Genomic DNA, 65,901 nt, shown 5'->3' on the forward strand with positions numbered 1-65,901 from the left:
TGCCACCCTGGCAGTTCTCCTGGTGCTTCTGGCAGTGCCAGGCACGGTGCCATGGTGCAGGCTTTCCTGACCACTACAGCAATAGAAATGTACAAGACACATAAGTGGGCACAGCAGGGAAGGCTGTATCTAGTCTGGTACTTTCCAGAAGCGGAAAATGGGTCAGAGACACATGACATAATGTCTAGGGTTTTGAAGCTAGGCGGTGGCAGGGCCTACACATGAATCTCTTTGGTGGCTTGTGACTCCTTTTTCTCTGATGTCTCTCTCCTACCCCTCACTCCAGAAGGACTAGACCCAAGAGCCATCTTCCCTGCCTTTGCCTAAAGCCCCAGTACTACTGGTACCCCATTCCTCATGCCGTTCCTCAGCCCCTACCCTTACCCATCAACCTGGAAGCCAGTGTCCTTTCCCAATCAAGCAAAGCCCAATCACTCCTACTATAAGGCACTAAGAGCTGTCCCTAGCCCCACACTGAAGCATTCCCCCCCCCACACACATATACGTAGTCTTGCCCAGCATCCAGGAGTTCGTTCTCAACACATCCAAATGCCCCGCCCCCTGCCCTGCAGGCCTTCCTGCCATCGAATTCAGCTAAAGGGCTGCTGCAAGAATTTAAAAATATCCACAAGTGTACAGGATGTGGAGAATAGCAACCAGCTGTGCAGACTGATAGGCCAGCTGGGTTCTGCTCTTCAAGCCCTCATCTCCCAGTTCCAGGCTGCACATCCCAGGAGGAGGGAGCAAATGAAGAACATCTGCTCTTACCCCAATTAAAATAATGCAATTGGGTATACATAATAGTTACATAGTTGGGCACTGGTGGCTCATGTCTGTAATCCTAGTTACTCAGGAAGCTGGAATGTAAGGATCACAGCTTGAAGCTAGCCAAGGAAGGAAAGTCCATGAGACTTATATACAATAAACCACCAAAAAGCCAGACGTGGTGCTGTGGCTTAAAATAATAGAGTGCTAGAACAAGCTCACTGAGAGTGCCCAGGCCCTGAGTTCAAATGTCATAACCACCACCAACAAGAGCAACAACAACAAAAATAGTTCATTATTATTCCCTATCATAGCAAGCAAAGGAGCTACTGTTCCCTTGGGTCCCTACAGCCACAGCTTATAGCTGTATCCCTGAACTCAGGGTTAGGGCAGAAATGTTCACCACAGGACACAAGAGGATGACAGGCAGGAAGTGTTCTGTCTGCCCTGACTGCTCATTCCTACATGTAGGTTCTTGTGCTTGCACAATCTGATATACAAAAGCCTACTTTAATGAAGTTGGTTGTACTACACCCAGAGGGGGGAAGTATCCAGCCCCAAAGCACACTGGGAAAACCTCTATGAGCCTTCCTGAAGAAGACAGGTACCTACCTGCACTACCTCCATAGCTGTTAGTTCAGTAGGTTGTCTATCCACCCAAAAATCCATCCATATTTCCATTCATCCATCCACCCACTCATTTAACCATCTACCAATCCATCCATGTGTCCATCCATTCATCGACTTATCTAACCACCTAGCAATTCATCCATGTGTCCATTCATCCATCTACCCATTCATCTAACCACCTACCAACCCATCCATGTGTTCATCCATCCTCTTATCTAACTACCTAGCAATGCATCCATGTATCCATTCACCTATCCACCCACTCATCTAACCACCTACCAATCCATTTAACATCTATTCATCTAGCAACCCATCCATCCATCTACTTAACCCATAGACATTTTTGCCTGCTAGACATTATTTATTGCTAAAGAAGACCTCTAAGAAAATAAGGAAAATCAAAAAAGAAAATAGCACTCCAAAACTCACTTTAGTTCTCTCGTCCTTCTTTCCCCCTTCTTCTATCAGAAATATGTATCTTCTACAAGATGGTATGTTACAGATAAGGTAAACTAAAAAAGAAAAAATCCCTTTTGTAGTTTTTACTTTCTGAAAGACATCAAACATCTGGAAGAGTGTGAGGAACTATGTAGCAGTTATCCAAGGATGCCTCACCAGCTTCAATGAACATGACCCTTTCACCATATTTGCCTTGAGGTTTTTATTTGTTACATGATATAAAATGCCACAGGTCTAGTGGAAGTTTCTGCCCTTGACTCATTCCACCCTCGTACTCCACAGCTTTGTCTACCCCCTGACATGCAGTCTTCAGAAAGGGGTAAGCTATTATAGCCCCTAGGTATGGACCAAAAACAACACAGTGCATTACTCCACAAGACCCTGTGAGAGGACATGAAAAATCAGAAATGTTTTCAATTTTATATGCATGATATCATACTGTATGCTTCATTACACAGGTTGCTTTTTTATTTTATTGGCTTTTTAAACTTGTGCGCATAACTCCTGCTGGTTATAACAAGCCAAGCAACACAGAAGTGAATGAGAAAAGCCAGATACCCCCATCTGCCTAATTCCAAGCCCCCTTCTCAATGTAACCACCATGAACAGCCTGGCAAACATCTTTCTCACTGTTTCTGCTCCCTACATAAACACTCCCAGGGGCTAGTGCTGAGGAAAGAGCCGGGGAGAGTGCAGGGCAGGCTGGGGCATCCCGGGAAAGCCACATGCCCAGACAGAGCCTCTCTCCGTCATATTCCCATGGCCTGCCAGGCTTCCCGGCTCACACTGCACTCATATTGGTAGTCTAAATGAGGGAGAACTGCATGACAGTCACTCATCCCTGTAATCCTAGCCACTCAGGAGGGTGAAATCTTAGGGTCCTGGTTCAAAGCTAGCCTTGGCAGAAAAGTTTATAGGCCTTTTATCTGCTAATTAGCCACCAAAAAGCTGGAAGTGGGGGTGTTGCTCAAGAGGGAGAGCACTAGTCTTGAGCACAAAAGCTCAAGGGCAGTGCTGAGGCCCTGAGTTCAAGCCTCAATACCAGCACACACACACACACACACACACACACACACACACACACACACACACACACCGAGGAGAGGGGAAGCCCACAGTCAGTTAATGAGCACTGAACCCACTTGAGCTGTGCCGTGGGGAGGGTTGGCCACAGTACCATGGCAAGATATGTAACCTCTGTAGCAAAAGGACCCACTCAAGATTTGTTTTTGTTTTAAGATTCTGTAGCCTAATCTAACATGGAACTCAAAATCCTGTTAGTGCTAGAATTACAGACATGTGTGGCTATGCTCAACAGAACCCAAGACCTTTGAAGTCCTTCCTGATGGATCATGTCCCACTAAATTGTTCTAGTGGAAGCTTGCCATACTGACAGGTCCAGGTGTGGGAAATGCTTTGGAAAGCCAAGCTGACATAGTCCATGGTGTGGCTTTGGCTGGGACAGAGAAGGGGTTCATGGTAGCATGTGTTTCCTGACCCTTCTGTAAGCAGAGAATGAGAACGTGGAATGCTAAGAGTTTCCTAATCTTTCCAAGGGTTGGTGTTGGGTTTACTTTTAAAAGTGGAATAAGACTGGACATGTTGTGCTCCAAGGAATGATTTTCTTTTCCTTGCCAGAAAAAAGAGCCAATAATTAGAGCCTATGTTTTTTCTTTCAAAATTAGTTTCATGTCACTGCAAAGCAATGGAGAAACTGAATGTGAGATGGTTCCAGTTCCATCTTAGACATCCCTTCAACTTTCCACCCTGAGGCTGTAACAGCTTATATAGCTTGCTGGGGCTTAGACATCGAGATTCCAGACAAACTCTAAGGAACTCTCCAGTTCTTAAACTCTAGAATTATTTTTCTTTTTACCCTTTCATTCAACAATCTTGTCTGAGTTCCTACTTAGTATCATTCATTTTATGTTCTGGAGAGATCAGTGAAAAACCAGACAGATCCTTCTTCCTCCCTCCTCATGTAACTAAGAACTTAGAAATAATCTCATAGCAAAAAGCCTTCTACTCATTGCCTAGATTTCAATGATTGGTTTATACACATTTCAAAGTATATGGAACTCCAGGACTCCCTCATGCCAATGGGTAATGTCCCTGTTTCCTTTGATGAAATGGACCAATCAAATGTATTAGACATTTTCATTATTGTAACCAAATATCTGACATAATCAACCTAAAGGAGGAAGGATTTATTTTGGCTCATGGTTGCAAAGGCTTTGGTTTGTGGTGACTTGGCCCAGATACTTAGGCAGAGCATCATGGCATTGAGGGTGTGTGCTGAGGAGGTTTTTCCGCCTCCTGGTGGATGAGAAGCAGAGAAGGAAAACAGTACCAGGGATTAGATATAACCTTCAAAGCCAAGCCCTCAGTGACTTACTTCTTCCAACTGGATTCCAATCCCCCAAACAGCATCGCCCGCTGGAGACCAAGCTCACAACATGTGAGCTCATTTCCTGTTCAAATCATAACACCAGGAATCAATAAATACGAGAGTGGAGCACTGGAATGAACAATAAAGGAAACACAAATAAATGGACCAGCCCAGATGTCACTTCCTGGAGCCACCGTCTAATTCATCTCTTATAGGATGGGAAAAGTCCAATGTACTCGTTCTGATTTCATGCAGGGAAGAAATTGGAATCTCCAGACAGAACTGAAGAAGCAGGTGATGAATAATGAATTCTAAGAAAGAATATTGGAGTAAGAAAGGCAAGGATTCCTGACTCCTTAAGCAAATAAATGTTCCCTCTCCTACTTCATGTCTCAAAATGTTAAAAACAAAAATAACCCTGTGTGGCATTATTAAGACTTAGAAAGTAAAGGACTTAGCAGCAAAGTTTCTCCCTGCTCTTCCTCTGTTCTCCTATCTTTTACTTCCATTCTCTCCCAAGGCAATCCATATGAACTCTTCCTCCATAATGTTCATAGAAATTAGAACTCCTTTTCTCCAAAGCCAGCAATCAAATCTAAAAAATGTTGCTCTTTCCACTGATCCTTTCTGTCTTGGAGCTGGCCATAAAGAAATTCTCTGATCTACCTTAGTTGATAAGTAGGTCATAAGACCGACCCTCTTTCCAGAAAAGGTTTGCTCAGAAGGAAGGATGCTATTGAGAAGCCAAGCAGACTATGAGGCCAAGGCCTGGCTGTTTCCGGGCTCTTCCTCCTCAGCCCGTTACTATTAGTTCACACCCTTTGTGTCCTTACTTCCCCATGGCTCTGAATGCTTCATCCACACTAAGCACAAAAAATGTGAGCTCACCCCGGGGCTGTGGGTCTTCATTCTGAAGCTGCCAGGTCATGTAAAACCATGACTGAATAAATTTGTTATGCTTTTCTCTTGTTAATCCATCATTTGTTATATGGGTTTGGGCCATGCATGACCCAGTCAAACGGGCAGGAAAGGCATTAATTCATGTAAACCCTACAGCATTCTTACAACTAAAAATGGCTCTTTTACACATCATTCCCTCCACCCCCTTTCTCTCTTCTTCACTGGCCTGGTATTGGTCCTAATGGCAACAACCTGAAGCCTCTATTCAGGCTGGTCATATACCCTTTCTTAGGCTCTAAAAGAAAGCCCAATGGCCATCGGTCCTATCTATCAATGCTACCCAACACCAGAGCCAGGAACCCCTCAAACTGCCCAGTAGGGTCTTTACAGGTTGCTTAATAGCATCATGGCTCTGGGTTCCCCAGCTCCAGGCCCCTGGCCAATCTTCTTGCTTTCAGTAGCAATGAAAAGGCTTTTCAGTGAGGCAGGCAATGAAGCTTCCTTTTGCTTTCTTCTTTGCAAAGCTGTGAAAGCCTCTTTGGGCTTCTGTTGCTCCCCAGTATCCACCATCAATCACACAATATTCAGATCCTAGGGGTGGTTCTGCTGGGCCAGAAGGTATCTCCAATGGTGATCTGGGAGTGTAGGGCTCCCAATACATTCAAGTAGCTTTCAGTGGCAGGACAGGCATCACTGATTATTGTAATCACATCTATTTCTAAAAACAGTCTTGATGGCAAATTTGGGGATAGAAGTACCCATATTTCATTGCTTCAAGTGGAGAAAATGATAGTGCATTTCCAACGTATCCAAAACCCCAACCAGCACCCTGGCAATCACAGAAACATTTGAACACTTTTTATAAAGCATTCATCAGGAAGCTCTGAATAATAGAATTGAAGGTACTCCAAATCCTGGATCAACCACAGCTTTGCTTGGGAACTTGTTAATAATACCACTTCTCAAGCCAGGCGCCAGTGGCTCACACCTATGACCCTAACCACGCAGGAAGCCTGAGATCTAAAGATCATGGTTTGAAGCAAGCCCAGGAAGAGAAGTCTGTGAGACTCTTGTTGCCAACAAAACACCAAAAAGCCAGAAATGGAGCTGTGGCTCAAGTGATAAAGCACTAGCCTTGAGCAAAAAAGATCAGGGAGAGCACTCAGGCCCTAGAACGTGCACACACACACACACACACACACACACACACACGTACACACACCCCACTTCTCAGATCCCATTCCAGAACTACTGAAGTAGAAGTTCTGGGATGGGATCCAGCAATGTGCATTTTAGCAAGGCCTCCAGGAAGTTGTGGGGCTCCCCAAGGTCTAAGAAGCACTGATATGTTTAACACACATCTAGTTCTTTAACATTTAATGAGCTCATTAGCAGTACCATTGTATGAAAGACATAATACTGGATTAGATTAATTTCCTCCTCCCTCACAACAGTACAACATAAAAATAATGAAATGATGTGCTAATGACCCACAATGAATGCACCCAATGCACATAGAAAATTGCGGTCACGACATAGGAGCCATGTACAAGGCTAAATTTTATCTCTTACATTTTTTCTTCTTGCCATACTCATTATGGGTTTTTAGGAAAGCTTCTTGACTCTATATATCACCTTTACGATAGCAATACAAAAATTAAAAAAGAAAACTTCTTGAGCCCAACTATTTGATAATACAACATCTTCACAATCTGTGGGAATAACAAGGAGGAGAGGCGCTTCTGCCAGAAGAGCTGAGATGGCTAAGCACGCCGTCCACCCTCCCTCCGGATGCCTAAAGTGACTGTTAGTGCATAGATTATAATAGACGGTCTTGGCTTTATGTAGCAAACATTGAAGAGAAATACAGTCAGGTCTTCAGAGCAAATGTTTGAAGAGCTCAGATGGGATGGGTAAATGACTGGAGACAAACAATGGGGCTCTTTCTTTGTGGAACCCTCTCCACTGGCTTAGATGATGCCACCTCAATTCTAGACTGTCTAGACTCAAGGGCTCATTTCAGAACAGCCCCCAGTTCCTGGAGGATCACAAGCATGGCCACCCATTCCTTCACACCTTTTCCTGGCAGTTGGGCAGCCCTGGTCTCATTGCAGATACAAAACATTGCAAAGAGTTTCCTCTCTTTAGCCTGCAAGGAAAAGCCAGGCATGGAGTTTAACTTTCATCTTCATCTGTAAACTTGACAGAACCTGGAGCAGATAGTAACAGAAATGTATTGTCTGGAAGTCTCACTGGTACATTGGAACTGCTAAAGAAAGAAATATAAGGCCTGGTTAACATAGCACTCCACTTTTTAGAATCACATCCCATTATGAAAAAAGTCTGATGCTGTTGTTGTTATTTATCATTAGTGTGTGTGAACACTAGTACTGGGGCTTGAACTCAGGGCCTCGCTTGGCTTACTTTTGCTCATGAATGGTACTGTACCACTTGAACCATGCCTCTACTCCTGGCTTTTTGATGGTAATTGGAGATAAGAGTCTCTCAAATTTTAGGGGCTGGGGATATGGCCTAGTGGCAAGAGTGCCTGCCTCATATACATGAGGCCCTGGGTTCGATTCCCCAGCACCACATATACAGAAAATGGCCAGAAGTGGTGCTGTGGCTCAAGTGGCAGAGTGCTAGCCTTGAGCAAAAAAAAGCCAGGGACAGTGCTCAGGCCCAGAGTCCAAGCCCCAGGACTGGACCCCCCCGCAAAAATAAATAAATAAATAAATAGATAAATAAATAAAAATTTGTCCACCTTAGCTTAGAACCATGATCCTCCGATCTCAGCCTTCTAGGTAGCTAGGATTACAGGTGTGAGCCACTAGAGCCTGACTTATTATCATAAAATGATAAAAGTTTTTTGCAGAATACAGAGAATTCTGCCAATCTACAAGCCTCTGTCTACCTGCATGAGGCAGCCTCACACGTGTCTGGAAGTCACACAGAACACTGGGACTGAAGCCAAGGATTGAGCAAGGCTTCAACCCTGAACTAACCTGAACTACTGCGTACAGAACCACAACCTAAGCCCACCCTGCCAAGTCTCATTTCCCTCTCACCTGAAGAGGGAACATGACGCACAGCATAATTTAAAAAAATTAGGTTTTTCTCTTTTTTACTTTAGCCTATACTGAGGCCTGAACTCAGGATCTCAGTGCTATCCTTTAGCCTTTTCACTCAAGGCTGGCACTCTACCACTTGAGCCACATCTCCACTTCTAAGTTTGTTTTTGTGTGTGCCAGTCCTGGGGCTTGAACTCAGAGTTTTGGGGGGATTTTTTTTTTTTTTTGCTCAAGGCTGGTGCTCTACCACTTGAGCTATAGCTCCATTTCTAGCTTTTTGATGGTTAACTGGAGATAAACATCTCACAGACTTTACTGCCTGTACTAGATTCAAACTGTGATCCTCAGCTTTCAGTCTCCTAAGTAGCTAGGATTATAAGTGTGAGCAACTGGTACCTGGCAGTTTTTTTTTGTTTTTTTGTTTTTTTCCAGTACTGGGGGTTGAACTCAGAGCCTGAGCACTATCTCTGAGTCTTTTTTTTGCTCAAGGCTAGTGTTCTACCACTTGAAGCACAGTGCCACTTTTGACACTAGTTCATTAGAGACAAGAGTCTCACAGACTTTGCCTGCCTAGGGCTGGCTTTGAAGCATGATCTGCAGATCTCAGCCTCCTGAGTAGGTAGGATTACAGGCATGAGCCACTGGATGCTTTTTAAACCACTAAAGCTAAACAAGAAATTTGAATCATTTGGAATTATTTTACCTATTTTTTGTCATCTTAAGTATAAGAAATCTACCCAATCCCATCTTTTCCCTCTTATTACAGTGCTGGGGATGTAAGCGAGGGCCTCACACATGAAAGGTCAGTGCTCTGCTATTGAGGAGCCCCTCTCAGCCCTGGGAGACCAATTGGAGAAGACTCTCAGCCTGGAAGCTTGCCAGGGCCAGCTTATCAGTCATTGTCCATGCTCTTGATCAATTTCATTTCCTCATGTAGGAAGTCACAGAGATGGAGGTGACCAGCACTCAGGACAAGAACATCCAAAAGGGCTTGCCTCCAGTTCTTCAGAATCACAGCACCTTCCTTGGTGTTCAGGGCTTCACCCCAGCCATCTTGAGATGGCTTCTATACTACCTGAAAAAAGGGGGGTGGGGGTCGAGCCATATACCAAGGCTGACTCTTCAAGCCCCTCGCCCACCCACCCTTGAGCTTCTTTTTGGTCAACTAGTGGAAAAGGTGACTAGTGTCCTCAGAAACCACATCCTTGTGGACAAAATAGAAGCCTGGAGAGGAGGAGGTGCAGGAGCCTGCAGACCTGAACTGCCCAGGAGCCTCCACCTGAATGGACTAGTTCCCATTACTCTTGGGGGGTCATGGTTAGAGGAAGTAAAGAATTCATCCACCAGACAGGATGCTGGCTGGCTCTGCAAGTAGACACAGAGAAGGTGGTCCCAGAAGTGACCACTAGAGAGGGAGATTGGAGAGCTGGTTGGGACTGGAAGAGAGGGCGTCCCCCGGTCTGTTCTGCCACTGGGCAAGCATCCGATCTGCAGGATCCCTGGGCCCATTATGCCATGGGGCCTCTTCACTATAGGTGCATTTTTAGAATAAAAAAATGACTCCTGATTCCTGAAGCAGAAATGAGCTGTGACCCCCAACCCCACTCTCCCCATAACAATAGTGCTAAAGTATTTGAATAGATGGTTGCCTTCTTGCTTGGCAAGGTTCAACACATAAGGGTACTGAGACTTACAAGTGTTATTTTTTTTTGCCAAGGTGGAAAAGTTGCATCCTTTGCCTATTCTCTTGCTGCTGTAACAAACTGTCACCATTTTTTGTGATTTAAAATAATACCAACTCGGGCTGGGAATATGGCCTAGCGGCAAGAGTGCTTGCCTCCTACACATGAAGCTCTCGGTTCCATTCCCCAGCACCACATATATGGAAAATGGCCAGAAGGGGTGCTGTGGCTCAGGTGGCAGAGTACTAGCCTTGAGCGGGAAGAAGCCAGGGACAGTGCTCAGGCCCTGAGTCCAAGGCCCAGGACTGGCAAAAAAAAAAAATAAAAAAAATAAATAATAATAATAATAATAAAATAAAATAAATAATACCAACTCGATATCTTTCAGGTGTCCGAAACAGGTCCCGCTGGTGTGAATTCAAGCATTGGCAGGATCTGTGATACTGAGTGGGATTTCTAGGAGAGAGCCCATTTCCTTCCCTTTTGTAGCCTTGAAACATGCCTGCATTTCTTGGCTTGTGACACATAGCCATCTCTACAGCCACAAGCCATCAGTTGAGACTTCTTCCATCACACATCTGTGGCTGGGACTCTTACCAAAGTCTTCCACACCTAAAACCCTGGCTATTACATTTTACACATCAGAATACTCCAATCTACCCTCTGCGTTTGAAGGGGAGCTAATTAGCAGCTTAATTTCAAATCAACCTTACTTCTCCTTTGTCATACAAGGTAACACAGAGTGACAGGTTCTAGGAATTAGGTCTCACCATAAGGGGGAATCATCATTTAGCCTACCATAGTCCATCTTTTGTTATAAGCATCTAAAAGGAAATATTTTTTCCCCTTTGGTGCAGGTCCTGGGTCACAACTCAGGGCCCAGACACTGTCTCTGACCTTTTTGCTCAAGGTGCTCACTGTACCACTGGAGCCCCTGCTCCACTTCTGGTGTTTCTGGTAGCTTAGTGGAGATAAGAGTCACAGACTTTCCTGCCCAGGCTGGCCTTGAACTGCAATCCTCAGATCTCAACCTCCTAAACAGATAAGATTACAGGTGTCAGCACCTGGCTGACACCTTTTTTTAATTATTAAAAAAAACAACAACAAAGTGCTGGAAGCTCATGCCTATAATCCTGGCTACTGGGAGGCTGAAAACAGGAAGATTCAAGGCCAGCCTAGAGAAAAAGTTCCAAGAGACTATCTCCACAGAAGGAAACAGGGCACAGCAGTGCATGCCTGATCCCTGCAACAACAGGAAGCTCAGAAGTAGGTAGAACTTGACATAGGGACAAGCCTGGGCAGGAATCAAGACCCTACCTCAAAAATAACCAGTGAAAACCAGGGTTGGAGGCATGATACCAAACGTATTATACCATCTTACCAAGCTTGAGGCCCCGAGTTCAAACCCCATTTAAAAAAAATAGAAAGCACAGCACTAGCAGCCTATCAGAGTGGCATACATCTGTGATCCTAGTACTCAGGAGCCTGAGGCAGGAGGATTGTGAATTTGAGGCCAGATTGGGCACATAGCAAGACCCTGTTTTAAGAAAAAAAGGAAAGTTTACTGATGTTAAAGTAGAGAGGACTGTAATGGAACCTGCCTCAGATGTCAACTGCACTCATTCTTGTATTTTATTTTCATAATTGTCAACATCATCATTCCTATTATATCTGGTAGCACTGGGGTTTGAACTAAGGGCCTCATATTTGCTATTCTGGTGCTCTACTGCTTGATCCACACATATATCTAACCAGTACTCTTTCTTATAGACATCTATGAAGTAGTGATTTCTGTGATGTATGTTCATGAGTAACTTTTCAGAATGAACTTTAAAGTAACAAGTTACCTTGTCCTTGTTGCTTTAACCATTGCAGTCTTTCTTGCACTCTCTCTTCTTTCTTTTCCTTCCTTCCTTCCTTCTCCTTCCTTCCTTCCTTCTCCTTCCTTCCTTCCTTCTCTTTCCTTCCTTCCTTCCTTCCTTCCTTCCTTCCTTCCTTCCTTCCTTCCTTCCTTCCTTCCTTCCTTCCTTATCTGTCTGTTTTTCTGTCTGTCATTTCTGAAATGGGAGTTTCCTATGTGACTCAAGCTGTTTTCAAACTCAGAATCCTCCTACCTGAGGCTCCCAAGTGCTGAGATTGCTAGGTATGCCACCACACCTATCTCCATTAGACTTTTTCCCCCTGTACTGGGGATTGAACCCAGGGCCTCAGTTTACTAAGCTAGCACACACTACCACTTGAGCTACATCTCCATTCCTTTTGCTTTTAGTTTATCAGATAGGATCTCAAGATTTTGTCTGGACTGGCCTCAGACCATAATCCTCTTAATTTATGCTTCCCTAGTTGCTGGGATTACAGGCATGAACTGATATGCTCTTAGGGGACACTTCATTTTTATCTACTTTTTTTCCCAGATGGTACAGGGGCTTGAACTTACAGCTCTTGTTCGTTCATAACTAGTGTTCCACCACTTGATCCATGCCTCTAGTCCAGCTTTTTTGCTGGTTAACTAAAGATGGAATCTCAAAGACTTTTCTGCCTTGGCTGGCTTCAAACATTCATTTTCCAGGTGCTGAACCTCTAAGTAGCTGGATTTAAGGCATGAGCCACCAACTCCTGTCTCTGGAGGACACTTTCTAACTTGCTATTTTTATCTAATTTGGTGCAGGTTAGGGAACCAGATAAACTGTCTTGGAACTGTATCAAAAACAGGAATAACAAATATTTACACAGTGCTCACTAGCTGTCAGGAACATTTCCAAATACAGTTGTGCATCGGTTTCTAGTCTTTCCAGAACCCTCAGAGTGTCATTTATTAGATCCACTCTACAGGCAAGGAACTGCCCCTAATTACTTTTTTGTTGCTGTTGTTTAAAGAATCAGCAATCAAATAAAAATAACTTTAAAAAACAACCTCTTAGTAGTTCCATTTAAATTCAAATAATAAACCATGCATAACAAAATCCCACTTGAGTCTTCAATTCCCTGCACTTAAGCCAGCCCCCACCCAAGCTGTCCTATCTTTAGCCCACACTCCTCATGTTAGCTCCTTCCACACCCATTAGTGGCACTTCCCCTACCCCCTGGATTTGCTCCTCTCCCACCCAGTGGCCCTGTTCTGATGCTCTTGTTTTGCATGAGCCTACCTTAGCTGACTCATTCTTGTTTCTGAGTGATTTCTTAAAGATATGCATGTAACTGGGACAAATGGCAGGTGAGGGTGTATTTGGAGAAATTTTCCTCACTTCCACAAAGGAACAGATGACAGGGACATTGCCTTTTTCTGTCTTGGGACACCATTCTGTAAGCGTATGATATTGCAGCTATCTTACAGCCATGAGAGAACAAGCTTAAAGATAAGGGCCAGTCACTGAACTTGGGAGAACAGAAAGATGGGGAATATGTACTTCAGTGGTATTGCTATCACTGGACTTCAGGTCTAAACCTGGGATCTCCAGTCTTCTCATCTGTATGAGAGTCAATAATAAAAATCCTTTTCTTAATGCAACCTGCAATGGGGTTTTTTTTTTAAATCTCTCATGGCAAAAAATGATCCTATATGATACATATTTAATTTCTCAAAAGAAAGGTATCTTGCCAGGATAATGTTGAACATTTTCTGGCACAGAATAAAATGTTCTTGATTCAGTCATTCCCCAGAAGATTGGTCCATTCTCCTAAATTAGATAAAACCTAGATTCCAGTAAGCTTGAAATTTCAAGTCTGTGCATTTGGAAATGTGGTTTTTGTGTCAGATGCTGAGACCCTTTTGTGCTGATAGCAGCACTCTCTCTTATCAAGCCCAAGTTCATGAGCTAGAGCAAATGAGTGGGAGAGATACCGTGGGGGGCAGGGAGGGAGGCAGGCAGAGAGATGGAGCTGAAAGGCATTGAGCACTGTTAAGGGAGTCAGATGACCAAACAGCCAGTTCAAACAAGAGGCAGAGCCTCCAAGAGCTGCTTTGCTTGTTTATGGATTACTGGCCTACTCAAAGACTATTACATTACAAATTCTTACAAACAAAGGAAAAATAAGTTGAGAACGAGTGCTTATATAACTTCTTTTGAAACAAGGAGGAACATGCTGTCAAAGAGTCGGAAATGCTAATTCAAACGTATTTTAGTGAGATGATTCATCACAATGGTGGGTGTTTATATAAAAATAAATGTTTGTGTATTAACATAGAAAGAGGCAAGATACAGTAAGTGTAAAAATCATAAAAGAATCTGCACTGAAAGGGCAGCCAAGAGATGAAACTGGAGATATAGGATATGAGGTTTTCCATTCAAAGACCTAGAAAGTTCCAGGCAGGTAGATGAACCATGACTAGGTAATGAGATTCCATTCCTGCAAGAATAAAAAAATATAAATGGTATCAATTGATATATCAGCAGCTACAAAGCACAGAAAAATCTAGCTTATTGGAACCTAGTTTATTGAATAATAAAGGTACTTACAGCATGCCTTTCAAGAGGCCACTTGGTTTTCTGGCTCACTCCCTCATAGACAGACAACTGGAGTGGTTTACAGAGTCCACTTTAGAGAAAGCAGTATCCAGTGAAGGAGCAGGGGCTGTCTCTGCCTGGGGATGTGACAAAGGCTCCCAGCAGAGATATTCTCTACTGTCATTGGCCAGAATTGTTTCCTATGTCCTTTATTATCCCAGCCAGTGACACAAAAATAGCTCGTTTCCTAAACAAAATGGAAGGTTTGACATTAGTGGCTCATGCCTGTAATTCCAGTTACTAAGAAGGCCGAGATCTGAGGATTGTGGTTCAAAACTACCCCTGCCAGACAAATCTGCCAGATTCTTATCTCCAACTGTCAAGCAAAAAGGCAGAGGTAGAGCTGTCGCCAGAGTGCCAACTTTGAGCTAAAAAGCTAAGGAGGGAATGCCTAGCCCCAGAGCTGGCACAAAAAAAACAAACAAACACAAATAAACAACACTCATAATTATTATGAACTAAAACACTGTAAAAAATAATTAATCAAGCATAAGAAAGAGGATTAATTTCACTCAAGATGTGGACCAGTGTTGATAAAGAATAAAATATTTGTTGTTTTTGTTTTCTTTTTGTCTTAGTTGTTCATTTATCTGTCTTTGGGAGAGGAAGAGGGGACACAGAAATGGAAGAACAAAAAAATACAACAGTGGTACTCACGAGACACTGTTGAAAATGAGCTATACAACTTGTGGGTGGAGAGGGGAGGGAAAAAGTAAGAGAGAGCAAAGGAAGGGGTGATATTGTCCAAAAAGAAATGTACTCATTACCTGACTTATGTATCTGTACATCACCTTTATAGTAACAATTAAAAATTAAAAATCAAAAATAAATTTAAAAATTATGATTGTGACAGGGGCAATACATCAGCTATAAACCCAAATTCTGGCTGAAGTATAGAAATACTTTCTAGTTAGGCATGATAGTGTAGGCATATATCTTTCTTTTGAGAAATTAAATATGTATCATGTAGCATCATTTTTGGTCCAAGAAAGAAAGAATAAATGTTTTTAAATGTATAAGTTCAGTGTTTAATCTTGGGCAATTTATATCTAAGTTGAATAAAAGCAAAACATTAATTTCTTTGAAAATTAATCCCTGAGACTCTCTTCCCTTGCTGTTTTGGTTTGGTTTGCTCTTTGAATCTTACTACATAGCTCAGACTGGCCTAAACTGAGTGATTCTCCTGCATCAGGCTCTTGAGTTGCTGAGATTATAGGCATGAGTTACTACACCTAGCCCCCTCCTGCTTTCTTGAATAGAAACTTGCATATAGTACATGGATGTCTGCTCATGCCAATACTTTCTTATTTCTAATGGTCAAGATCAGTAAGTTGGGAGACACCATCCTAAGATGGTAGATTTTTAGTGTAGGCCTAAAAACCAATTTAAAAATGTAGCCCAAGTTTAGATGATAGTGTATTCTAGGAAATGAAAGGACTTAAAAAGAACTACTCTTTGTTGCTTTCATTCAGTCTTCTGCTGTATTGGTTTTTTTAATTCATAAAAAATCAGATTATGAAAGTAGGTCATGTTCATTGAGAAAATTTCAAACTGAATAGAGCTATCCCCTGCTGGACTGTGCCAGTATTATTTTCCTCTGTCTCTCCAGTCCCTGGCATTGCACACAGTAGAAATTCAACGGGCCACCCTGCCTTCATTCTATCCCTCTTCTCAGAGACAATCACCATTAATTAATAGATTGCACTGTATACCTCTCCTGTACAGCATTATTAAAAATAAATCTTTCCATTTTAAAAGTCTTGGATTTATGAAAAATTTTCCAAAATACTACCTAGAATTTCTACCTACCCACACCAGGTTTCCCCTATTATTAACATCCTACATTCTATGGCACATTTTTACAATTAGCGAACCTATATTGGTAGAATATTATTAGAAACAAAAGTCTATATTTTACTCAGATTTCCTTAATTTTTACCTGATGTCCTTTCCTGTCCCAGGATCCCATCCAGGCTACAGCTCTATATTTAGTCACCATGTCTCCTGAGACTCCCTATGGTTCTGAGTGTCTCAGACTTACCTTTGGATGACCTTGATAGTTCTGAGCACTGATTATCCATTTAGTCTTATTCCCCTCCACTGGAGAATTCTAGGTAGTATTGTCTTTTGTTCTTCCTAACTTGACCAGAATTACATGTTTGGGGAAGAAAACCAGAGAATCCAAGTACTATTCTTCTCACATTGTATGGAAGGTAACCTTGTCATCAGGACTTAGAACTATGTGATTTAGTTGTTCCTCATATACTGTACTGCTGCTAAGTGGGATCACTCTGCTTTCCATGTCAAGATAAGGATGGGGAGGCTGGGATGGAGCTCACTAGCGTTAGGCCCTGGGCTTGAGGGCTTTCGTTCTAGAGCATAACAGTCAGTGTCCCCAGTTAACCTGGTTTTGAACAATTCTAAACATGGGGATGATTCAAAAGAGAGATTTGTAACCTTCATGCTGGTCTTTGGCCCCAGAAGAGGATGTGGGGCCGAGAGGAATCAGGAAGGCCCGCCCACTTCTGCTGCATGCCAAACCTACAAGGCACACTGTCCAAGGGCCACATTTGGCTGTCAAGCAGGGCCAAATGCCCAGTCCTCTTCCTGTTGAACAGTAATGACCTTTCATGGTGCAACTTGGATTTTTTTAGGTACTTTTTAGCTCTAAGTGTTTTCCTATGGATGGTGACTCATCCCCCTCCCCCTTCCGCCCCTCACCCCCACCAATGCGGTAGCATTAGAGTCCAGAAAGGCTGGGCCAGAACTCAAAGAGAGGATAGAGAAAACAAGGAATCTTATCTGAAAACTTCTCCAAAAAAAAAGTTTCACTTTCCCTTCTTTGCATAGTAACATTTGGCTTGGATTCTTCCTTGCTTTCTTAAACATATTATGAATAAGATTTCAAGTTGTTTTTCCTTGAATGGAATTAGGATTTGGAATGTGATTTTTCTTTATTCTGAAATATGAACCAATTCAAGTGACTGAAGTATAATGTGCAAAATAATAATGAAAGCATATTCTATTGTTGTTTTAATTCACATTTATTACATAGTTTACAATGTATCAGGAACCGTGAGAATTAGTTTTTGTTCCTAGTTCATTGAATTCTTAGCACCATGAGATAGCCATATTTTGTAGGAGATAAAATAAGCCACAGAGCCTAAAGCTCACACCTGTAATCCTGTCTACTTGGGAGGCTGGTATTAGGAAGATTAGGGTTCAAGGCCACCTAGGCAGAAAAGTTCACAATCCATTGCTGAATGCCATGTTGTATGCCTGTCATCCTAAGCTACATGGGAGGCTGAGATTGGTAGGATCATGGCTCCCCTCAAGCCTCTATAGAAAAGCCTGTTAAACCCCATCTTAATGAAGGGGACTTGGACATGGTGGTGCTAGCAATGATAAGAAGTCTAAAGCAGGCTATCACAATCCAGGCACCAGCCCAGGTGGGAAGCTAGATTATTCCAAAAATGATTATCCTAAACTTAGTAGCAAACAGCTGACAGCATGACTCAGCAGTAGAGTGCTAGCCTAGCAAGCAAGAGACTTGAGTTCAAATCCCAATACCATAAAAAAGAAAAATAGAGACACAGAATGGCTAGAAAACATGCCAAAGATCACATAGCTGATGTGTTAAAATATATTAGACATTGCCAGAAACCACGCAGACATCCAGGTACAAAGAACAAAGGAAAGGTTTATTGCCAGCAAAGGGAGAAGTGAGAAGAAGTGCCGTCTATTGTCTGGGGTGACATATATAACCTAGGAGGTCTTAGAGGCGGGGACCCCAGTGTGGACATGTGGCCCAGAGGCTTCATCATGGTGGCCTAGAAATTATAGCTGCTGCTGGTAGATAAGGGGCCCTGAAACTGCCCAGGCCTGAAGGTCACTCTAAGGATATCTCATTGCCTTATATGGTCATGATTGCCCTAAAGAAATGCCATCTCAAGGTAAAGAAGGTAGAGGCTGATTATTTACTGTCCTCACTAGATGGACCTAGTGTTACTTAGGAAAGGAGCATGCTAAGCTGTGGGAGAGGAGGCTATTGGGCTTACATGATGTTAGTAGAGAACGGCATAGTCACATTTTGATTCCTCTCCCCACACTGTTGTACCATTCAACAAGCCACTCCTTACTAACACACATTCAAAAACCAACTACACCACTGATAGGCTGTTCAGCATATCAGTACCATATAGCTACACCCCTCCACAAACCAGTATGGCTAGCACATTGTCCACACTGCTAAAAAGTGTGGGGAATCATCACACTTCACTGCCACACTGTTCAAATTATTCAGCAGTGTGAATGGTACTCCCAGAAGCAACTTGAAAAATAAAGAATTTGAGCCTGTGATGACTCTGAAGCCAAAGGAAAGGGCTTGGAGCATGATTATAATCCAAAATAATCGACAACACTCAAAATTCTCAGTGATTAATTCAACCTCAATTCATAGGTATGAGAAGTCCATCCATTGTCTGAAAGAAGCCAGTCAGAAAAATGGTAGTCACAAGGGGCCAAAGGGAGCACTGTGATGGAGGAGGAGGAGGGGGGGGAGGGGGAGGGGGAGGGGAAGAGGGAGGAGGAGGAGGGGAAGGAGGAGGGGGAGGAGGAGGAGGAGGAGACAGGGAGGAAGAGGAGGAGGAAGGGGAGGAGGAGACAAAGGAGGAGGAGGAGGAGGAGGAGGAGGAGGAGGAGGAGGAGGACAGAGGAGGAGGAAGAAGAGGAGGAGGGGGGACTACTGGATGAGTTTGTGATATCCATGGAATGATACTTCATATGGAAAAGAACACAGATATCATTCATGTTGTCATTAATATCAATTAGCTTGTAAATCTAATTATTTCTAAAGCTTTTAAGCTAGCAAATTTTATTTAGAGATCTAGTCATTTCTTTTATTAAAATAAAAAGCACTCACTTCCACTTTTTAATTTGTTCTCAATAAGCTTATGTATTTGGTACACTGATTTCTCCCTAAACAGTTAAAACATTTATAAACTTAGTCAATTCCTTTAGGGATTTCAAACCACAGTCACAAATAAACATATCTACGTTCTCTAAGAACCCTGAACGTTTAAAGCTAATGTATAAATCTAGCAAGTAAAACCTTCCTAATTATTTAAGCAATTCAGAAGCCTTACAAAGCAGACTTGTAAAAGTAATAAATAATTTGATTATCTTAATCACTTAAAGTATCATAAAGAAAAATGTCAGGAGCAGCACAAATAATTCAAAAACCTTGCTATTATATTTCTATAACCATAATTGACTTAATGCCACTTGTCAATGCTATTATTAACTTATTACCTCATCCTGGAGCTATAAGTTGCTTATTATAACAAGTGAGATCATGAATGAATGCTTGAGTGTTCCAGAGCCCAGTTCTCGAGCTTCCCATTGTCCCTTCACTTACCCCCTGGTCATCTCCTGCAGGCCCATGGCTTTAAATACCATTTGTGTGCCGATTACTTTTTATTGTCTATTTACATATCCAACAGGTTTTAAGTGTTGTTTGCTCAATCTAGTTTTCCTTTTGCAAACTGACAGCAGAATTGCATTTCCTCAATTGCTTGATGCTTATTGTGCACATGTGACTGACTGTAGCCAAGGAAATAGTTCATCACTAGGGTGAAATTTAGCTCCTTTCTTCCTCTTGCTGTAGGTGTTGTCTCTTTGTCTGCACCAAAGAGGAAAAATGGAGCTAAGTCTTATACATGGAATAATGCAATGAGATTTTGCCTTTGTGTGTGACAGCACCTCAGCCTTCCCGTCCTGACTAATCCTCATCGTCACAGGCCTCTCTTCCCAACTCTAGAAATAGATTTCAAGTGCCAACTCAACATCTCCACTCAGATGACCGGACAGACATTTTGAACATAACAGTCTCGTGGCTGAATGTCTGTCTTCCCTGAAAAAAAATAAAATAAAATCCCTACTCTACTCAACATCTCAGTTCTCAGCTGACTACCTTTTCTGCCACACCATCTGCTCAAGTTCAGAATATGATCATCATCCTTGCCTCTGTTCTCCTTTTCCCACATCCTATATCCAGTCCTTCAGCAAATCTTTGTGGCTCTACCTTCCATGTGTACGCAGAAGTTCCATCAACTCCTGGGCCTGCCCTGACCTCACTCCGCATGCCTTCTCACATGGATAACCACAGTGGCTTCCTAGCAGGTCTCCCTGTTTCTATCCTGGTATCCCTCAGTCTTTTTGTTCTTCTCCAATCAGACAAATAATCCCATATGTGCAGGAACTCTATACAGTATTCCATTCATGGTAAAATGCCAAGGTCCTCACAAGACAGACAAAGTCCTTGCCACACTTCTCTGACCACAGCTCCTCTTTCTCTGTCCTTTCTTCGTTTTCCTCCAGCCCCATTGGCCTCTCTGCTTTCCCTTGAACATATCAAACACATATTCAAGTTCAGGTTTCAGCTCCAGCTATTCTGTGTCTGGAATAGTCTTTTCCTTGGATACTCATTTGTTTTACCTCCTCATCTTTGCCAAGGTTTTGCTCAAATCTTATTTCATAATGAAACCTATTACAAGCCACAATTGTAATTTTTCCTCCAAGTCTCAACTGAATGCTGCAAACTTTTCAGCTCAGGAACTCCAAGCCTACTTTTCTTTATTCATAGCATTTACCTCTCTTATATATTACAGAATCTTATTTTTATATGTAGTAACATGTAAGTGCTATACACAGAGGCATTTTTGTATGTTTTTCCAGAGACCTGGAAGTGTTTGTGTAATATATGCATAATAAATATTTATTGAAGTTATTTGTTAAATGAATGTCTGAATTATTATTTAGGGTTGGAACACAGGATTGTCTTGTCCTAAATAAGTATTTGTTGGGCTAAGCTGAGTTGTTAACTACTTGATTTCTAATTATAGTATCTAAGTGTCCTAGCACAGTGAGTGTTTTATACAAACATTATTGGAAACTTAGGATTCCAATCTTTCCTTTAGTGTGCTATATTTTAGTTGCCTTTTTAGGTATCAAAGGTTCTTAGCTCAGGTAAAACTGGTAATTCCCCAGATAGATACCACATATGACTTTGGAAATTGAACAGGACATGGAACAGGTGTTATGTAGGACATGCCCATTCCCATTCGACATTCCCAGGGCATCTAGCATCCCTGGTTCATGTCCTCTACAGGCCCATAACCTCCATTCCTCAATCTTGACAATCAAGAAAAGGTCTCTGGATGTTTCCACAATGCCCTCTAGGAGGCAGCACTACTCATATGAAGAACACCATTTTACAGGAAGAGAACACATGACTGTGACAGCTAAGCCTTAACCTCCTCCCCCTCATACACATACAAAATGCTATGCAACGAGGTCCGTGATGGGACAGCAGATGCAGACTTATTAGTTGAGTTGACCAGTTAGTGTGCTCTGGGATCCACTGCCAAATGTGTGCCAAGTTGGCTGGGCATGAGGAAGACACAAAGACACACTGTTCTGGGAGGCTCAAGGCTCTTAGACAGTTGACTTGGCTCAAGGCTCCCTAATAACTGCCCTTCCCTCGACAACAAAATAGTCCAAGATGTGTTCCCTTAGCTCCTTCCTTCATTGAAGGTAGACCAGCATTGCCTTCTGACAGCTGTACTGGCCCAAGACTCTCTCATTTTTTTTTAATCATAAAATAAAAATCCTTGGATATTTTGCTCCACCCTGGCAGTTTTTTTTTTAAATTTTTTTGAGAAGTTGAACCAACACAGTACCAAAGAACTCTAGCTTACAACAGTATTTATCACTCGGGTCTCATGGTTTGAGGGCAGAAACTGGACAGTTCTGATAATTCCATACTACTCTGCTGCCTTACTCTAATATCTGCAGGTAGAATGGCTGGTATTTGACCTAGATGATCTGTATAATAATAATTGGGGGACTCAACTGTAGGTCTCACTGTCCAGCAGGTAAACCTTGGCCTGGTCTCATGGAAATGGTACAGACAGAAGGCATAAGCCCAGTGTAAAAGCCCATATGAAACCTTTTCTCAAGTTAGCTGTACCCATTGGCCAGAGAAAATCATGTGGGTGAGCCAAGATTCAGAGCTGGAAGGCCTTAAACGTAACATGACAAAGGGCTAGGACATTGGAAGTCTCAAGGAGTAGACTATTTTTTATCATCTATAATATAATCTATAACAATGTCTGTACACTTTTCTCATGAGAGATATTCAACCATTCCTCAATTTAAAAAATCTTAATCACCTTTCAACTCTCTATCATCACAGCATTGTACCTTCATTATTTTTAAGGATAGGAAGTCTGAAATCCTCAGTATTTACCAAAAGACTGAGTCATGCATTAATTAAACTAGGAAGACCTTTCATTATAGTCATTGGTAAGTTAAGCCCATTTTCTCTATACAGTGACTCTGAGCCAAAAAATTAGGTAGCAAAGAATCTATATTTTTTGATGCAACAGAATGTTAGTGAACAAAATGTTTTTTTTTTTTTTTTTTTTTGGCCAGTCCTGGGCCTTGGACTCAGGGCCTGAGCACTGTCCCTGGCTTCTTCCTGCTCAAGGCTAGCAGCACTCTGCCACCTGAGCCACAGCACCCCTTCTGGCCATTTTCTGTATATGTGGTGCTGGGGAATCGAACCCAGGGCCTCATGTATATGAAGCAGGCACTCTTGCCACTAGGCCATATCCCCAGCCCTGAACAAAATGTTTTGTTCGCCAGCATTGTTTGTTCACCAACATTTTTTGGTGAACAAAATGTTCAATAAACCAATGTTTATTGAATTTAAAACTCCTTCCCAAAAAAATGGTTAGGTCATCTTCACTTAAAAAGAAATCCAATAGATTCCAAGTTACTCCTGTGATAACATCACTTACTTGCAAGCCAACATTCTTTCTTAAGTGGAAGGAAAATCTGCTGTGTTCCAGGTCAGTAGCCAGGTATGGCCTGTAATCGTGCCCACCCATGGCTGTGGATGCTTCCTATAAGCATCACTTGTCATGTGTGGAAATAAATGGAAAACCACCGTTGAAGGCCATGGTAACCTCTCACTGCTCCAAGCTTCTATAATTCCTACCTCTCTACTAAGGTCACTGGCTCTGCAGTGCCATAAAAATCAAGTCTTCACTTACTATTTTTTTCTCCACCGTGTGATCCTATAAAAAATTATTTTGTGCTAGGCACTGATGGATCATGCCTATTATGCTAGCTACTTAGGAAGCTGCGATCTGAGGATTATAGTTAGATGCCAGCCAACAGGAAAGTCTGAGACTCTTATCCCCAATTAACCACCAAAAAGCCAGAAGTAGAGCTGTAGCTCAAGTGGTAAAGCACCAGCCTTAAGCAAGAAAGAAAAAAATTTAATCTAAGGGACAGTGCCTAGACCGAGAGTTCAAGATCCATTGCTGAAATGTACACAGATGTTTCATATTTAAATATTTAACATATAAATGTTTCTAGAACATTATGTCGTTTCCCCAACTCTTAAAAGCATGCCTCTGCCACTGTGTTATGCTCTATATATTGACACATACAATCTTTTTGTCAAGCTACCTGACAGGTATTCACACCATGACACTTCATTCTAAATACTACTACTGTCTCAAGAAGAAAGGTATTTGCCTGTGATCTAGAACTCCACTCCCATATCTTTAAAAAAAAAACAAACACTCATTAAATTCAACATACAGGCCATAGGAAAGTTTTCCTAGTTGTCACACAAAGCCCTAGTTTTCTTCAATCCAGACTCCATTGCATTTGGTTGTGAGTGATATCGCATTAACTAATAATTAGAACAAGAAATGATAGGTAGATAGATAGACAGATGCCTTGGTCCTGCCCCAGAGTTACCAAACATTTTCAGGGAAGAGTCCTAGAATCAGTCATTTTCAAACTCTTTTAGATGACTCTAGTAAAAGTCAAGCTGGGGACCATTAAGTCACTCATAAACTTATCTTTTCAGGAGTCCATTTCTAATCCCCCAGATAGACTTTAATCTACGACTGTGAATTCTTTTTTTTTTTTTTTTTGCCAGTACTGGGCCTTGGACTCAGGGCCTGAGCACTGTCCCTGGCTTCTCTTTGCTCAAGGCTAGCACTCTGCCACTTGAGTCACAGCGCCACTTCTGGCCATTTTCTGTATATGTGGTGCTGGGGAATCGAACCCAGGGCTTCAAGTATAAGAGGCAAGCGCTCTTGCCACTAGGCCATATCCCCAGCCCCTACGACCGTGAATTCTTAAGCCAAACAAAATTAATTTTGAGATCTATAACTCATCTCAATATTTTCTCTACTTTATCCACTCCCTAGCCAATCCTATACTTTCTTAGCATGCACTTAGAAGCAGGGACTTAATTTATCAGGTTTTAAATCTATACAGTGCTAGCCTTGAGCAAAAGAAGCTCAGGGACAGCACCCAGGCCCCGAGTTCAAACCCCAGAACAAAACAAAACAAAGCACACACACACACACAAATTAACCCTAGACTTTATCTTGGTCCTCTCTTTAATTCTAAATTTTGTTAATCTAATGCCCTTATACTTCTTGATTGAATACTGGAGTGGAGAGAGGAGGAAAAACTGGCTTGCTGGAATGCATGCTTCCGCACTCTGCTCTATTGCCCTAGTAGTTCTTTCTTGTGCAGGGTGATGGTAACTGAACACAAGACTTTACATACACTTGACCAGTACTCTACCATTGAGCTACATTCCTAGTCTAACACTGCAGTTCTTCCCCCCTCCCTTTTACATTAACTTTATGGGCCTTGCAGAGACCATTGTTTTTATTAAGCAACTTCACAAACATCTTGTGTGGAATGAAATCTCTACTCTTCCCACGGAATCTAGGCATCAAGCTTATTTACATTCCTAACATTAAACTCATCTCTTTAAACGTTCCCATTTCACTCATCTTCTCTAAATAACATCAGTTAAGCATATTTTAGCTCTTCTACTTCATCTTGCTTTTAGATCCTACTCTGACCAGGTTCCCCACTAATTGGCTCCAATTGAGTCTGTTCCTGAGTCTTTAGTTCTTTACACCCCTCTCCATCCCCATTCCCATCCCCACCTTACTCTTCTTTTCTGTTTGGTGGATTGAGGTGATATTGAGAGGATCCTAAAGAAAGAGCTCTAAGCCAGGCACTGGTGGTTCAAGGCTGTAATCCTAGCTACTTGGGAGGCTGAAATCTGATGGTTATGCAGTTCAAAGTCAGACTGGACAGGAAAGTCTCTGAGACTCTCATCTTCAATTAATCACTAGAAAACTGGAAGTGGAGCTGTGGCTCAATGTGGTAGATGCACTAGACTTGAGCAAAAGAGCTCAGGGAGAGTGGCCAGGCCCGAGTTCAAGCCCCAAGGCTAAGCAAAAACAAATGAACAACAACAAAAAAGAACTCTAGGTTACACAGAAATCTGTGCAGTACTTTGTTGTACTAAGTTGTACCATATGAAATTAAAAGAATTTATTTTGGACTTTTACTTTCTTAGTTTTGGATGCTAAGTGTCAGATATACTTAGGAAAACAAAGTATTTTTTTTTTATCGTATTGTGCTTCCGACATGGCTATTTTTAAAGCATGGAAAGAACTAAACTGACATTTACTTTCCTAATGTTACTGTTAAACCATCTGAGGGGGCTGGGAATGTGGCTTAGTGGTAGAGTGCTTGCCTAGCATGTACGAAGGCCCAGATTCGATCCCTCAGCTCCACATAAACAGAAAAAGATGGAAATGGTGCTGTGGCTCAAGTAGTAGAGTGTTAGCCTTGAGCAAAAAGAAGCCAGGGGCAGTGCTCAGGCCCTGAGTTCAAGCCCCAGAACTGGCAAAACAACAACAAAAAACACATCTGATGTCCCTCACTGAAAAATTGTTCTAGAATCTAAATTTGCCTCTAATGAAGGCTGCACTTTTGTTTCTTTTATCCACTCATGGTGGAGAAATAATCCTTGATAGGTTATTCCAATGATGTTTCTAATCCAGTGAAATAAGGTAGAAAATTTGGAATGATTATCAGCTAATATGGTGGAACTAATCAACTCTCACCAGCAGAGGCCAGGACATGGGTGTCAAGCAAACTATTCTCAGATGTACAAATGTATTAAGACCAGGGGTATGACTCAGTGGTATAGTGTGTGCCTATAGCATGTGTGAGGCGCTGGGTTCAATCCCCAAGAAAGAGAGAAAGGACAGACTCTGAAGTGACAACCAGTTCCTTTGATAAGGTAGTAGTAATAACCCCCCCCTTTTTTTTTTATCACATTCTGAGTAAGAAATCGACAGTCATTGCTTTAATGAGGGAAATCAGTTCTTCCTCATGAACATGATTAATGGAGTTGGGCACAGTAGTCCCAGCACTATGAAGGCAGAAAGAGGATGATTGAGTTCAGACCAGTCTGGGCTACATATCAAGACTGTCTCAAAAAAAAAAATTCCCCAAACTGGAAGAGTAAGGGAAGGGGTGACATTGTCCCAAAAGAAATGTACTCTTTACTTGATTTATGCAGCTGTAACCCTTTCTACATCACCCTTACAATAATAAAAAAAATTAATGTTATCAAAATGCAGCAGTGGTACTCACTAGACACTATGTTGAAAATGAACTATACAACTTGAAGGTGTTGATGAGAGGTAAAAACTGGGCTAGAAGGCTGGGGATATGGCCTAGTGGCTAGAGTGCCTGCCTCGTATTCATGAGGCCCTGGGTTCAATTCCCCAGCACCACATATACAGAAAATGGCCAGAAGTGGCGCTGTGGCTCAAGTGGCAGAGTGCTAGCCTTGAGCAAAAAGAAGCCAGGGACAGTGCTCAGGCCCTGAGTCGAAGCCCCAGGACTGGACAAAAAAAACCCAAAAAACAAAAAACTGGGCTAGAGTGAGGGAAAGGGTGACACTGTCCAAAATGAACTGAACTCATGGGGCTGGGAACATAGCCTAGTGGTACAGCGCTTGCCTTGCATACCTGAAGCCCTGGGTTCAATTCCTCAGCACCACATATATAGAAAAGGCCAGAAGAGGTGCTGTGGCTCAAGTGGTAGAGTGCCTGCTAGCCTTGAGCAAAAAGAAGCCAGGGACAGTGCTCAGGGCCTGAGTTCAAGCCCCAGGACTGGCAAAAAAAAAAAAAAAACACAGAAAAAAGGAAATGTACTCATTACCTGACTTACATAACTGTAACCCCTCTGTACGTCATCTTTATAACAACAAGAAAAATTTTAATGTTCTCAACGAACCATTTAAAAATTTTTAATTGACAAATTAAATATATATTCATGATATACAACAGGATGTCTTGATATATGCATATTGTAAAATGGCTAAATCTGTTCAATATATGCATTACTTAGCACAAGAACACTTCAGATGTATTCTCATAGCAATTTTCAAGCACATGATATGTTGTTTTAATTATAGTTGTCTGGGCATATAATAGATCTTTTGCAGTTATTCCTCCAGTCTGACAAAAACTTTGTGTCATTTGATCATTTGATCAATACCTCCCCAGATCAGTATTCCTAGTAACCACCATTCTACTTTGCTTTGATGAATTAAACTTCTTTCAGATTCCACAAGTTAGTAAAATCATGTAGAACTTGTCTTTCTATGCCTGGTTCATTTCACGTAACATAATAGCTTCTAGGTTCATCCAGCTTGTTGTAAATAACAATATGTCTTCTCGAAAGCTAAATTGAAATTGTACTCTACTGGATACATCTACCTAGATTTCTGTTACTGGGGCTTGAATTCAGAGTCTCACACTCTTGCTCAGCTTTTCTGCTCACACTTGGCAGTCTACCACTTGAGCCATGCCTCTGGTCCAACTTTTAGCTAGCTGATTGGAGGTAAGAGTCTGATGGATTTGTCTACCCATAGGTGCCCAAGTCTAAAACATTCACTCTAACTAAATTAACAGCCAACCACATTTAAAGTGAAATGTCCAACTCGTGGCAGCTCTTCCAACCACTCTAACCCAGGTGTAATCTTGAATATTCAGCCTCAGAAGGACAGAACCAAGGATCCTATAGAAAAGCCAGAATGGACTACGCAGGTACATGACCCCAGCTGAGCTGTTCCCAGCCATCTCTAGCCACTGAGACACCACCATGAAGCAGGGTTGAGATTCCCTATTATGCCGTCTAAACCATGAGTTCAAGAAAATGATTGGTATTACATGCCACTCTTTTGAGGTACTGGTTGTTCTATGCCAAAACAAAACACTATGATTAGCAAGTAGATCTAGAGCAACAAGGACTAAGAGAGTGTATGGGGGAAAAGAAGAAAATGAATTGGGTATCTTCCAAATTAGGGGCATAGTTGAAGGGGTAGAGCACTGGCCTAGCAAGTAGATCAAATTCAACCCACCCCAAAAATTTCTTTTAAAAAGTAGGAAAAGGGATTAGACAATGTTTCAATAACCCACATAAGAAATGAGGAAATAAGAACTGGCAGAGTGCAGCAGCAATGGGGACCGGAGGCGAGAAATGACTGTGATGGATATTGTGAAAGGCGAATCTATGGGACTTGGCAACTAATCAGATGAGAGCAGGCGCCAAAGGGAGGACTCAAAGGTCACTTTGAAATTTCACACAGAGGTTAACTTGACCATCAATGACCAACATCGATAATAGCAGCAGGGGAGTCAGATGAATGAGTAGGCTTGAGGAAGGCGACCATAAATCTTGTTTTGAATTTGCTGAGTTGGGATGACTGCAGTTTTGTAAAGCAGGAAGTTGGAAAGTCATTTCTTGAACAGGATTTGAGAGTCTTTTGCATAAGAGTAGTTGTTCAAAGGCAGGAAATGATGGACAAAACAGAGCATGTGTCTACAGGAATTACACAAAGAAATGAGCCTGGAAAACCAGATATATAGCTCTTCACTTGACTAATCTCTCCCCCTTGGGGGGAAAAAAATCCCTACAAGCTCCAGCCAATAGCTGACTCCAAGTAACTCACCGTCTCAAAATCTGGACAGCTCCTTAAAGTTCTTATGAAGTCATCTTGACTTGCACAAATGTCTGCTGTGACATGTTTTGAGAGGACTCCTTTTCTGCGAGCTGGATAATGCATTGCCTTCCTTCCTAATTTAGATTAGCTACCCATAAGATTTTCCTTCTCTTTCGCAGACATCTCACAAGAATGACTTTTTTTTCCTCCCAAAAGCACAATGTGAAACTTCAAAAACTAAATAAACTCGACTGAGTAAGACGACCCTGCAGAGGTTCCCCTTCGGTCTGCCTTTTAAATGAAAGATGGTAAAGAGGAACGCAGTTAGTTAACCGCGAACCCCGGGGAACCGCCTGGGAGGCGTCCGGGGCCCAGGCCCGGGGATGAAGAGGTTAACAATCCAGGGGCTGTTTCGCCGAGGTTACGTGGCAGAAACGCAATGGCAAGTGGTGGCGTGACGGCGGCTCTGTTTCGTCCAGGAGGCTTTGTGTCCCAGCCCGCAGGCCGCGGGCCTGTGCCCCGCGACCCCCGGCGTCGCCCCCGTGCCCCGCGACCCCCGGCGTCGCCCCCCGTGCCCCGCGACCCCCGGCGTCGCCCCCGCAGCCCTGGGGCGCCGATCGGGGCCACGCGAGCTCCCTTCCCTTACGCTGAAAGCGTGGCCCTTTGTGAGCACGTGATAAAGCCTTTTTCGTGCCCTCCCCCCGAATCCTGCTTTTGTCTCCGCGGGGCCGGGCATCACGACGTCCTTTACCACCCGAAACCCACGGGCCCCGAGAGACACGGGCGGGAGGAACAGCCCGGGCCCCCCCCCCCCCATCCCGCGACCGGCCACGAGGAGCGGAGGGGCCAGGGCACCAACCCTGGCGGGTCTTCCTCTCCTTCCTCAGCCCCCAGGGTAAAGAATGTCTCGGCGTTCCACATTTTCCCGGACCCCAGATGGCCCGCCGAGCCCCAGCGGGTGCCAGGGGAAACCGGCCACGCCGCGGCTCCCGACAGCCGCCGGCTTCCGTTAGCAGGCTTGGGGGGGGCTCCCCCATGCCCCACGGCCCCAGACAAGCCCCGCCTTCCCAGCGGGGCGCCGGGGGCGGGGCTCGCGGCGGCGGACCTGCCGGCTCTGATTGGTCAGAGCCCCTGGGGGCGGGGCTACGGGGCGGGGGCGGCGGGGAGGGCCAGCTCCTGCTGCCTGGGCTGGCTCGCTCTTGCCCAGTCTGCGTCCTGTCGCGCGCCTCCGGAGTTGCATCATCTCCAGCTCGCGGCTGCTCCGTGGAAGCTAGGCGCGGCACGATCCACTCTGCGCCGGGCTCCGACCCACTTTCCAACACCTCTCCTTGCCTAGTCTCCACCCTGCTCCTGCGCCCGGCCTGAAGACCCCCGGAGGGGTGCTGGCTACCAGAGCCTGGGAGACAAGGCTTGCAGACACCGTTAGCTCCGACGTCCATTCATTGGCAGTCTGTCTTTTCTCAGATCCCAAGTCCTCTGACTCCTCCAGCTCGGAGCGGCGGACCGTGCCATGGAGAAGAGTAGAGAGACCAACGGCTATCTCGACGGCGCCCAGACGGGGCCCGGCGCCCCCGGGACCCCTGCGGGATGCGCGCGACGCTTCGCCGGCTTCCTGCGGCGCAACGCGCTGGTGCTGTTCACCGTGTCTGGGGTGCTCGTGGGCGCGGGGATGGGCGCCGCTCTCCGCGAGCTCAATCTCAGTCGCACGCAGATCACCTACCTGGCCTTCCCGGGGGAGATGCTGCTCCGCATGCTGCGCATGATCATCCTGCCGCTGGTGGTCTGCAGCCTGGTGTCCGGCGCCGCCTCTCTGGACGCCAGCTCCCTCGGGCGTCTGGGCGGCATCGCCGTCGCCTACTTCGGTCTCACCACGCTGAGTGCCTCGGCGCTCGCCGTCGCTTTGGCGTTCATCATCAAGCCAGGGTCGGGCGCGCAGAATCTTCAGTCCAGCGACTTGGGGCTGGAGGAATCGGGGACTCCAGCGATGCCCAAAGAGACGGTGGACTCTTTTCTTGACCTGGTCAGGTAATGCTCTTCACCTTCCCAAAGGTGTAGTGGGAGGGAGACACGGTGTCCGAAAGTTATTCTTAGTAGGTTGCAGGTGGCTTTTGACATTTTTTTCTTCTCTCAACATCGAAACAGTGCCTGCGTAGTTGCATGCTGACCACACATTTGTCAAAGAGCAGGACCCACATCTTCCGGCAGTCTTAACTGTTAGGTGTATGGGTGTTAGGGGAGTCTAACATCCTATCTGTACTTTACTCCTTACTTACACTCTCCTGCTGCCCTCCTCACCAGTTTAAAAAAAAATGTTTGCACCAACCGACCCAGTATCTTCACCCCACGTGGTCTAAAAGTTTCTGCACTATTGATTACATTTTGCTGGCCATGGGCTTGCAATCCGTTGCTCTCTCTGATCTAGCCCATGGGCACAAAGGAAGTTGGTAGTATTTTATAAGTTGCCCATGGATCCAAGGATCATAAACTTGGAGTTAATTGTGTGAGGCCTATTTTCCAGAAACACACCTCTCCTTAGAGCTTGGAACTGGACAATTGCACAGTACTTTGAATTTCAAAGGGCTTTTCTTGTGGGAAAGTAGGCAGAGACACATCTTCACTTAGCTTTGCTTACTTTCTGTGATTCTTAGAAGTTGCATTTTATCCCTTGATATGGTATCGTGTAGTTTCCAAAGTCTCTACTCTCTTAGTTTCTTCATTCATCCAAAGTTCATAGATGGGTAAACTGCAGCCTGCAAGAGTTTTCTGATCCAACCAGGCTCATTTGAATTGAGAGGTGGCCAGCTGGCTCCCACTCCAGCTTTCTGCTAATTCTAGACTTTGAGCTTGGAGATATGCATTGTCTTGAGTCACTGAGACAAAGCTCCTCATTGCTGAGCTTGTGCAAAGCACCAAACTCAACAAAGTGAGTTGCCTTCTACTCTACTCTACCTCTACTCTATCTGCCCCTTTTAAAGAAATTGTTCATCTGAAACAGTTCATCTGGCAGCTTGGTATTTGGGGACTTAGAAAATTTGAGAACTTTTAGTTAGGTACTGAAAAAAGTACTAAACTTGAAAGCAACTTTGGCTTAGTTAGTACCTGCATTTAATTCAGCTCTTGCAGGGAGGGAGACTAATATGGGATCCAAGGATTCTTTTTTGCAGGAATCTGTGGCCTATCGAGGGAATATGGTGGTCAGCTCCTGCTGCTGGTTACTCTTCTACTATCTCCAAAAGAGGGACCAGACAAAATAAAATGAGAGGTGGAAATATCGCAGAGTAAGCCCCAGGAAGGACTTGTTTCTTGATTGTGGGTTTCGATGCAAGGTCTATCAGCTCCTGTTTCTGAAGTGAATGGTGACCCAATGTCACACAGCTTAGCAATCAGGGTGACTTGTGCCACACCTGCATAGGAGAGCAGGAAGAAGCTTTGTCCTGGCTTGTTAGGGTAATATTTCATCATGCTTTTAACACCCAACTTCATTTAATCCAGTTACTTGAGGATAAAGGTAGGATAGGTGAAGTGATTCTACTTTACATTTGAGGAACATGAGATTAATAAAGACTTATCAAAAGAAGGATTGGGAGAAATTTTCTGCTTTACAGATCAAGGTTCTTGTTTCTCCTGGTATAGTAATGAGGTCATATTCCTAGTATAGTGTCAATATGTTTGCTTTGAGGCAAAAGAGGAACCAGATCAGCTACCACTAGGCCGGGGTAGTTGTTACTTTCCCTCTGCCAGCCACTGAGGATGCACCCCTTAAGTGAAGGAAACTGCGAGTACACCCATTTAGGTTTGGCTGTATCTTGAGTAGCTGGTAACAGGAAACCAGGGAAACTTGTAAATGTTCTTAGGACTAGGGCCAATTTTTAAAAGCTGATGATTCCTGCAGCAAAACTTCATGTGATTTCTAGGCATATTTTTTTGGCAGAGGCTGGGCCAGTCCTGTCTGTGTGCATGTGAATGAAACCATACCACCAGTACATACCTTGGTTATCCTCCAGACCCTTACCTGGTAACAACCCAGTACTCAAATAGCTAGAAGAGTCAGAAAGCTTTTGTTGAGTTGGCACAGTTACTGCCAAAGTTTTGTGCTCAAGTCCGTGTCCTTTCCTGGTGGTAGGTGCCTTAGAACCCCATGGGGTCTCTGTCATGATCACTAAGTTATCTTTTAAAAATTGCTTTATTGTTATTATAAAGGTGATGTACAGCGGGGTTATAGTTCTATAACTTAGATAAAGAATACCTTTCTTTTTGGACAATGACACTCCTTCCCTGGCTCTCTCCCAGTTTTTCCCTCCAGTCTCCACCCACAAGCTACATATCATTCATTTTCAGCATAGTGTCCAGTGAGTCCTACAGCTGCATTTCTTCACTCTTTGCCCTTCCATTTCTGTGCCTCCTCTTCCCCCCTCAAAGACAGATAAATGAACAAACAATACAAAAAGAAAACAAAAACAGTAACAAAGAAAAAACCACGTTTTGTTTCCATTTCCTGGAGCTCATTTCGATAAATATTATTTCATATGATCAGATGCACATAAGCATTGTGCCTTTGTGTTCCTCCTCTAAGAGTATCTTCCTTTGGTCTCACTGTGTACGTTCCATCTTTTAAAGATGGGACTAGATAGGATAGTAGGTATCCACTGCATGTGTTAATGAGCTTTTTCGTTTTAATTCAAAATGTTATTGGTGAATGGTTTGATTTCCCAATACATAATGGACCAGAAATAACAAACTAGAACGAGGAGTTGGAGTAAGGAGCTGATATTAGAAGCAATGGTAGGGGCAGCAGACCAGTGGGAGATTCAATTGTCTCATCAACAGCCCAAGGCTCTCTCCATGGGAATCTGAAAGGGTACAGAACTTCGCGAACTGTGTGTGACCTATGTGACTGGCTTGTGACTTATCCCAAATGAAATGGGTTATCAGTAAACTAATCTTGGTAGAATGGGGGAGTGTTCCTTTGTTTTTCCCTGGTTTCTGGTGTTGTTGTTTTTTTTGGGGGGGGGGTGTTGGAGCACAGGAATCTATATATAGCCCAGGCTATCCTCAAACTCTTGATCTTTCTGCCTCAGCCTCCTGAATGCTGGGATTGCGTGTAGAAGCTGCCACGAACATGTGAACATGTGCATAACGTTTCCATTCCTGTTTCCTCATCTTTATCATGGAAGTATCTACCTCATAGGATTGTTTTGAGAGTTAAATATATTATGTCTATCACACTTTTAGAACAGAGCTATCCCAAAGCACACTTGCTCTTGATAATACATGGAACAGTATAATGGCATTTATTTTTTCCAGTTCACATGGGCTGATTGGGGACAAGCTGTAATAAATGAGAATACATGGGGAACTACGTGGTATATGGAGAGGTGAACAGTGATATGAATCACTGTAGGCAATAAATGGAGGAAAGCTATTGCGGAAGAAACTTTCTGGAATGGCCAGAAAGCTACATGGGTCCCTGCTTATGATCTCCCCCAAATTGACCTCCATTTTTTTCAGCTATAAATTGAAGGGATTGAAACAACTGTTTCCTCACAAGCCTTGGGGGGAGGGTAGCTTTCAACTGGAGAAACAGATGCTCCTGATTACAAAGGAAGGGGGCAGGGAAGAACTGCGCCTGGCCCAGAGCTACTTTCTTGCAGTTGAGCAGCAGGGAAGGGTGCTGGTGGACACAGGATTTAGTCTGTCACCTGGTTCTCTGGGCTTTTCCCCCTTCTCTAAATAGTAGGCAGTGCTTGAGAAAGAGGTGATCACATTTACTAGCCTTATGTGCCTTTCAGCCACAAAGAATTCATCTCTTGATTCAATATAGAGAAACCTGCTGGAATCAGGGATCCAGCATTAACTAGGGATTGCATAGTCAAAGAAGTGAATTGTGGGTTCACTTTAACTATGCCTGTGACTCGCTTCTACAAGATGAAAACTCTTAGCACATCTAACAGAGATCCAAATGTAATAGAGGTTTCTTTGCCTAACTAGACACTGGTGAGGGGTTGGGAAGGGAACAGAATCTAGAAATGAGAAACACAACCAAACGATAGAGGTTTTAACTCTTGGCTGTTCCTTCTACTTACTACTTAGGGGAATAAGTGAATAACACTGAGAAGGAGTATACCCAAGGGAGGCTGTCTGGGTTGAATGAAAGCAGGTACTAAAACCAGCACCTGGATTTAAATCTTAGCTCTACTGCTTACTAGCTGTCTGTGGATGAGTCATTTAGCCTCCTTGTACTTTAGTTTTCTTATCTTTAAAATGAGGCTAAAAGTAATACCTATTACTAGAATTGGATTGAAGATTGTAAATTTTCTCTGAAGCACCCTACTAATAGCCTAGTATGTCCCAGTCTTGGGTGGGGGGTGGGGGGTCAGGGGCAGGGCTCCCTTAGCTTTTTTACTGCATCACTTGGGCCACAGCACCATTTCTAGCTTTTTTGATGGTTAGTTGGAGAAAAGTGTTACAGACTTTCCTGCTGGGCTGGCTTTGAACCGCAGTCCTCTGATCTTAGCCTTCTGAGTAGGCAGGATTACAGATATGAGCCACAGATATGACTCACCTTGAAAAAGCAAAGTCCCCCTGGGGGTTCCACTCCAGCCCTTTTGGCTGGAATCCAAAATTGAGTGTAGGCCTTAACAAGAACATAGTACAGATATTACCACTACCACCATCATGAATATGAGCTATCCCCAGCTCCTCCTTGACTTTTGACTTTCAGCCTTGTAGGAAGTACCAAGATCTAAAGGGAGGCTCCCCAGCTAACTGGCCCTGAAACAATAAACACTATGGTTAAATATTTATCTGGTATATATACCATGCCATATCCTATTCTGGAGTCTTTGAAATTTTCATAGGTTTAGTAACAAATTTTTGAACTTAAAGGAAATAACTTTTGAAACAAAGAAAACATAGCTAAGCAAAAGTATGCTGTATTGCATTCTTCAAATACAGGGCAGGGAAATACATACCTCCCTTGACAATAGCATCAGAGGAGCAAACAGCTCCAGATGTATACAGAATCAACATTTTTGAAGTTTTTCACACTGAGCTGTGGTAGTCTGGACAACACTCCAACGGAGCTCTGCATTTGTGGGTACAGCCATGCCTCACACTTTTCTTAATGCTTATTCTTATAGTACTGAAATGCAAAGTCTTGTCCATTCCTTCTGTCCTAGTTTGGTCTGACTTGAATGTGGGGATTTAGGAATATAGTCTTGGCATTTTCACATGACTTACTTTGACTCGCAATAAGAAATAGGCTAGTCAGTATAGATGTACACACATACACCCCTCGCCCCTACATATACCAAGTAAAACAAATTTTACCACAAAGTAACTATTTTCCATTCTGTCTAATGTGTTTGATCTTTATAAAATACTAGTTACAGCCAATAAACTGTGGCTGGAGATGTAGCTCAGTGGCAGTAAAAACCTTGGGTATGATCTCCATCCTTGGGGAAAAGGAAAGCCAATGCATTGATTTTATGGCTCACTCATATATGAGACATTGTGGTCTAATACATATGTGACATCATATAATTCAAGTAAACTTCTCAAGAATAAGCAGCAGAAAGAAGAGATACTTTCAAAACTGAGTAAGCTGGGGAACTCTCGGGTTATCAACACCCTAATGAGACTGGTGTCCGTGGCTCTCACCTATCATCCTAGCTACTCAGAAGGCTGAGGTCTGAGAATCATTATTTGGAGCCAGGCTGAGTAGATGGCAAGCAAAAAGCTGGAAGTACAGGTGAGACTCAAGTGGGAGAATGCCAGCCGTGAGTGGAAAAACGGACCAAGAGTTAAAGCCTTGAGTTGAAGCCACAATGCTGGCCAAAAAGAAGCAGAAGCAGAAGCAGAAGCAGCAGAAGAAGAGGAGGAGGAGGAAGAGGAAGCAGAAGAAAAAGAAAAAAAACAGGAGACTGAAGGATGAGCAAAGTCCACTTGGTCTTGATTTTCAAGCTTTATCTCAGAACTATACATATGTGCTGTCCAGTGGGAAAACAGACTAGTCATATGTGGCTATTTATATTTAATTATTAAATGTAAATGAAGTTAAAATTCACTTCTTCAGTAGCACCTGCCCCATTTCAGATTCTGCATAGCCGCATGGCTACCACTGGACAGCACAAGTACATTTCTGTTAGACAGGACCAACTTCATGACCCTTTCTTTGCCTTGGGGTCTCCAATATTCTAAGTGAGGAATTGCCTCTCAAACCCTTCCCGTTCTTCCTTTTGAAAGCTCACCAAGTTTCTGTGTAGATATGAGCAGATGGGAAATGGGCCCAGTGTGCTCAAAGACAGAACTCTGGGTACCATTATTACCCAGCTGCCTTCAGAGCAGCTGATCCTGGAGTACAACAAAGCTTGGAGTAAGGATAAGTCAGGCTTTATTTACTATATCTGTGTTGAAAAGCCCAAGGAGAGTCAGATGCTTTGGGGTACCTGAGCTTTAGCTCACTGCCCTTAGAGGAGGTAGAAAGAATTCTGGAAGGTAGGTTTTGCACACTATGGGCACATTTGGTGGTGGTGGTGGGGGTGGTTTGCTGTATCTTGCCCTTTCTTGGAACTGGTCCACTCTGCTTTCTATCTACCATGATGTGAACTATTCTGCCATGCCTTCCTTGTCATGATGTACTGAACTCGCTCAAGCTCTGACATCATGCTGTAATTTTGTCCATTTTTACTGAGTGTTGAGCTCCTGGCTTTGTGCTCTAGCAGGTGCTTTACCACTCCAGCTGAGCCTCAGCTTTTCTGCTTTTGTTATTTTCTGAGTAGGGTTTTGAGTATGTGCCTAAAATGCCTCTGTGCTACTGATTGAGATGGGCGTCCCATGTTTATCTCAGGGCTGCCCTGGAACTGTGATCTAAGCTCAGCCTGTCAAATAGCTAGGATTAGAAGCATGAATCGCCACACCCAGTTTCTTCTTTTTAAAGTAGTTTTGAGTGATGATTTACATTCAGTAAGGAGCATACACACTAGGTGTAGTTCAGTAAGTTCTGAGAAATGGGTAGCTCAACTCATAAGGCCATGGCCACTGAACATTGCCTCCCCTACCCATCCCTCCTCAGCAGCCTCCATCCTCCAACTCTAGCCTCAGGGGATGGTATGCTTTTTACCACTGTCAGATTTTCTAGAATCTCATATTAAAGAAATCATCCAACTTTCTTTGGCTTCTTTTGTTCAGAACAGTGCTATTTAGATGATCCATGTTATCAGTATATCATGTATGTCGTTAAGTGGTTCCTTTTTAATAACAAGTATATTCCATTATCTAGAATCATCATAACCATCTAATTTATCACATAAAACTTTCATCCATAAATGGTTGTTTAATCATCTATAGACATTTGGGTTACGGGCTGTTCATTCTGCATAGATCTCCCATTTGAAGACATTTTCGTTTTTCTTGGGTGGAGCTGCTAGGTCATATGATAAATGTATGTTTAACTTGATCAAGAACTGCCAGAATACATTGTGTTCTTAGGAGCTTAATTTTTTTCTGGCAGGAGTTACCATTTCTCTTGCAGTATTGTTTACACCCCTGTTTTCATTAGATCTTATAGATGATCTAAAGAGAGATTTGGGATTCAGGGTCCATTCTGCATGAGATGGTATCACACCAGTGATAAAGAGACCAGGCTGGACCCAAAGGTTTAAACCAAGAGTGTTGTGCTCTTGACAAGGGTGTTCATTTCCAGATGGCGAGAAAGATTGCATTTGCATCCATCAAGGAAGCAGCTAATCCCTGATGAGTACGAGGTATTTGACAAGAAAATCATTCCCCATGGGGAAGGTGGAGGTTTTCTAACTTGACTGGTTCTTGACCTTCCCTGTCCTCACAAAGAAAGCCCTGTGGCCAGCTGGGTCTGGGAACTACTGAGAGTTGGCAAGTAGTGGATGTAGTTGGCACGGGGCTCTTTCTGCTTCTGGCTCGTTTGGCAAATAGGAATGAGATTCCAAACCTAGACCAGAAGCCTGAGATGGGCAAGAAAGTTGCTTTGCAATGGAAATAATAGGCAAATGTAAGTTACTATTCACCTATATACTGAAGCCTAAACAATGCAAGATGCTAATAATCTACCTTTTTCTAGAAGCAAATTTACCCATGATAAGAATCAAATTTCTGATCACGATTTTTGTACTGCTTATATGCAGGCATGTATTTGCTGGAATTCTCTTCAATATACCTTAGCACATGTTAAAAAGCAATTCAAAGTTCCTGAGACCAGTAATCTCAGGCAGTCCTGTATTGCAGTCTTTAAATTCTGGCCACCCTAGAGAACACCCTGAATGCTAATGAATTGTTTCTGCATCACTTCAGTCATAGTTATCCATTGCTGTATAACAAATTACTACAAATGTTGTAGTTTACAGTCCATCATTCATTTATCCCAGAGTATCTGTAGTCAGGAATTTTGGTATTCCACTTTAGAGTCCCTTATGGATTTTCAGTCAAGGGGTCAGCCAGGGCTAGAGTCTCATCTGAAAATTGTACTGGGGAAGATTAACCTTGGAGGTCACATGATTATTGACAGAATTCAGTTCTTTGAAGTTTGGACTGGGAGCCTTGGTTGCAAGTTGGTTTGGGGCTGGAGGCTACCTGCATTTCTTTCATATGGGTCTTTCTAACATAGCTGCTTGCTTCACTGAAGTGTGCAAGCCCAGAAGACAAACAGGAGTCTGCCAACAAGGTAGAAACTAGTTTTATCTAATGCAATCATGGAAAAAAAAAACATCTTTTCCTCCTTTAGTGCATTCTATTTGTTAGAAACAAGTCAGAGGCCCTACCAGCATTCAGGGAAAATATCACACAAATATGTGAAAACAGGAAGTCATTTTAGATTCTACCGGCCATTAAATGGCAACCCTATCTATCTACACCTGAAACCCAATATGCTACACATAATTGCCTGCTAAATAAGCAATTCAGCTACAGGTCTAGCATAACATGTAAAAGACAGATGGTATGTAGAATAAATTGACAGTTGGAATATAACTCTTGTATATCAAGACTGGCTTCCTACACAGATCCTGACCTAAAGAAGAACAAAACAAAAAAAAAACAAAAACAAAAAAAACTTTGCATGGGTAGATTTTGGATCCACTCAGTTCTATTCTAACAAGTCCTTTATAAAAATCCTAACATGAAATCCATAAATAGAATTTACCTATATACATAGTTTCAAAGCATCAAAGGGGCATAACTAATCTAAAAGACCAAAGAAAATAATTGTAATGAAGCATGCTTCAATTTGTCAGTGCTATAAATTAAAACAAAGCAATTGGATTCTTGTTCTTAAATCTAGTATCACTAATAGATGGGCATGGTGGCACATGTGTGTAATTCTAGCACTTAAGAGACAGGGACAGAAGGATTGTTAGAAGCCAGCCTGGGCTACAGTAGAGTGAAACACTGTCTCTAAACAAAAGAATGAGTAAGTGAATGAATAAATGAAGGTTGAGGATGAGGATTAAGGGTGTAGCTCAGTTGGAAAGTGCTTGCCTGTCATGTGTGAGGCTCTGGATTCTATCCCAGCACCATCACCCACCCACATACACCATACAAGCACACACACACACACACACACACACACACACACACCACACTCACCCCACTAACAATCAGTGCTATGAATGCACTGCCTGGTGCTTGGAACGGAGGTGTGGTGCTAAGTACTAAAGGTATGATTTTCCAAAAGGATGAACAATTCTTGGAAACTTTCTGAACAAAACAAATCATTGTCCCATAATTTACATTGAAATGGCATTCCTGGAAAGTTCAGTTCATGTTCAAACTGTACCCTCTCTTCCCCCCACCCCCCGAAAAAAAAATCCTAAAGCCAGGCACTAGTGGCTCATGCCTGCAATCCTAACCACTCAGGAGGTTGAGATATGAGGATCTCTGTAGTTTGAAGCAAGCCTAGGCAGGAAAGTCCATGAGATTCTTATCTCCAATTAACCACTACAAAGCTGAAAGTGGAGTTGTGGCTCAAGTGGGAGAATGCTAGCCTTGAGTAAAGAAGCTCAGGGACAGTACCTTGGCCCTGAGTTCAAGCCCCAGGATACACACACACACACACACACACACACACACACACACCTATGTTGGAGTTAGTTCAGGTTCAGATAACAAATAAGGTCTTTATAAGCATGTCATGCAGGACATTGGGACCATAAAGACTTTGAGAAAATTCACTGCACAGGACTTTGCTGTATTTGTGGAGACAAATGTCTCAGACCTGTCTCCCCTACTCTCCCTCTAATTCCAGAAGTGGCTCTCAGTTATTGCAATAGTAACTCTTGTTTGGGCTGAAGAACTAGCATGGGGCCCTGAGTTGAATTCCTAGTACCACAACAAACTTGAATTCCAAGTTTAATCTGGAGGTGGTTAAAGGAAAACAGTATAGTTATCAAGTGTGGCTAGACCCAGTTTAAAAAAAAAAGCATCAGGAGACAGAAGAGGATAAAAATGATGCACTCAAGAAGCTGATCAAGAGAAGTTGAGGTACATTTTGAGTGCTTAGGTCAAGGAAGGGCCCAAGTATCTGCTGGGAAGTAGGGAAATACCACATGGAGTCAGGCATGGCCAAGCAAATGGCTGGCAAACTGGGTTTTAATGAGAGTACTGATGAAGTACTTTGTTTTCCCACAGAAACCTGTTTCCCTCCAATCTTGTGGCTGCAGCTTTCCATACGGTAAGACATCATACTTTGCCAAATACATGAAATTCTGATGGGGGTGGGGCGTCAAGGATATCTAAATTACTGCTATAGTTAGGTAAGGTAGAACAGGGAAGATCAGGTTGTTAACCAAACTTGATAACTTTGGCACAGGCTTTTATAGGTGAGCACCTGGGATAAAATAAAGACAAGACCAAAACAAAACAAAACTTTCTAAAATGTTCTAAAGGCTCACCTAGAGTCACTCTCTAGAAATACCACTTATCCACATTTTGGATATTTTAGCTATTTTTCCTCTAGTATGTATACATGTTTTAAAAATCAAAACAATCTGCTCTATGTATTGTTAGTATGTACCCCAACTGCTGTTTTAAAGGCAGTATGTTACACACATTTTCCCACAGAGGTAAAAAGTCCTTCAGCATAATGTTAATGGCTGTAGAACATGCCAGTCTAAGTGGATAACATCACTTCCCTCCATCTGTCCTCTGTTGGTGGACATTTAGGCTGCTTTTAGTTTTCCCTCTTCTTAACAATACACTAAAGAACACCCCGTGGCCATTCTTCACACAGGAAAAGGATAGAATGGGCTAGATGAAATGGTCTAATTGGATTGCATTTCTACTTACAACCTCTTCTTTTTTCATCTGTATGTGGACACAGAAGTGACTTGTATATATAATATGAGATAGGAGGGAGAAAATAGATGCATGGGGTATGGGGCATCCTGTACCTATCACAAAGGAGGTGAGGATGAGTTGTATTTCCCTGTCACCCTGACCATGAGACAACTGAAGTCTTTTGCCCTTCTGAAACCTTGGTAAATCAAAACAGAGAGAAGCCAGAGCTCCTCCAAGGCAGACACATGGCAGGCTCTGGTCTCCAAGACAGTTTTAGATTTCCACAGGTCCACCTTCCCTTAGAAGAAGTGAAAAGATTCCGCCGGAAGTGTGGCTTGCCATAGGAGGTAACTGTGGGCACCCTGTAGAGGTATCTAGAGTCACCCAGCTGTAGGATCGAGCCCAGGGAGATGTCTTGATGCCATCTTGCCCTTGCTGTGGAGAGTGGAGGCTTTGGCCAGATTAGAAACAGATGCTAAAGAGCAATCACGCTCAAACCAGTTTGGAATGAAGTGAGACATAAATAAATGAATGAAAGTAAAGTAACACATTGAAAAGTGAACTTTGGCATTATAGAAATATTTGCTAAGTAAGTTGAAGTATCAGCTGTTGGGAGAAATCAAATTATCAGCAAGAAATTGTGCCTGTCCTCTCCAAACCATTGCCCAAGGACCAAATCGGAATTTTCTCTATTTCCTTGGGTCTCTAGATAACCCAAAGATCTCTTGAAGGACATGCTGCTTGGTCTTAATGGAATCTTGTCCAGTTCTGAGAGGCTCTCATCAAGCCAACCTCATGAAGTGTGCCCAGAACACTCCCTGTGGATAGTGCCAGAAATAGCAACAGGGCCACATGTGTCTTCAGTTTCTCTGGTTGGTTTTGACCTGGGCATTAATGGTGGGATATTTTCTTTTTCTTCTTCACAGTATGCAACTGATTATAAGGTGATAAACCACACCAGCTTTGAAAATGTGACCCTTGAAAAGGTAAAGTTCTTTATAAAGTCTCTTGTGAAAAAAATAATGCATACAGTCTCATGAAAAAATAATATATAAAGTGTACAGTATTCCTTGCCTAAGGGACATATGTGATAAACCTTTTTCTTATGAGAATCAAAACCTTCATAGTTTGAATGGACTATTCCAAGCCTATAAATTGGATTTGTTTCTTTAGTTTTTTGTCACTGTGGCCAAATGCTAATACTTATAGCCACGAAATCTTCAGAGAATATTTTAACTATTTTATAACATCTCTTCTACTATCCTAAAATGTAAGTAAATTTACCCCTACATACATAACTGTTTAAAAATCAAATTATTGAATAGTAAAACAATCCATATTTTACTATGTAAATGCACAATTATATTAGAAGCTATACCAAGTTTTCAGGTATTTGCATAGACTTTGTAATGAATACATTTTTTTTTGTTTTTTTTGTTTTTGTTTTTTTTGCCAGTCCTGGGGCTTGGACTCAGGGCATGAGCACTGTCCCTGGCTTCTTTTCTCGCTCAAGGCTAGCACTCTGCCACTTGAGCCACAGCGCCACTTCTGGCCATTTTCTGTATATGTGGTGCTGGGGAATTGAACCTAGGGTGTCATGTGTACAAGGCAATCACTCTTGCCACTAGGCCATATCCCCAGCCCCATGAATACATTTTTATTTCAAAGCAATGAGACTGAGCTGGATGTAGTGCTGTTTACCAATAGTCCCTTGTTACATGGGAGGTTAAGACAAGAATCACTAGAGTGTAAGGTTCAGGTCAACCTGGGAGATATAGCAGGATTTTCTATAAAAATATAAGATAAAGTAAGTGTTGGCATTTTCTCCTTTTGCGGGGTGGGGGGGTGCTTTGAATTAAGTGCTAAGTAGCTAGTTTTGAATCTATACACAGAATCGCTCTGATCGCCCCTGCTGTGGCTGCAGACTGACATCAGGCCTTGTATAGTGGACACGAGCACTTTGTCTTGGTGATAAGTTCACAAGTTTTTCTTTTCTTGTGTTTAATATTAACTTGATATCCTTAGAAAGTGCCAGGTACATGAAAACATTGCATTAAAAAAAAACAAAACTACGTGTAAAATGAAGTTAACACTCTCTCCTTTGACCTGTCATTTGAACCTTGGGACAGCCTGCTCTGGTGGGATTTATGATCCCCACTGTAATTGATTATAGCGGATGGGCTTCTGAGGTTGATCATGACCATGCGAAGCCAAGAGCAATGCAGAAACGCTAGAACACAGCTAATCCCCGCAATACCTTTGGAGTTTGACATCATGACTTTCGTTGGCTGCCCTGATTTCCCCACTGCAATGCTGCCATCCCCTTGCTCTCACTATAAACTTAGCTAGGAATGCAAGAAGAGCGGATGCAGGAGGAGCAGTGCCTCCTCACTGCTTCCAGGCTTTCATGATCGCTGTGGCTGTAAGACTGCATAAGGACATCGCAGACTGAGTCATCCTTGTCCCAGGGATGGAATGCAGTTGACAGAGTGAGAAGTAGAGCCCAGAGGCCCTAGGACCCGTGGAAAGGCTCCTGCCCCATGGCTGCCTTCAAGCTTACTTTGCTCCCATGTAGTAACTTGCTGTGGGTGCACAACTCTTACCCAGGCTTTTCATTCAATCACTAATTCAATAAACAGTGATTTACTTGGCAGCCACTAAGTACAGAAAAAGTTCTGCTCTTGCAGAGCTCCTATTCTAATGGAGGGAACCATACAATAGATGTCAGCTGGAATTGGTGCTGAGGAGGAAGATGAAGCAAAACAGAGAAGGAGTGGATGTGGTAGTTGTTGCCTAAGCCAGCATTGTCAAGGGGCTCTTTTGATGAGGTGAAGGGGGAAATATAGGAAGATCTAGGGAACGAGTGGTATAGGCATCGGGGACCGAATAGGCATACAAAGTACAGCTTAGTTGGTGCTGTTTGCTTCTGGTCTCCTAACCCTATTCAGTGTCAAGTTTCTAAGTGTATTGCAGTGCAGCACACCCTGCTCTAAACCCACCTTTCTCTACAGAAAGGACTGTTTTCATTGCAGAAATGACTGGTACTGCCTCAAGTCAGAAAGTCCATTTTCTTTTCTGAAAAAGCCTAACTTTAAACACCATGCCTTAGAATTTCAGACTTGTAAAACTAACTTTTGATCAATACATACATCTTCTGATTACATTGATTCTTAACCATCAACTCCAATTAGGACTCAGGACATGGACCAAGAGGGGGAAAAGAGCATAAAAGCTCATGCCCATAATCTTAACGACTCAGGAGGAGACTGTGGCTCAAAAGTAAACTGGGCAAAAACATCCATAAGACTCCATCTCTAAAGTAACAGAAAAAAGCTGGGTTGGAGGTATGACTCAAGTGATAGAGTACTAGTGTTGAGCAAGCAAGCTGAGCCAGCTCAAGGCCCTGAGTTGAAACTGCAGTACTGACAAGATAAAATGAGTGGACAGACCTGAGATCAATTCCAGCTGTTAGCCATACATCCCATAGACTCGTGTTGACTTTTACTAGCGAGCCCTTAATTAAAAGCCAGCAGTAGAGGAGGCATTAAAATCCAAATCTAATGTCTCCATAGTTAATTAACCTGCACTTGATTAACCCCTACAACTTTAATATACTAAGTCTTGGGAGAAAATAGTGCTATTCAGAAGTGTTATTATCTCTAGGTAATAATAACATTAGAGAAGAACAAACTCCAAATAAAGCAAGCATAGGATGGATTCTAACCAAATAGCCACAAAAAATAATAGCAGCTAATACTTTTTTAATTTTCATTTGCCAAAGATACTTAATGTATAAGGACATTCAATCATCATAGCAACTATTTGTCAGCTACTTTTTCATTCTTATTTTGTAGACGGGGAACTGAGACACAGAGAGATTAAGAAGCTTACCTTACCTCATGTAGCTAGTAGTGGAAGTCAGGCTCCAAATACTCCTCCTTTATAAGCCATTTTGTATTACTGATAATTTCTATATCAGTAGAAACAAAAGCACTGTATACAGTGATCATTGCCCTGTATCTCAGCTTTTCTATTAGATTTGAAATGCTTCATAGAAAAAGTTAAAAGAAAAATGAACCAATCTTACTATGCATTTGAATTCTAAGTCCTTAGTATAGTTTATTGTGCTTTTTGCCTAGAAGTCTGCAGTTAATTTGGAAATTAGCCAAGTCCATAGACAGCATATATGTAGTAATTTTGAGTGCCCATTTACCAGACACCAGGCTAGGCCCCAGCCTTCATGGTAGAGCTGAAAGGGACAAGGAATCCTCAGGGATTTTCCAGCCCAGTGATTTCCATGCAGTGTGGTAGATCTGTCACCAGAGGAGAGAGGAACTTCTGTCTTTTCCCCAGCTCACACAGGTACCTCTCACCCCAGGACAAAGGAGCTCAAACTCTACCCAGCCTTCCTTCAAAGGAAAAGATCTACTTTAAAAACAAACAGTTGCAAGCTACTTAATCCAGTTCACTTTCTCTTATACATGGAGAACCTAAAGGTAAATTAAGTTAATACACAAGCCAGAACTAGAACTTGGATCTATGGCAAACTACCTTCTGCTTTGACCATGCTGAATATGCTTACTTTTCAGATCCCTATTGGCACTGAGATCGAAGGGATGAACATTTTAGGCTTGGTCCTTTTTGCCCTGATGTTGGGAGTGGCCCTGAAGAAGCTAGGCTCTGAGGGAGAAGAGCTCATCCGTTTCTTCAATTCTTTCAATGAGGCAACAATGGTGCTGGTGTCATGGATCATGTGGTGAGTGTGTCCCTGCCACCCACCTCCTTTCCCTCGTAGTTCCCTTAATGTCCAGGAAAGGACCCATCTGCCATTCTAGGTTACCTGGGGTGGGGGCCACCTGGGCCAGTGTTGGATGTTGTTGGCACCAGTCTCAGGACAGGAAATGATGGAAGTGGAGGCCATCTCCTCTTGTCTAGGACCTCAGAGTATTAGATACCAGTATCCAGCCCTCCTTGGTGTCCACATTGACCCACTGTCGGCACATATTATATGGGATGCCCAGATCATTTTATAAAACAGTGAATCCCATTACTGTGCTATCTGCTGTATAAACTAGGGCTCGTTTATCCTAAAATGATTAGAGGACCCTCACTATAGCATTTCACAACATCAGGGACAACCCATCTCCACCCCAGCCATATGGAAAACTTGCGATGTCTTGTAGATAAGCTTTGAAATGTCCTTCTTGTTCATATAATAACAATAAAAATTTGATTGTTCAATATGAACCACTAGATTCATTGCTGGCAAAGGAAAAAAAAAGATAAAAATGTGACCAACTCCCTCAAAGCAATGTCTCAGAAATACCACTTTCAGTGCTCGTGCCTTGTAAGCTTTTTGTGGTATTTCACCCATGCCAGACCTCGGTGGCTTTTAGCTGCTAACCATTAGTTAAGAACTAGCTGATGCTTTCATGCACAGAGTATTTGCTTACTGTCAGCGCTTGAAGATCCCAGAACTTTTTTTTTTCCAATGGCATTGAGTGCCAGCTGGACTTATTTTAGAAATTTGAAACTAAGTAATAAGCCAAGTCTAGACACCCACATACACACACAACACACACACACACACCCTTCATGGTGTCCCTCTTGCTCAATCTGATATTCCAGAGCTTCATTCTCTTACTGCAAACATGCCACTTCACAGGACTGTTGATGAGCTGGGCTAAGAAATGATATTTTTGGAGAGGAGAAAGTTTTCATCAGATGGAAAGTTCTTTTTTTAGGTTTTTGTTTTTTTTTCAGTCTAAAATCCTCCCAAAGTGTGGATTGAAGAAAATTTTATTACAAACAAGGGAAACCACACAGTGTATATGTTTCTTTGGGTTTGGCTTACTTTGCTTAATAGAATTTTTTCCAAGTCTCCATTTCCTTATGAATGGGGCAATATCATTCTTTCTGATGGAAGCATAGAGCACACACACACACACACACACACACACACACACACATCACATCACATTTTCTCGATCCATTCATCTACTGAGGGACATCTGGGTTGATTTCATATCTTTGCTATTGTAAATAATACTGCAGTGAACATGGTTGTGCTGGTAGCTTTAGTGTGGCTTTGTTTGTGGTCATTGGGTAAATGCCCAGGAGTGGGGTGCATATGACCATATGAAATAGTGCTTATCAAAATGAACTCCAAGAAAGGCAAATAAGAGATTTTTTAGTGTACTATTTGCAGTTAGTTCTTTTTTTCCTTTTGTTGATTCCCTGTTGTCACTGTTTTTTATTTTAATTTCTGTACCCTTTGTCTTGCATATACATTTATCTGATTTGAGGAAGGAAAGGGGAAACACAAAATTGGTAGGACAAAGGGTAAACCAATGCAACAGTGATACTCACTAGACACTGTTGGAAATGAACTTTACAACTTGGGGTAGGGGGTGAGTTGAAGGGGGAGTGGGAGAAAATGAGGCAGGGGGTAACACTGTTCAAAAAGAAATGTACTCCTTACCTTTCTTATGTGACCATAACCCCTCTGTACATCACCTTTACAGTAAAATAAACTTTATGCAAGCAAGTAGTACTCCCAAATTAGAACATCTGTTTTTAATCCAGAAATCAATTTAGTGTTCAATCTGATGTCCTGGTTAGTTATATCAGCAGGTATCCAAGGAGGTAGGTGTCTGATTGCAATAAGAGATCATTGTCCAGTACATAGAATTGGAGAGTTTTGTTGGGTGGGTGGTTTATGAGACAGGAGCTCACTGTGTAGTCTAAGACAACCTTAAACTCAGGATCCTCCTACCACCACCTCCAAAGTGCTGGGATTATAGTTGTCTGCCCACACGCTAAGCCTAAAATTAGAGTTTTAAATGCCTTAGCATTTAAAGGACCTCAACCAAGTTTGGGAGAAATTTCAATAATAGTAGCTCTTTTTTTCCCCTCCAAATACCTGCTTTAAAACCAAAGTACCTCAAGATGTAGATGCAGGATGATTGTGAGTTTGAGACTTGCCTGGGCTACATAGCAAGATTTTATCTTGAAAAAAATCAATAAAGCATCTCTATCTGTTTACTGAAATCACTAAAAAAGAAGAAGACCAAATATAGAAAAATAGAAAATGTATATGAGTAATGGAAAAGATTAAAAATGGAAAAAGGATGAATAGGCAATTCATAGAAGAAACTTGAGTAAGCAGTAAGCATATTAAGAACTGCCCAACCTCCCTAGAAATCAGAGGAATGAACTTTGGGTTTTTACCAGGTACAATAAGGGTAAGGAAAGGTGCTTTCCACATTTTGGGCTAACCATTCTTTGTTGTGAAGGAATGTTGTGTGCACGGGAGGCGGGGGTGAGCTGTGGAGAATTGGTGGCATTCTGGCCTCTACCTAGAAGCCACTAGCACCATGCCTCCATGGTTGTGATATAACAACCAAAGCTGTTCTCTTGGTACTTGGGTTCATATCTCTCCCTGCTGAACTGGTACAGGAGGACCACGCCCCTCTACCCTGCAGGTAGGAATGAGAATTGGAACAACTGAAGAACAAGTGAGCCAGTACCCACTAAAATTAAAGTGTGCACACACAACCCCATCCCCCATGCACTTCCTCTCCTTCTTGTGTCCCCTGTTAGAGGACACAGGTATGTGGACACAGAGAAGTGTGTTTGTAATGGTAAATACCTGGGATCAATTTAAATGACCATTAACACAACAACAGCAAAATAACCTACAGTATTCTACAGGTTATCCATTTTGAAGAAGTATTTTTAAGTATTGAGGTAAGGAGTGAAACAACCCAAAAGTTCATCAATGGATAGACGGCTAACTGCTATATGGAATGTATAAAATGGAGTTAAATTCAGCCTTAAAAAGGAGTGAAATTCTTACTCATGAATGAACCTCAGAGACCTCATGCTAAGTGAAATAAGCCATCACAAAAGGAGGAATAATATATGATTCTACTTTTGTGTATCAAGAACAGTCAAATTGTTAGCTAAATAGAAAGTAGACAGTAGTTTTAAGGTGCAAACTGGTAGACGAGAAAATTAGGGGGAGAGTTCTAGTTAATGGGCAGAGTTTCTACATGATGAAAATGTTCTGAAGCCAGTGGCTCATGCCTGTAAACTTCGCTGCTAAGGAGGCTGAGATCTGACAGTCACAGTTTGAAGCCAGCCCAGGTAGGAAAGTCTGTAAGACTCTTTATCTCTAATTTACCACCAAAAAGCCAGAAGTGGAGCTGTGACTCAAGTGATTGACTGCCTACCTCCAGTGAAAATGCTAAGGAACAGCACCCCAGCCCCAAGTTCAAGCCTCCGTTATGCAGCACAAAGGAAAGGAGGTGGTTCTGGAGAAAGGAGGTGTTGAGGGCCATCTAGCAATGTGACTGTACTTAATGCCACTGAACTGAATGCCTAAGTGACTGAAGTGTTCTGTTTTATGGACCTTTCACCATAGTCATAAAAGGAATGGGGTAGATTCCTAGGCTCTGATAGGAAAAGGTCTCAAAGGTGTAATGCAAGATGATAAACAAAGATATATTTAAAATGCATTCCTGCATACATAAATGCATAAGTAGAAGTGGATGTCTGAACAAGGGGATTCCTCCAAAGAGGAATTTGGTCTTGTTTGTAATATTTTCAGTTTTTGAAGAGAGAATGTATTTTTACGTAGGATGAGATGAGATTTAAACTTAATAATATTGCTTAGAAGATATCTAGTAAGAAAGCTTAAGAAGCCAGTGACACTAGCTTTCTCCTCTGGGAGCTTGGGGGGCAGACTCTTCACTCTGTTGTACCCCATTGAAATTTACAAGCTAAATCCACATTATAAACTTTTTCCTGAATTGACATTAAGTTCAAAACCACTGACTTTTGTTCTCTGTAGCTCCCATAAGCCATTCCTTCCTCTTCTGCCTTTAAAAAAATCTTCACGTTCTAGCAGCGCTCCCAGAGAGCCATTGTTAATGACTTTTTCCCACGGGATCATGTTTTCTAGACCACAAAGAATGTACAACTTCACACAAGTCCCAGCTTTGTATCACAGCAATTCTGTGAAATAGATGTTAGGCTTTCCTGTTTGCAAGTCCTTGAAACAAGCCTGAGCAGAGCTGAAAGTCAATTTTACAGTCTCAAAACTTTTTTAAAATTTATTAATTAATTAAACAAAAATTTTTTGACAAGGTGTTGTGCAAAAAGGGTACTCTCAAAACTTTTGATCTTGAGTCCCTTGCCTCTCTGCCTGGGTGCTCAGATGCATGCTAGCTCCATGACCGGATAGACTGGTAGCACTGGGTGTTGAAGTATATGCCTGTAACGCCAGCATGCAGGAGGGTGAAGCAGGAAGTTGGGCTACATAGAAAGACCCTGCCTCAAACAAAAATGTGTCCAAGGGGGGGAAAAAGTCTGATTCAGGTACATTCACCAGTAGCCCCTGGTACTGGTGATCTTTATTTCACTCAGTCTGATAAAATGGAGATGGTGACCCCAGTGCTTTTCAGGAATACTCTAGAGTGAGATGGTGGCCTAATTGCAAGTCCTTGTATTCTGTATCAGGAAAGGCCAGAATCTATCTCCCAGTCCCTCTTCACCACTGTTCTGACCAGCGCCGACCCTGTGCTTCAACCCTAGGTACGTCCCTGTGGGCATTATGTTCCTGGTTGGAAGCAAGATTGTGGAAATGAAGGACATTCTTGTGCTAGTGACCAGCCTTGGGAAATACATCTTCGCATCCATATTGGGACACATTATTCATGGAGGAATTGTTTTGCCACTTGTTTATTTTGCTTTCACACGCAAAAACCCATTCAGGTTCCTCCTGGGCCTCCTCACCCCATTTGCGACAGCATTTGCTACCTGCTCCAGGTGAGTGTGCTTGAGGTGCCCTTGGCTGCCCTGAGCCACATTGGTGTGGAGCCAGGCAATCTTGTAACAGGTGCACCGCCAGGCTTTAGTTGGGGAGCATTTTGCCCTGAGGCTGCATGTGGATCTTGAGAATTTTAGAACAAGTGAATCAAGTAAATAGTAAAACACCATCTCAGTCCAGAAAGTCAAATTGTGAATGACTTGGAAATTCACAAAGCCTCCTGTTACACTAGAAACTTTGAAACCGTTCTGGTTTTCCTGAGATTCCAAAGAAAAACAGGAACTTGAATGCTGCTAACTGGTTGATCCCAGAATCTGTGATGAGTAATGTAGTAGCCTGGCTGTTCTGAGGGTTGATGGTGTTTTTTTTGTTTCCATTTCTAGTTCAGCTACCCTGCCTTCTATGATAAAGTGCATTGAAGAGAACAATGGTGTGGACAAGAGGATCAGCAGGTTCATTCTCCCCATCGGGGCCACTGTGAACATGGATGGGGCGGCCATCTTCCAGTGTGTGGCCACAGTATTCATCGCCCAGCTCAACAACGTGGAGCTGAATGCAGGGCAGATTTTCACGATTCTGTAAGCTTGGTATTCTTTCCCCTCATCTTTGGGCCTGGCTCAAAACCTGAGGTTCCCTCACTCCTTTTTGGTTTTGGTTTTGTGGGGGGTGGGGGGGTTTGGCATACTAGTCTAAACTCAAGAGCCTAAGGCTTGCTAGGCAGGTATTTTACCACTTGAGCCCCAGCCCCAGCCTGTTTTGCTTTTGTCAGTTTTCAAATGAGGTCTTGCTTTTTTATCTAAGATGTCCAGACCTGGGATCCTCCTATTGATACTCCGTGCCTAGTTGGGATGACAGGAGTGAACTACCCTGCCCAGTGTATTGGTTGAATCTACTCCATCTCAACCCAGGCTGACCTTGAACTAGGATTCTCCCAATCTCAGAATCTGAGTGGCTCGGATTACTGTACCTGGCTTGTCATTTCCTTCGAAATGCCAATCTAACCACAATTCTGGGTCTCATTGGTAAAGTGCAGACAGTGTAGATTCACTGATCCCAGGAGCTTTGTGGCCTCCCATACTGAAGTCTCTCATATAGGATGGGTAGCATTTGCATATAAGTTACTCACATTTTCCCATGTCCTCTAAGTTCTTTCTAGATTATTTATAATATCTGCTATAATGTTAAATAATATGCAAATAGTTGTTACACTGCGGTGTTTAGGGCACAATGGCAAGGGGAAAAAGAAGTCTGTACATGTTCAGTAGAGACACAATTTTAAAAAATATTTTTTACCCATGGTTAGTTGAATATGAGGATAAGATGCGGTGACTGTACATGGGAGCGTATGGTCTGTCTCCTTAGCCCCTAGAATTGATGGTAATGTAGAATTGATGGTAGAGTAGTTTTCATTTCCAAGCCTGGCTGCATTTCTGTGTGTTCCCTCTGCCCCCATCGTGCTGTGTGCATGGCTGACATTGCTTTGCCATCCCCTAGAGTGACGGCCACGGCATCCAGCGTTGGAGCAGCGGGCGTGCCAGCTGGTGGGGTCCTCACTATTGCCATTATCCTGGAGGCCATTGGGCTGCCCACTCATGACCTCTCTCTGATCCTAGCTGTGGACTGGATTGTGTAAGTAGAAAGTCCTAAGGACACTGAGAAAGAGTCTTGTTGAGTGTGACACTCTGAGAAGCCTGGGGCATATGGAGAACTTGACAACACCTCTACCTTGTGAAGGAGCCTGGCAGGGCCAGATTTAGAGATAGGAAACATTAAGCAATATGGAACTCAAGTGATGATGAACATTCATGAGTGACAATGAGGCACAGTGACTGAAGACTTGCCTGTAGCAGCCAGGAAAGTGAGGATCCAGGGTCAAGTACCTCATCCCAGACCCAGTGGTGCAAAGGCCAAGGGAGCTGTTGGCTGCACAGAGTCCTAAGTAATTGGAGCAGTCCAAAAATGGTTGTCCTGAGCCTAGCCTTGTCTGAAGGAGGATTTCTGTACAAGGAAAGAAGGGGAACCCTGCTAATGGGAATGGCTGGGGCTCAGGCTTAGGAGAAGCAGAGTTAGGCAAAGAGGTGATCCAGACCAATAGCTCCAGGCCTCCTGGAATGGTGCAAAGAGTTTCTGGATGCCGATTCCTTGAGTCTTGTGATATATTTGCAGGTGTAAATAACACCTATACAGAGAGAGAAGACCACCTGAGGTAGCGATGTTCAGACAGCAGAGCATATAGTCACAAGATAAGCCCGGGAGCCCGGCACTCCTCTACGCAGCGGCTGTGTAACACGAGCTCTTTTGTGTTGTGCACTGCTGGGCCCAGAGAGGAGAACATTCAATAACGATGTAGCAGAGAAGGCATTCCTGTGGGGCTAGTCACAGCCGGGCAGGAGAGGACCTGAACCAAGGTGCCTAGCACTGGGTGGTGGGGTTGAGAATGGTTTAAAGGGACTACTCAGAATCCTGGGGGCCCCTTAAAGAAATAATGGTAAAATGTCCCATAGAGAGTCCTCTTGTCTAAACACTTTATCTGAGGAACTGTGTCCCTAAGCTGGCAGCTTAGACAAGCTCAGAGCAGTGTCATAGTCTTATGACCCTTCTACCGCCCATGCCCATTTTTGTGTGGACTGCTTAGCTGGGAAGGGAAGTAGGGTTCCCTATGTACAGCCTCCAGTCTCACAGAAATGGCTCCAGCCCTCTGGCATCCTTGAGGAAGAGCACATTATCTCCCTTTCCTTCAAAAAGGCACAGCACAGCTGGGTACAAGTGGCTCACGCCTATGGTTCTAGCTGCTCAGGAGGCTGAGATCTGAAGATCACAGTTCAAAGCCAGTGCAGAACAGGACAGCCCATGAGACTCTTATCCCCAAGTAATCACAAAAAGCTGGAAATGGAGTTGTGGCTCAAGTGGTAGAGCACCAGCCTTGGGCATAAAGGCTCAGGGACAACACCCAGGCCCGGGGGTTGCGGGGGGAGGCACAATACTATCTTCAGGCTCCAGGGGTAGGATGGCCATTGGGCTAATGTGCAGCTGGTGACTTGAGCAAGGACTGGGGTCCAGGTCTGGGCTCCAGGGCTTATCTTGTGACTATGTGCTCTGCTATCTGAATGTCACTACCTCATGCTAATGTGCATCCTGGAAAGATCAGGATAGGCTTTCTGTGAGGTGGTGCTTGCCAAGAGCCATAGAATGCATGGGCCAAAATGAAAATGCCAAGGGGAAGAGGGCTGGATACCAAACTATGTCTGTTTTCTTCTCCAGTTACATACAAGTGATAGGATGATGTCCACAGGCATGGAAAATCTCCAGAAGGAACTCTTAGGAGTTGTGGAATGTGTATTGGTTTATCTTCTTCCTTCAAATTTTCTAACAACAAAGGTTTAGTATATACGTGTGTGTGCATGCGTGTGCATACATACACTCATGTACGTGTGCACGTACATACACATAAGCCATACTGGGGCTTGAACTCTCGGCCTGGGAGCTATCCCTTAGCCTTTTGTGCTCAAGGTAGTGCTACAGGTCCACTTTTGGCTTTCTAGTGGTTAATTAGAGTAAGTCTCCCAGACTTTCCTGCCTAAGCTGGCTTCAAACTACAATCCTTATATCGCAGCCTCCTTGAGAAGCTAGGATTATAGGCATGAGCCACTGGCACCTGGCTTCTACATTGTTTTTTGTTTTTGTTCTTAATCTTTAAGTAGTTGTACAAAGGAGTTGCCATTTAACAAAAAAGTTTATGAATACAATATATCTTGATTAATGTCACCCTTTTTCTCACCCATCCCTCCCCTACCCATTCCTTCTCTCACTCGCCTTAATTTTGTAGGTTATACATTGGATTCTTGTCTGTTGTAATTTTATATATTTTTATGAAAGTAAAAGAATGTTCAAAGGAAATCAATTTAGGGCAAGTCCCTTAGTGACATGCCTTCCAAGAAACAGAGTCCCCCGGGCACAACTTTCCCAAGGCCATTGCCTGCCTGAGACAAAGCCTTGCCCCTGCCAGCTTTTCTCCTGGTGGCCTTGAATATGACACTTCCCCCTCGCTTTCCCTGCCAGGGACAGGACCACCACCGTGGTGAACGTGGAGGGGGACGCCCTGGGCGCCGGCATCCTCCACCACCTGAATCAGAAGGCAGCAAAGAAGGACGAGCAGGAGCTGCGAGAAGTGAAGGTAGAAGCCATCCCCAACTACAAGGCCGAGGAGGAGACGTCGCCTCTGGTGACACACCAGAACCCCACCGCCCCTGTAGCCAGTGCCCCAGAACTGGAATCCAAGGAGTCGGTGCTGTGAAGAGGCTGGGCCGAGTGCCCGGTTAGCCAGCCCAGTTAGACATGGGCGCGGCCTTCGCGTCTCCCGAGCGATTCTGTGGCCCAGGCACCAGCTTGACGATGACTTTGCAGCCCAGGCATTGGGCTCCCCAGTGGGAACTGGTGACCAAGGACCAGGACACTCTGACATTTCTTTGGCTTCTTCCATGTCCATGAGTGGCTATGGATGCCCCAGGGCTCTGCGAGGAAATACCTCCAGGAGCTGCCCGCTTGGAAGGGTTATGGGCTGGTGGGAGCCTGCAGGTAGAGACTGAGAAAACACACGCATATGCTCCACTGCCCCAGCCGCTCTGCATCGGGTGCTTTCTGGGCATACCCTGGGGGTTTCCAGTCACTTGTCCCATTGCCTCCCGAACAGTAGTCACTGGAGAAATGACCAAATTCTTAGCCTTGGCTGGAATTTGCTGAGCTGGGACTCGGGTATTTAAAGGATCGTGTTTTAGCTAAATGCTCATGGCTTCAGGAGGACCGGAAGCGCTGCCCCAGTGTCTTTAGAAAACCTGGTGGTGTCCCCGCCACTGGGTCACCACTCAAGAGCATTAAGTAAACCATTTACGTTCTGAGGCCCAAAGGGGGATCACTAACTTGGATATACACACTGTTGTCCTCACTCCCTTCCCAGTCTTGGGGAACTTCCGCTTCTGAGGCTTGGCCTCTGCTAACACTTCACCTTTATTTCCAATCACTTGGATTTGTCTAGAGGACCTCTTTCTCCGGGGGAGTTATGATGTGGTCACATGACCTGTGTTGGTATATGAATCTATTATAATTTGATGAGAATCCTTAAAATGCATGCAAAATCAAAATTAGAAAAAAAAAAACAACTTCAAAAGGAGCCCATGTACTAAATGTGGTGCCCCCATTCCCAGGCCCCTGAGCTTTAGCTGATTTCCACAGATCTGGACTCCTTGCCTGCTTGTACATCAAAGTGTAAGTTTATTAGTGATATAGTCCACATGCTTCCAGCACCAGTGTTCGTCTAGTGGGAGGCAGGGGGCTCTTAGAACTTGAAATCTGCTGTTTTATTTAGTAAGGCTGTTGATACATTCACAGTAAGATCTGCAGTAAGTCCGTATGCTGATGTTGCCTGCCTCTTACCTACCTCAGAGGGATCTGGTGAGGCAAACTGCAAATCTGTGAAAAGGACAACCTTACCATCCACTTTTTTGTGTGTGTATGTGTGTGTGTGTGTTTGTTACAAATGAGTTACTGGCACCCAGCTTGCTATGTGCTGATGGTTTTGCCCATGAAGGATGCCTCCTAGTAAGTATAGCTTTCCTGAGTGGGGCTCTGTTCTCTTCATGAATCACAACTCATTGGGCCACACATTCTTTTATGAATCATTTGATAGCATCCACTGCACCCTCTTCCTTCCCTTCTATCACATCTCTAGGTGTCCAACTTGGCTGCGACCCCAGGTCCAAGCACTGTTTTTGCCACACAGCCCCACACAGGCCATTCAAGTCCGCAGTGTTCCATTTCCTTCATTTTCTTTTTAGCCCCGTTGTGTGTCACCTGGCCCTACAGACGGGCAACGCCTTTAGAATGTGTGGGCCAGTGCTCAGAGAATGAGCAGATAGGTGAGAACATTTTTTTTTTATTATTATAAAGGTGATGTATAGAGGGGAGAGGCCATTTTTTAACTGTGGAGAGAAGGGCTGTGCCTGAGTGAAAGGGGTGAGGACGAGCCTCAAGGCCCAGAGCTGACGGAGCAGTGGGAGAGCCCAGCTCTAAACCAGCTACATCCTCCTCCAGTCTCCCGTGAGGCCCAGGGTGACCAGGGCTTAGCAAATACGTACCTAGAACCTTCTACCAGAGACCAGAGCTTAGGTTTACCTTGAGTGGACAATCACATTGTTGCATACCAACTGCAAATAGACACTTTTTCAGATGTTGCTAACTTTTTTTCTTCCATGTATATATATATGTACACATAAAATATGTATATATTCACATACATGTAAGTATATGTGTGTAGTTTTACCTCTAATCCAAACAAGTTTAAGTTCGGATAGAGGAGAACTAAACTACAGGAAGTACATCTTTAGTGTCCTGATTTTTCCATTTCTTTTTTTTTTTTTTTTTGTGGCCAGTCCTGGGCCTTGGACTCAGGGCCTGAGCACTGTCCCTGGCTTCTTTTTGCTCAAGGCTAGCACTCTACCACTTGAGCCACAGCGCCACTTCTGGCCGTTTTCTGTATATGTGGTGCTAGGGAATCGAACCCAGGGCCTCATGTATACAAGGCGAGTGCTCTTGCCACTAGGCCATATCCCCAGCCCCTGATTTTTCCATTTCTAAATATGAATTTTTCAATGCTTGGAATTCAGAGCTGCTAATGAGACCCATTGGTTGAACTCCCATGTTGCAGCCGTGGCTTGTATTAAAGGAAGTGCTGCTGTGGCCTAGAGAAGGGGGCTTCAGCGAGGCTGGAAGAGGGAAAAGGTGCCATGTCTCCCTGCTTTTCAGTCAGTCCACAGTGAAGTTAGTATGCCAAGGGTTCTGACTGGGAACAATTGTGCTGCAATTGTCTGAAATGTTTCCCCTGCCATTCTGTAACATTTGTCACAAATATTGTCCCTCTCTGATGTTTTGTACATATGACACTTGCCTTAAAATGTAGCACAGTCCTCAAAGGAGAATATAATATTTCTACTGGGACCTGCCTGTCCTTGACTCCTGGCTTGTGGTGGGAGAGGGCTGACTGAATGGCGCCATTGCTCGCCTAGGGGATGGAATTGAGTTTTTCTTGCTCTTTCCAGCCAGCATGGGCCCCTGGGGTAGGGCTGTCTCACTCAGGTGGGCAAAGCTTCTTGGGGCCTGGGTCACCAAGTTATCTGTGTCCTGTCATCCCCGCCCCAGCCCCCAGCTAGTGCACTGTATCCCTCCCACTCCTCACTAACAGGGCTCTTGAAAAGAGTATACATCCATAAAATGAAGCCTTATCAGAACAGGTAAGTTGACAGGCCTTAACTGAGTCCTATGGTAAGCCAAGCACAAAGCAGAAATAGTGATGAAGAAAGCCCCAAAGCCACAGAATTACTGGGAAAGTCCCTGCAGGTGGGCTCATGCCTCTACCATAGTCACTACCATAGCTGTTCCCATTTATAATCTTGTTTTCAAAGACACTACATTCCACCCCAATTAGGGACTCTAGAGCCTCTTAGGATAGGATTAGTCTGCAAGCTCATACTGGAAGCTACAGTTTCTAGACCCTGGGGCTTTGAAGAAACTGATCCTTGTTCTGACCTGGGCATTTTTGTTTCTTGCTAACGCATGAATGATGGGAGAATTGGCACAGAGCAAAGGCTTGCTAGAGCCAATGACAAATAACTGTGGGGATTTCTCCCCTGGAGTATGCTTGGGTTACCCCGATTGGAGGCAGGACTAGAACGCAGTGGTTCAGTTTTTCAAGGACAGCAATTCCCCTTGTTCAAGCCACCTCCATGCAAGTGACTAGACTAGGTAGAGCACTGGTCTGTTGGGTCAGAAGCCTGCTCAAAAGAACTTGGAGTTAATTCCATAAGCAATATAAACCCTGTGGCCAGGAGCATGGACTATGCATTTCAGTCCCATCTCTGCCACTTACTTATATGTGACCCTCATCTCTCCAGGCCCCAGCCTCCTCAAAATGCGATAATAATTGGCAATGACATAGGCTCTTATGAGGATGAAGTGAGTTCAGAGATGTTAAGTGTTCGGGAATGTACTTAGCGTGTGGAATGTGCTGTGTTACAATTGGCTCTTACACCAGACACAGTCGCTAGAAAGGTTCCTGACCAGCCTGAATCCTTTTGTGCCTGGGCCCAGCAAGTATGATGAGAATGTATTTGAGCCTTTCACCCCTGGAGAGACAGAGAGGAAGAGTCTCAACTTGTGGGCCTCTGCTCATCTGTGTCTGTGTGTATAGGAATGTGTCTGTTGCTTAATAGCATGTTCAAAAAAACAATTGAACAACTGCCTGGGGAACTCCTGTAGGAGACGCATTAGATGTCCTTGCTTCATAAAAAGCTTTTCATTCACAACTGCCTCTCCTCCAAGTGGCAGTCCAGGCTGCAGCCCCTGTAGCCACACAGCCTCCCACATGGGGACTTAGCTCTGGCTCTATGCTTGGTCCTTAGCCATCACTCAGAGAAAGTTGAAGACTTGGGTGGGTATCAGGTTCTGTCTGCCTGCCAGCCTTAGGGCCCTGACTGGCAGGTCCTTGGCTTGGGACTCTCAGTGAGTGAAGCAGCACATAAGAGAGGAAATCTTCAATCACTCCTGCTCCAAAATGGAAGGGGAAGCATGATGCTGGAGATTGTCTCTGCTCCCAGCAAGGAGTGTAGCCAGCCAAGACCTTAGCCACAAGAACACACTCAGAAGGCCCGGCAGAGACTCACCATCTCCCTAGAGAAGCCTTGAAGAATCATGGATGTTCTAGGTAAGCAAATTCCGTTCTTTTGAACATGAAGCAACTTTGTCTACTCCCTTATATGAAGAAAATTCTCCCTTCCCCCCACACCAGGACAAATGGAAACAACTTCTTTACATTTCACCCCTCAGCCTCACTTGTCTTGCAACACTGGAGATCAGGCATTCTCACGTAAATTCCTCACCATTCCCCTCTTCCGGGCCCACATGTAGTAAGTGGCTTTATGAACCTCTGCTAACTGGTCTGACTTGACTGACCAAGCCCCTTCTGAATTCAGACTATTTAAGTAGGGAATTAGTTATGTACTAAATGGGAAGCAAAAGCCAGGAGGGAGACATAGAGGAAATGTGTTCCTTAAGGAAATCATCCACAGGTGAGTGTTTCATTCAACCTGACAATGACCCTGCATTTGTTTCCTTATTCACGCAGCCTTGGCCAGAAGTTAACTGTACCTGCTTTCAGCCTGGAGGCCCCAAACCTCAGGAAAAGCTGGAAGAGCCAACCAAGCCTTAAAGAAAAGTTTAACTAAATTGTGTCCAAAGACCTCAAAAATATTGGTCTTTTGCTGAAGCACATAAAACTGCTGAAAGTCTACGGATCTATTTCATGTGCTAAGTGAAGTATGGTCTGGCCAGTGGCTCATGTGTGGCTCATGCCTATAATCCTAGTTCCTCCGGAGATTGAGGTCTGAGGATCCAAGTTTAAAGCCAGTCTGGACAGGAAAGACCATGAGAGTCTTATCTCTAGTTAGTCACCATTTAGCCAGAAGTGGAGCTATGGCTCAAGTGGTAGAGCACCAGCCTTGAGTGAAAAAGCTAAGGGACAGTGCCCAGGCTCTGAGTTCAAGACCCTGGAATCGGAACAAACACAACAACAAAAGGGAAGTATGGTCTAAACCACGAGTGGCCATGCTGTATGGATCCATGCAGCAAACTGTACCATACTCTAGACTCTGGAGGCAAGCAGCAGTTAAAAGGTCTGACTCATTCAAAGCATGTTGAGTTTGCCCTGTTAAAATGGTACGGCTTTCAGTGCCTTTGACCCCTAGGCTCTTCCTCAGCTTGTAGGCCATGTTCCTCCTCTAACAAAAAATGATGAAATTTCAAAGAGAAAATGTTGAAATAAATCCTTGGAAATTTTAAGAGAGACATATAGATGATAAGGGAAAAAATGTACCCTTTTACCAATGAAAAGTCCTTCCTTCCCAGTCCTGACATGGGAGACAATTTTGCCCTGCAAGAGAATCTTGACTAGTTGAAGATTTGGATTCTGAACCAAAACCTATCTGGAAAACCCAGGCAAGTTGGTCCACCTCTTCCTATGGGTCCTCACTCCATCATCCCTCTATGTGAGTCTCTGTAACAAATTCTTCTTTGTTATAAGGACATCACTCGTTCACCTCTCTAAAGATTGCATTTCCAACCACAGGAAGGGGATACAAGAGGATCATCAACAATAGAAGCTACAGTTTCACATGGCATGTTGAAAGTAATTACAACAGTGATATATCACTCGTTTCCATAACATGGAGTTCATTTCACTTAGCATCATCTTATGCATTCATAGGGGAATAGCTATTGGGCCCTTGTGATCCTCTGCTGTGACTAGCCTAAACCTGTGCTAATTTCCCTATGAGGGAGACCATAGAGTCCATGTTTCTTTGGGTCTGGCTCACTCCACTTAGTATAATTTTTTCCAAGTCCTTCCATTTCCTTATGAATGGGGCAATGTCATTCTTTCTGATAGAGGCATAAAATTCCATTGTGTATATGTACCACATTTTCCTGATCCATTCATCTACTGAGGGGCATCTGGGTTGGTTCCATATTTTAGCTATGACAAATTGTGCTGCAACTATATCTTATCTGAGTACATTGGAAACTATATACTGGTATTAGAACTAGGAAACTGAAAGGAAATACCAAAATCAAGAGACACAGGCTAAAAAGACAAAAGACTACAAAAGCAATGCTCGCAAAACTGTTTGGTGTAAACCAACTGAACAACTCATGGGGGGAGAGGGAATGGGGGAGGGGGGAAGGGGGAATGAGGGAGGAGGTAACAAACAGTACAAGAAATGTACCCAAGGCCTAATGTATGAAACTGTAACCTCTCTGTACATCACTTAATAAGAAGAAAAAAATGAAGAAGCCTTACAATAAAAAGAAAAAAAAGATTGCATTTCCATTGTGCATGGGGAGGGGAAGGAACAACCCGGAGAGAGTGAGGGAAGGGGTGACATCACAAAAAAGAAATGTACTCATTACCTGACTTCTGTAACTGCAACCTCTCTGTATATCACCTTCATGACAACAATTAAAATGTCCATTACAAATAAAATTTAAATAAAATTTTTCAAAGAAAAAATGGTACAGTTTTCAATGTGTTAGAGGTATACAGAAATGTGTCTCGAGGCAAAAGGGTTGTGGTCAAGAGGACTTTCTTAGTCCGCTTCTCTTCTCATGTGAAGTAGTGTGACAAGATTTGTTGTCAGGTACTCTGTGGCATCCGATATACCATGCATTTGTGTGCGTGTGCCTGCACGTGTGCGTGCCTGCACACACCCATGTGGTGCCATCTTGCTTATTCATGAATCACTCACTCTACAGGAAGCCAGTGCCCATTTCTGTTTTGTTTTGTTGGGGGTGGGGGGAGGTTGTGGTAGTAGAGTTTGAACTCATGCCTCACACTTGATTCTCACACTTGATTGGCTTATTGGTCTGGCATTCTACCACGTGCCACACCTCCGACCTAACTTTTCATTGGTTATTTGGGAGTCTTATGGACCTTTCTGCCCAGGCTGACTCTGAACCATGATCTTCCTCCAGATCTTATTCTCTGGAATAGCTAAGTACCAGGGTGGCAGGCGTGAGTCACCACTGCTAGACACAGGAGATTCAGAAAGCTTATTGAAGAGGTTGTCCTGGGGAGATTCTTAGGCCTTTATGAAGTCTTGATAAAGCCATGTGACTCTGTCATCTTGGGAGCAGGTTGTGTGCGCCCAGCCAAGCCTTCAGACAACAAGCTAGGAGTCGTCCTACTATAATTTGTCACAACAATCGAAAATAAGACTATCATTGTAGGAATAGAAGTGATTTTTATAACTCTTTTATTGTTTTCAGCATAAAGATTAAAGTTGTACCTTTTCTTGAATTAAAATTGAACATTTTTATGACTTGAGCAGGATTTTCTCTTGTCCAGTTATGTACAAGCTGATTATAGATTTGGGGTTTCTCCTTTCCAGAAGGTAAAGTTCTACTTTAGCAATCAAAATTGAGTAGGTCTTTGAACTAAGGAGCTTACTCCTAGAAAACATAGATTTGTAATTCCTAAATCAAATGTGCAGGCTGTTTGTTTCTTTGTGTATTGATAGTACTCGAGTTTGAACAGAGGGCTTCATGCTTCCTAAGGGCAGGTGCTGTACTGCTCAGCTACATCTTCAGTTGTGTTTTACACAGAACTGAAGTTTTGAGATAGGGTCTTCTTTCTGCCCAGGTGTGAGCCTGGACCATGCTCTGCCTGTTGCAGGCCTCTCAGCATCACAGACACCACAGGCGTGTGCCGCCATGCTTCCCTGTTGACATGGTCATGGGCTTTTCTGCCAGGCTGACCGCAAACTGCTGCCTTCCTGATCTTGACCTCCCAAATAGCTAGGATTACAGGAGGGAGCTACTGGGACCCTGCTCTCACACGTTTTTAAATGCTAGTAGAGAACAAATTTATCATTTCATGATGAATTATTAATCTCTCTGTTGGCAGAGAGTACCTAGCAAGGCTTCTAATCTCCACTCCCTTGGGCTGGCTGAATCCTGAAGCAGTTATGTCTCATTCTTATGACACAATGTGCACACAATGAGCAGCAAGTGAATGAGATGAGAGATGGACAGAGGAGCCCCTAGCCTCCCGACCCAGGACATGGAGATGATACTGTCAGGTGGCTAAAATCTAACAGCAGAAATGCCTGGGTGGTTTTCTGTTATCAGCTTTGTTCTCAACAAGATGAACCCTTTTCTACACAATGAGGTGCCAAGACTCTGTCAGGGCATTGTTAAGTCTTAGGATAACAAGATGGATTCACCAACATACTAGGCTCTCCCTAATGACACACACCATGGCCCACATAGCACAAATGGTCATTGCCAGGCCTCTTCCTCAGCCATTGCTAGCTGAGCAGCTGTCCAGGGAACCCTGACCTTAGCACTTTCCAGGTCACTAGTGGGCCCTGAAAAACAACAAGAAATGGCTAAAATACTTTCCTAAAAGCTCAGCTCTCCATCAGAATCCAAACCAATCTGCCTTTGAGAATGACAGCCAGTGACAAGAGCTCACCCACTTTTTGAAAGAATGTGTTCTGCAAGACCACAAGCCATTCCCCCTCGGTCCTCAGTCCCATTTTCAATATGGAAGCTCTAAGAAGTTAGAACTGATTGGGAAGTTTAAAAAGGACTAAGTAACAGTATCACCAGTCCTTTATCCTAATGTTGTATAGCACTGACTTCATGCAAACTCCCTTCTGTTTCCCAGCAGACAACATAGTAAGGTGTCTGCACTAGCTGTGTCTTTGAGTTGCTTGCTTCACCCAGTCAACCTTGGTTTCTTCATCTTACTTTGAGGGGGTTGGACTAGATGATCCCTGAATTCTAAGTCTCTTCTGCTCCTCTGCTCACGGAATGTGAAAGAAAATCAGAAGGCGAGACTTTCCA

The 65,901-nt window shown here is 43.4% G+C and overlaps 1 protein-coding gene across 1 annotated transcript; it reads left to right on the plus strand.

Moving 5' to 3' along the window:
* The first annotated feature begins 30,518 nt into the window (after positions 1-30,518).
* Slc1a4 (solute carrier family 1 member 4) lies at positions 30,519-58,380 on the plus strand. The gene is made up of 8 exons (XM_048352621.1): positions 30,519-31,343; positions 41,976-42,018; positions 43,550-43,609; positions 47,213-47,379; positions 52,221-52,454; positions 52,839-53,033; positions 53,950-54,084; positions 56,515-58,380. Exons 1-8 carry the CDS (start codon positions 30,829-30,831, stop codon positions 56,747-56,749), a joined length of 1,584 nt encoding a protein of 527 aa, XP_048208578.1. The 5' UTR covers positions 30,519-30,828; the 3' UTR covers positions 56,750-58,380.
* The last annotated feature ends 7,521 nt before the right edge of the window (positions 58,381-65,901 follow it).

The sequence above is a fragment of the Perognathus longimembris genome, chromosome 8 (assembly GCF_023159225.1).
Source record: "Perognathus longimembris pacificus isolate PPM17 chromosome 8, ASM2315922v1, whole genome shotgun sequence".
NCBI classification, from domain to species: Eukaryota; Metazoa; Chordata; class Mammalia; order Rodentia; family Heteromyidae; genus Perognathus; species Perognathus longimembris.

What these genes read in the sequence shown, in the direction of transcription:
- Slc1a4 (XM_048352621.1), top strand. Translation starts at nt 30,829, where the DNA reads ATGGAGAAGAGTAGAGAGACCAACGGCTATCTCGACGGCGCCCAGACG. An exon ending in AAAATGTGACCCTTGAAAAG is followed by an intron (nt 43,610 to 47,212) that starts GTAAAGTTCTTT and finishes CTTACTTTTCAG; the next exon opens with ATCCCTATTGGCACTGAGAT. An exon ending in CTAGCTGTGGACTGGATTGT is followed by an intron (nt 54,085 to 56,514) that starts GTAAGTAGAAAG and finishes TTTCCCTGCCAG; the next exon opens with GGACAGGACCACCACCGTGG.